Consider the following 72089-nt stretch of genomic DNA (forward strand, 5'->3'; position numbering starts at 1 on the left):
TAGTCATTTCTTCGCGTTCGCGAACCCTTGCACGCGTTCGCGTAGAACAATTTCTGGACCTCAGCATTTTTCCTTAATCGCGATCGCGTTACAGGCCACGCGTTCGCGTAGCTTTAAAAATCCCAGGCCTTCGCGTTCGCATCCTACTCCTCGCGATCGTGAAGAGCATATCTGACATCTTCCATCTTTCTTCTCCGCGAACGCGATCTAATCTCCGCGTTCGCGATGCATTGAGTGTCTGGACAGTATTTAACATTTCAAAAATGAGGGTTAGCCATTTTTAACAAAACTCAAGCTAGAGAGCTCGGATTTGGTAGAAATTTTGAGGGGTTTTCAAGAGCAACGATTGGGTAACGATTCTCTACTCTCTTATGCTTAATACCCACTAATCTAATCACGATTTCACCTTTAAATTTCGGATTTTGAATGAAATTGGGTGAAAGTTCATAGACCAAACTATTGGGTTTTGAGGAGGCATTTGACCTCCGATTTGGGAGATTTTTATATGGTTAGACTCGTGAGAGTACGAGGGTTCTGAAATGTGAAAATTATTCGATTCCGGGGCGTTGGCCTGGAGGGCATTTTAGTCATTTCACCTAACTTTACGCCGTAGCTTTGAATTTATTAGCAAAACCAGGTGGTTGCGATGTTATTTACAATATGTAATTGAACTGAATAGATTTGAGCCATTTGGAGTCGGATACTCGTGGCAAGAGCGTGATTTCTAGTTGATATTGAGCCGGTTCGAGGTAAGTGGCTTGTTTAACCTTGTGTGGGGGATCTTTTCCCTTAGGATATGATCTTGAATATTTGAATGCTCCGTACATGAGGTGACGAGCGCATACTTGAGCTAATTGTTGTAAATCCATTTCTACTTGAAGTATTTAAATTGAGCTTTCTTGTTTACTTGTTCCTTTTAACTGTAAGTTTGTACTTGTGCTAGCTTAGAGACTCATGTTTAGCTGACTTACCTGCTTATTTGCTTTAACTGTGCTATTTGTACTCTGTGAAGCATGTTAGGCTATAATTTACTACTTCGTGTCCTAATTTTTAGCATTGTTCCGAGATTTAGGAATCGTTGTTGTTGTGTGTTTAATTTGGGACTACGGGACGACTTCCCGGGAGATCCCCTGTACTTGAGATATTCTGGACTGAGGGTGCGGGATACCAAGAGATCCCTGGCACATGTGTTTCTATATATATATATTGGGATACCAAGAGATCCCCGACTTACTTATTGAGGATACTAAGAGATCCTCGGGATACCGAGAGATCCCTAGTATTGATGATGAGGATACCAAGAGATCATCGGGATACCAAGAGATCCCCCGGCTACTATTCCTTGTGAGGGCAGTTTTTTCCGTGTATTGTTACCTTTGCTTTCTATTACTGTTCTTCCTTATTTACCTGGTTTAGATTCTCGCTGTAGACTTTATTTAAACTATTTCTGTTATCTCATTATTTATTATGTTATCTCAGTAGGGCCCTGACCTTCCTCGTCACTACCCAACCGAGGTTAGGCTTGGCACTTACTGAGTACCGCTGTGGTGTACTCTTGCTCTTCCTGCGCATGTTTTTCATGTGCAGATCCAGGTACTTCCTCCCAGACGTATCATCCTCGTGGTGGAGAGTCCTAGCTGAGACTTGAGGTATATCTGCTACGTTCGCAGACCAGGAGTCTCTACTCTATTCCGGCTTTAGCAGATAGTTCCTTTTCTTTCCTTTCATGTTGATTAGACATTCTGGTGTAGAGCAGTTTACTACATTCTATTAGCCTGTGTTTCCCGTGAGTTTCCGGATTTTGGATTTAGTTGCAGACTTCCGCATATTTTGAGTTGTATATGCCGAGTGGCCTTATATACAGTTGTTATTTCCGTATGTTCAATTTTAATTTATTATTCCGCAAATGTTAACTTGTTATTCCGCACTGTTAGGCTTACCTAGTTGTAGGAACTAGGTGCCATCACGACATGTTCATGGAGGGTGAACTGGGGTCGTGACAAGTTGGTATCAAAGCTCTAGGTTCATAGGAGTCACGGAACACAGGCCGGTTTATTATAGTCTCGCTGATCGGTACGGAGACGTCTGTACTTATCTACGAGAGGCTATGTAACTGTTTAGGAGAAATCTTCATTTCATTTGAACTCCTTGTCGTGCGATATTTCGAACATCGATTCTAAACTTCTGACTTCTATTCTCTCACAGATGGTGAGGACACGTGCTACTCGTGATGATCAGGCACCCGCGCCCCCTCCTGCAGCTGTCAGAGGCCGTGGCCGGGGGAGAGGTCGAGGACGCGCACGTGGTGCAGCCAGAGCACCTGCGCGAGCTGCCGCCGAGGTACCACCAGCAGATCCAGCCGGAGCCCAGGCACCTGTCACACCTACTACTGCCGCTACTACTCCAGCGCTCTAGGAGACTTTGGCTCAGTTCATGAGCATGTACACCACCTTGGCTCAGGCGGGGTTGCTTCCCATTGCTGCAGCCACATCCCAGGCCGGGGGAGGAGCACAGACTCCCGCCGTCCGCACTCCTGAGCAGCGAGTGCAGGTTGAGCAGGTTCCCGAGATTATTCTGGCACCGCCTGCAGCACCAGTTCAGCCCGAGGATGGGTCAGCTGCTTCAGAGGACGAGCAGCGCAGGCTTGAGAGGTTCAAGAAGTATGATCCCACAGTGTTCAGTGGATTAGCATCAAACGATGCCTTGGGATTTCTAGAGGAGTGTCATCGTATTCTTCGCACTATGGGCATAGTGGAGTCCAGCGGGGTTTCTTTCACTGCTTTTCAGCTTCGGGGAGCTGCCTATGATTGGTGGCGCACTTATGAGATAGACAGTCCAGTCGAGGCTGCTTCATTGACTTGGACCCAGTTCTCGGACATGTTTATGAGAGAGTTTGTTCCCCAGAGCCTCAGAGATTCATGGCGCGCAGAGTTTGAGCACTTGCGTCAGGGTGCTATGACAGTTTCAGAGTATGCCATCCGTTATACCAGGTTGGCCAGGCACGCACCGGCTTTGGTTGCTACAGTTCGGGAGAGAGTTCGCAGGTTCATTGAGGGTCTTATTCCACCCATCAGATCTAGCATGGCTCGAGAGTTGGAGATGGACATTCCTTATCAGCAGGTAGTGAGCATTGCTAGGAGGATTGAGGGTATGCTCGCCAGGGAGCGAGGAGAGAGGGAGGCCAAGAGGTCTCGAGAGTCGGGTCACTACTCTGGTGCCCATACCCCATCAGCAGGTCGTTATGGCAGAGGTTATTCGGGTCGCCCTGTACATTCAGCTCTTCCAGCAGCCAGCAGTACTCCAACTCCACCTCCACCTCAGGAGCCTTACTATGCACCTCCAGTTTCTAGCGCGCCTCCTGTGCGGGGTGTTTCCAGAGGTCAGTCCAGCAGGCCTAGTCCCAGCCAGTCACAACCACCGCGTCCTCCCAGAGCTTGTTACGAGTGTGGTGATACATGTCACTTGGTGAGGGATTGCCCCAGACTTGGGAGGAGCGCGCCCCCACGGACTTCTCAGCCACAGCGTGCTCCTCAGGGTTCTCAGGCCATGGTCACAGCTCCAGCTGCTACCCCACCTGCCCAGCCAGCTAGGGGCGGAGGTCGGGGAGATAGAGGTCGCCCTCGCGAGAGGGGCCGGGCCAGATATTATTGTATTCCTGCTCGCACTGAGGCTGTTGCCTCAGTGCAATATATCAATAACTGACAACAAAATATATAAGAAAAATAATATCAACTATCTCGTAGGGCATGTGATGACAACTCAACGAAGAAAAGCTCATCTTTATCAACAAATCATCAAAAAAGTGGGGCATGTGATAGAATGTCAAGCTCAACAAACAACTTATAAAAAATACAAGACAAACTTTTAAGGAACGTATATGCAATCAAAATATCAACCCCATTTCAATGCATAAACAACATATAGAAGACACCCCCGAATCATCACATAACATCATCAACAACGCCACTCTTATTTCGTCGCGTGCACATAACAAAGAATACCTCCCTTATGTCGTCGCATGCACATATCGCCACCCTTATTTCGCCGCATGCACACAACAATCATACCTCCCTTACGTTGCCATGCACATATCGCTACCCTTATTTCCTCGCATGCACATAACAATAAAATGCCTCCCTTAAGTCACCACATTCATATAACGTCGCCCTTATTTTGCCACGTGCACATAATAATAAAATGCCTTCCTTATGTCTCCGCATGCACATATCGCAACCCTTATTTTGCCGCTTGCACATAACAATAAAATTCCTCCCTTATGTCGCCGCATGCATATATCGCCACCCTTATACTCCACATAACAACAATCAACCTACACAACATATCCACATGTGTAACAATATTATAAAACATTAATACCAAAGCTTCATCAAGATATAAGTTCACAGCTTAACAATAAAGTGCACAAAGATATGAAAATAATATAAAAGTGCGGAGGAGTGTTCAATAAATAAAGCATGACTATGGCTAAGTCAAATATAGCGATCATGATCATGTAGTCTCAAAGTGGTCTTAGCATGTTTCATATAAATTACACTATCAAATAAAGGCATATTAGTAGCCTACGGTCTAATCCGGCCATAAGCCACACATAGTACCCTTGTACACGCTTGTCACCTCATATACACGACGTCGCTTTTCACATAACACGAACAAGTAATTAAGGCCAATTACATCAAACGAGACAAATAAATATTCTAAAAATAACTTCCCGCACGAATCATCTTCCAAACGACTCGAATCTAGCCAAAAATAACTCAATAATATCAAATACTGCTATAGAAATCAAATCCAAACGATAAAGGTCAAATCTTTAATTAAATACTCAAAGTCAACCCGGGACCACATTTCGGAACCCAGCAAAACTCACAAATTTTGATAACTCATTCAATACGAGGCCAACCATAAAAGTTTTATCCAAATTCGATTCTGAATCGATATTCAAATCCCAATTATTCACTTTAGAAAAGTTTTGCCAAAAATTCCCAATTTCACTCTTATATTCACCAATCAAATGCCAAAATCAAAGATAGAAGCATGAATAATATTCAAATATGGGTAAAAAATTAACCAAATTCAAATAGTGAAAATCCCCTCAAAAATTGACCGAATCCGAGCTTCCAATCTCAAAATGTGATAAAATGAGCTTAAAGTCCTAAAGTGAAAACTTATATGCACTGACCAGTTATACACATCGTGATCACAGAATAACCTTCATGATCGCGATGAACAAAGTGACACTGACCCAGAAGAATGCACTGACCCAGAACAAAGTGACGTGATCATGTTTGAGCTCTGTGATCGCAAAAGCCAATGAACCACAGAGAACGCGAGCTCTTCCCCCGAACGCGGAAGCCAAGGATCCAACTGCCTCCAGCAATACTCCACGATCGTGAAGTGACGAGTGCGAATGAGATAGCCAGCTCCACTTCCTTAAGAAAATGCGGGACCTCATTGAGAATGCGATGCATTGCCAGCTGCCCAACAATCTTCTACTTGATCGCGTAGATCCACCCCCCGACCACAAAACACATCAGATGCACCAAAAACCAGCACTGCCCAACACCTTCAAAATGGTCCGAAACCATCTCGAGTCACACCCGAGGCCCCCAGGACCCCGTCCAAATATGACAATAAGTCCAATACATTATCCAAACTTATCCAATAGCTTGAAACATCATAAATAACATCAAAATTAAGAATCGAAGACCAAGATCATTCTCTTAACTTTCAAACCTTCAAACTTCACCGAACGAGTGTGAATCCTACGAAATCAACTCGGAATGAAATCAAACCTTTACACATAATTTTCAAATGAAAAAACTGACCGTTCCAAGTTCCGGAATAACAATCCAAACCCGATATCCACGAAGTCAACTCACGGTCAAACTTATAAAAATTTTAAATCTTCAAATTTTCATCTTTCGCCAAATAGAGCCAAATCAACCTAGGAACCTTCAAACCCATATTTGTACATGCGCTTAAGTCTAAAGGTACCATACAAACCTATTGAAACCATCAAAATACGAATCTGAGATTGTTTACTCACAAGTCAAAATTGATCAACTCTTCCAACTTAATCCTTCTCAATTAAGAATTACTCTTCCGAATCAATCCCGAACTTTCCAAAAATCAAACCCAACTATTCTTTGCAAGTCTTAATACATCATATGAAGCTACTTAAGACTTCAAACCACCAAACGAAATACCAATGCCCGAAATGACCGATCCGATCGTTACATACTTGAAACTACCCATGCTGGTGTAGGAAGACAATTGAAAATTAGTCATTTTGCATAATTATGAGATTATGCCCCTTAATTGGGATTAATGTATTGCCAGCAAAGTCATGCCGAACCGCATGTCATTATGGCGAGACAGCTTAGCCGATCGGGCCGAGATCAAACGTATTGTCACGTACGTGGTGGTTATATGTTCTTATGTTGGTAACTAATGATCTCCCAACTAAAATGTTAATGTTTATTTAAAGGTTTTACTCATGTTACACATTTTCCTTATGCTTTAACATGTCATATTTGTTTCTATTAATTTTTTCTCCCTAGTTCCATTTGTTCTCTCCTTATGTTGAAATTCCATTTATTGTGAGGGTAATTAGCTATACATACTAGTTGTATTTCATATGTACTAACGTCCCTTTTGTCGGGGACACCGTGTAACGACCCGGCCGGTCGTTTTGAGAGTTAGTGCCTCGATCCCCTATAAAATGCTTTACCGTATCTATTTTTTGCTATTGCAACTTTCTGGGAGGTTCATTTTGGTTTTTGGAAGTGTTTGGGACACTTAGTCCCTAAAACAGAGGCTTAAGACTTAAAATTTGGACCGAAGTCGGAACTGTGTGAAGAATGACTTCGGAATGTAGTTCCATCGATTCTGTTAGCTGCGTTGGGTGATTTTAGACTTAGGGGCGTGTCTGGATTGTGTTTTGGATGTCCGCAGCTCATTTAGGCTTGAAATAGCAAAAGTCGAATTTTTGGAGTTTTTGGCCGGTAAGGGAATTTTTTATATCGGGGTCGGAATTCGATTCCGGAAACTGGAGTAGGTCTGTAGTGTTGAATATGACCTTTGTGAAAAATTTGAGGTCAATCGGACGTGGTTTGATAGGTTTCGGCATCAGTTGTAGAAATTTGACATTTCAAGTTCATTAAATTTGGATTGGAAGGTGATTTGTGTTTTTAGCGTTGTTTGACGTGATTTGAGGGGTTGACTAAGTTTTTAAGGTGTTTAAGGATTGGTTGATATGTTTGGTTGAGGTCCGGGGGGCCTCAGGTGAGTTTTGGGTGTTTAACGGATCAAACATTGAAGTTGAGCTTTGGGAGAAATGGCTGAAGTGTGCTGCATCTGGTATAATCGCACCTGCGCAAGATTGACCGCAGGTGCGAGCCCGCAGAAGCGAGCCATAGGGCCTAAGTGCGGATTGGAGGAGTTTGGTCTGTGGGCGTAGGTACGAAAGAGGGACCACAGAAGCGGAGTCACTTATGCGGAAGATGGAGCGCAGAAGCGGAAGGCCTGGAGCTGGATGGTCGCAGATGCAGATAGGCTTCCGCAGGAGCGGGTGCTCAGGTGCGACCCATGTGTCACAGATGCGAATTTTGGACCTTAAGTGAATTCCGCACCTGCGATGGTTTTTTCGCAGGTGCGGTTATGGGCTCGCAGAAGCGAGTTTGCTGGGCAGAAAAGAGAGAATTCGAGGCTTTGATTTCATTATCCATTTTTGGACCTTGAGAGCTCAGAAATTGGCGATTCTTTGTGAGATTTTCAGAGGAAGTCATTGGGTAACGATTCCTAACTTGTTTTCGGTTGTATCCCATTAATCCATAGTTGTTTTCTTCATTAAATTAGGGATTTGAGTTGGAAAATTGGGGAAAAGTGGAGAAAAGTTCCCCAACCGAATTTCTGAGTTTTGAGTGAGATTTTGACATTGGATTTGGATAATTTTGGTATGAGTGATCTCGTGAGTGAATGGGTATTCATAATTTGTGACTTTCACCCGATTCCGAAACGTGGGCCTTGGGAGGCTTTTTGGACGTTTTTCTAATTTCTTACCTTAGCTTTGATTTTGTTAGCTAGATTAGTTTCTTGTAGCTATATTTATGTTATTTAATTGGTTTTGGATAGATTTAGCCATCCGGAGCCGGATATTCGTGGAGAGAGCATTATTGTGGATTGATTTAAGCTTGGTTCGAGGTAAGTAACGTGCCTAACCTTGTGTGGAGAACTCCCCTTAGGATTTTGGTACTGTTTGATATATGAGCTTCGTGTACGTGAGGTGACAAGTGCGTACATGGGCTATTTGTTGAAAAACTTAGTTTTCATTAAGCAAGATATCTGTTTTTCCTTTAATTGAGCCACACTAGCATATGTAATAATCCTGTTTAGTTTAGAAAAATATGCCTACGTGCCTTAACTGCCTATCTGGACTCTGTGCAACATGTTTAATGTTTTTCCTTGACTGGTACTTAGTCGAAATTGCAGGTTCTTCTTGCTGTAGCAGTTATTTCCTTTGTTTGAGCTGCATATTTACTTTAGGACTATGGAACGGTACCCCGGTAGTTCCCGCCATTCTGCATATTTACTTTGGGACTACGGAACAGTATTTTGATAGATCCCCTTATTTTGCATATTTACTTTGGGACTACGGAACGGTATTCCGGTAGATCCCCCCTGCACATTTACTTTTGGGACTACAGGAGGGTATCCTAGGAGATCCCATGTTGTTATTCTCTGTGTTTTAGGTTGTTGTCCTTCTAAGCTTACATTCTTATTAAATTTTAGTATTTATTCTTACTGTGATATTTCATTCTTTTATATTTTAGTATATATATACTAGTAGGGCCCTGACCTGATGTCGTCACTACTCAACCGAGGTTAGGCTTGGCACTTATTGGGAACCATTGTGGTGTACTCATGCCCTTACCTGCATATATTTTTTCGTGTGCAGATCCAGATACTGCTTATCAGGCGCATTACCATTGAGACGAGATGGTTGTAGAGACTTCAAAGTATATTTGTCGTGTCCGCAGACCTCGGAGTCCCTATATACTCTTCCTCATGTTAAACCCTTCTTGTATTTCCTTCTTTGTTAGATTCTGGAGTTTAGAAGCACTGTTTTCTTCTTTAGCTTGTGATTTATGACATTTCGAGTTTTGGGAGAGTTTAGGTACTTATCGAAAAGTGATTGTGGTATATGCCGAGCGGCATCTCATTTCCTTGTTTAAATTTACCTGTTAGTTGATAATTTTTTATGTTTTTCATTCCTTTTCCCGCAAATGTTAGGCTTACCTAGTCGTAGAGACTAGGTGCCGTCACGACGGTTCACGGAGGGAGAACTTGGATCGTGACACACTGCATCTTTAATGGATGCAGGTGGTAACTCAGCAGGCGATACAGTTTCTCAATAGTAGTGTACTCTCTCTTCAGCTTATTATGGTGAGCCCTACTCTACACCGGGGCCTCATGTTGTATCCTGATCTTTTGTATATTATTTTGGGTATAGCCGGGGCCTTGTCATCAATATTTTTTTACTTTACTAATGACTGCGTAGAGGCTCCGTAGGGAAATTTGTGGGTCATGTATGTATGGGGGAATTAGAAATATTGTTTTGTCATTTTGATTCTACTTAAAACTATAGACTTGTATCGTTTTTGTCAACTACCAATGAAATTCCTTAAGTAATGGAAATCAGTATTGTGTAGTTCTATGTTCTTGGTGGTTTACTATATATTATTTCTAGGCACTATATAGGCTTGCTTGACTGGATTACCTTGGTTGAGTGTCGGTCCCGCTCCCCAAGGTTGGAGCGTGACACAGTCATCTTTACATTACTTATCTTATTACAATCTAGAATAATCTATTAGCAATTTAGATTTACCTTGTATTGGTGAAAAATGGACTTAATATGTGGTCCACTCAAATGGTCAATAAGTGGCAAGTATAGCCTAATCAGCTCCATATCAAATTGGAAGGCCAGCCAAGGAAGTACAACCCGAATCGTCTGAATTGGGATCCAGTGTTGTCATTCCGAAGGTAACCATCATGAGTCCCAGACAATGATCGAATCCAAAAAGATTGTTCGGATAAAATATCACTGTATAAGAATATTCGGAGGCAGCTATTCCTGAACGAGATAACCAACGTACCAGCAATTACAGAATTAACTCAGTAGTTACGAAAATTCAATATGACTCAGTAGTTACAAGTTTTCTAGAAAATAACAGATGGACTGAGTAAATGCTCAAAATGGATCATTGATCCAAGGAAAGTGGTTAAGTACTCAAAATGGACACACGATTTAAGGAAAGTGATTACCTGATAATTACTATAGCAGGCACACTTTACCACCATTTTTATAATTCAACACTCAAGCTCTGTTTGCCTCACTTATTCTATCAAGGATGATTCAATAAAAAAATATCTCTTCTCTGCTATATTTGATTATATTATTTGTCATTGAATCAGCATTTTCAATTTCTCGATTACATTGTATTGACAAAAAATTATATTTTTTGGATTGAACCGATTGCTTGTGGCCGACAAATACAAATTTAATTACTTAATCCATTAAGAATAATTTTAGGTTAAACATGCCTTTTGATCTGGTCCATTTTGATTTTGTCAACTAAATTTCTCTAGCACCACCTATAGGATATTCCAAAAGTGAAAGTCCTTGAAAATCTACTTCTATAAGCCAAAAATACTTGCATATAAATTAAAGATCCGGCAAAACCTTCCAAACTAAAGAGAAGTAATAAGGAAGAAAGTTGCAGGTCACAGTTCTCGCCCTCAAACACACTTTCATCCAAGGGTTCAACTACAACGACATAAGTCCCACCAGTTAATGCAACTTGCATACATGACATCTGGATAATGAATTTATGTTCCATCTCTCATTGTTATGACCGCATTATTATTCGACAACAAATTAATAATTGTATGATGGACCAATTTACTTAGTATATTGGGGATATCATAAAGTTCATAGTGAAAATGAGTTCTGCTTTGCTCGAGAGTAAAAGAACAAGACAATTAGTTTGCCAAAAAAAATCACTTAGCTGCAAGTTCATTTATTTGACATTTTAGAAGGCCCACAATTTGATATGAGTATGACTCCTCCCAACAGTAGAGAAAACTATGTCTAGAAGCAACAAATCTACACGAGTCTCAAGAACCCCAATCACCACAATACAAGAACGATGAACTCGATCGACCACAATAGAATCGCCCACCGGTGTAGACACATAAACAGGAATACCCAATGCATCACTAGGCATGACCAAATACGGGGCAAAATTAGATGACACATACGAATACGTAGACCCCGGATCAAACAACACTAAAGCATCCCTATCACAAACCAGAACCGTACCTGTAATAACCGCATTTGAAGCCTCTGCCTCGGGTCTGGCCTGAAGAGCATAACATCGGGGCTGGGCCCCACCACATTGATCTACCTCTCTGGGACGGCCTGCTGCTGGCTGGCCTCCACCTCTAGCGGCCTGAGCTCCACCTCTAGGACCTCTACCTCCACCTCTAGCACCTCTGCCTCCACCCCTAGCTGGCTGGGCGGGCTGCGGAACATCTGGTGCCTGTACCATGTCACGAGAACCCTGATGCTGAGAGCTGCTCGGTGCTCGAGGGCAAAACCTGGCAATGTGGCCCGTCTCACCACAAGCGTAACAAGCCCTCGGCTGCTGAGACTGCTGGCCCTAGCGACCTGAATGACCACCCCGAAAACTCTGAAGCGGCGGCGCACTGATAGGAGCAGGTGGTGACTGTAGGACTGCTGACCGGAATACTGCATCTGGGGACCACGGCCACCTGAAGCTCTGTGAGAAACCTGATGTGCTGACTGATAAGGCCTAGGAGGATGGCCTCTACCATATGAATCTCTGCCTCCAGACGAGGCACCACTGAATCTGCCTGACTGACGGGGTCTCTTGTCTGCTCTATGACCACCCCCTGTGATAATACCATCTCAACCCTCCGGGCCACATTGGCCGCCTCCTGGAAGGATATCTCACTCCCAGCCTCCCTAGCCATCTGAAGACGAATCGGCTGGATAAGAGTGGCAAGGTTCAATCAAATTCGGAGACATAACTGACGAATCAAGTGTGGTATGCTGCGACTGAATATACCTCCTACTAAGAGCCAACATACTGGAAACTGTAATACAACTTTTAGTACATGCAAGTTAATATGGTAAGAAAGCTAACCAACATAATAGATAAACAAGCGACAAATTAGAAAATTATTGTATATTTGTTATATCTTGACATCCAAGCGTATTTGATATTGTTGTTTTATTTATTGTAGACATGTGATTTTTGACCCTCCCCAAGATTTTTTTATATTTTAGCACATAAATATTTAATTTAGGCCTAATATAGCTATTTCAACTCATTTTTTTACTCTTTTATTTTTATTTTATTACAAGAAAACAAAAATTACAAAAATAGGTTCATTAATGTTTTGTAGTCATTTTTATTCTTGAAAAAATACCAAAATAATAGTTTTGTTTTAATGGTCAATCTTATTTTAATAATTATTTTTACTTAAGTAGAGCTAATTAATATTTTTGATAATACTTTTAGTTAATTAAGCTAATTTTAAACATAGCTAGTCATAAAGGCCCAAGTTTCTAGCTCATTCCTTAAGTTCAATATCCAATACCCATTAAGCTAATCCTAGGGACGCTTCTAGACTCTTCTTTGGAACAAAAAATAAATGAAAAGACCCTAAGGACTTAACACAAAAAGAGCTAGGGACTAATTGGCAAAATACACAAAAAGTATACCTAGAACCTAGACCTATATTATAGGTAACGCCTAAAAATCCGAGGGAGGAGCGCAGCTTTACATCAGGGGCGCCCCCCCCCCCCCCCGACCTCATCTTCTATACACGAACCCTCCCTGCTTCATCAACCTGTAGGCAACCTTCATCTCCCATTCCAACAACAACACACAGCAACCCTTCAGTTGTTCAACAAAACAAACGATCCAAAACCAACAACCCTTGCTTCTTCACCCGATCCCAACCACAGCAGCCGCTAGCAACCATCTCATGCCACAACAACCTGAACAAAACGACCCTCCACTCGTTCTCTTCATCTTCTATAGCGGCGAAAAACAGAGACGGAAAAATCAGTGGAAAAATGAGTCAAATTAGCGGAAAACAGAGTTAATTTTCTTTGCTTTTGCCTCTGTTTTAGCCAAATACAGCTCCAAACAAATTAAGAGCAGTGAGTTTTGGCTGCTCGGATCTGAGATACATATTGGTCTTGTGACAATCCGTTTTGGTGTTGAGTGTTTTCCAGTTCCGGGTTCATATCTGTCGTTGTAATTGCTTGAAGGACTCGCTTGATTCAAGGTTGTAACTAATGAAATTTTGTTAATCGGAAGGCTATAATTCAGGTTCATCTCTTTCTCTTTGAATCCCTTTATTCTGAAGATAATGATGGATTGAAATATGATAGAAACATGGAATTTGTTCATAGCAAGAGGTATTTTAGTCAATTTTTTCCGTAAAATCTGAGTTGGAGTTATTTTTATGGTTTGTGTTTAAGATGGAGGATTTATATAATTATTTTACTGTTTTAGCCATATTTGGAATTTGATTGTTGCTGCTCAATGTCAGATTCGTCTCTTCATTACTGTGTATTGGTCAAATGGGTTTGGACCTTAGCTTCATATATTTCAATTTTGGTCAAATGGACAATTTGTTTGGAATCAATTCCTCTTAATTTCAAATTTAGTGCATGCAGTGATTAATTACTGGTATCCATGTGAGATGTCAAAGTTGTTTAAATGTGCCTTTCTTGGTTTGTTGTACTGGACGTTAATATACTAATTTGCACTGTCGATTAATCCTTGTAGACCTCATCTGCTTTAAAGTCTATAATCAATGGCCTTTCACAACAAACTTAGGGGATTCTTTTGAAATTATAAACATCGTAGTTGGCTTTAGTTGTGTACAATCCTTTGAAATTAGAATCGAGGCGTGCCATTTAGTTGAATTTCCATGGCCCTCGCAAAGTTGCAAATGCGTAGTTGCTTTAGGCGCGTTAGTTTAATAATTTACTTTCCTAAACTCGGGTGCGCATTTATGTGACCCAAATCCAAATCTCAGCAATGTTAGATAAAATATGTCGAGGATTGCGGGTGCATTTATGTGACGTGGTTCAAGACGTATTTTTAATAATATTGAAATCTTCCTAAAAAATAATAATTCAATAAAAGCGGCTCAAAAGTTTAAAATTGCACCAAAGGCTAAAACATATATTAAAATCAGATAATAGGCCAATAATAACAGTTGAGCGACCGTGCTAGAACCACGGAACTCGGGAATGCCTAACACCTTCTCCCGGGTTAACAGAATTTCTTACTCGGATTTCTGTATTCGCGGACTGTAATACAGAGTCAATCTTTTCCTCGATTCGGGATTTGAGCTGGTGACTTGGGACACCATAAAATTATCCCAAGTGGCGACTCTGAGTTTTAATAAAAAATGATCCCGTTTCGATTGTCACTTTAAGTTGAAAAAAACTCCCTTATTATATCCCTTTACGGGGTGTAGGAAAAAGGAGGTGTGACAGCTCTGGCGACTCTGTTGGGGAAAAGAACCCAGAATCTCTGGTTCAGGGTTCAGAATTCGAGCTTAGATGAATTGTTATATTTGGCTTTATCTATTATTTGATTTTATTACATGCTTGAGCCCAATGTGCTAAATGTTGCTTTTACCGCTTTGATATTATCTGAACTGTATATAAACTGCTACGAAACCCTTCTCTTTCCATCTTCGGGGATGTGCTCGCTGGTCGTGACTCCCTATTCTGTTAGTGTCATACCTTGAAATAAGAAAGAGGCTCAGACAAGTTACTAAGCCCGATGGCCTTTTGGTTCCCGGTACGTAGCCCCCTCCTCGGCTCGAGTTGTCCGCTCGGGTACACAAGTCTAGAACATCATACCTAGGTTTTGAACTTAGAATAACTCAGCCTCATGCCGGATTCCTAGTAGGAACGCTTGTTTGCATTTGACTTTGGGGACTCAACACAGGGATTGGGTCCGTCTAGGACAAGTGTACCCAAAAATTAAAAGACCATCCTGATGCATCCTATGTGCTACATGTTGCAATTTTCATGGGTAAAAAGGGTCATTTGGCGGACCAATGATAGTTGAGGGCAAATGAAAAAGGTAAAAAGAGGAAAAAAAAAGAGGAAGGGTGAAGTGTGAAGATAAAGCGAGTAGAGCTCAATTATGTTTTCTGTCAAATTTTTGTTAAGGAAAAAAAGAGCTTGCAAAAAAAAGATTTTGCACTTTTTTTATCATTTTCCGAAAAATCAAAAAGTCAAAAAAAGAGAGAAAAGAAAATCCAAAAAGATTTTACGTGTTTATCATTTTTCGAAAAAAAAGACAAAAAAAATGTGTGTTTTCTATAAATTAGTTTTTTTTTTTAATTCTCGCCTGTATCCAATCTGCCCGAACTACGCATATCTGATTCTCGTCTTTCGCGGCGTGATACATAGGCAACCCACATAGGGTCCGGTCTTCCTAGTGAGTTTAGGTTCTTGGCTTCGCGGGGTCTTAGCCAAATCTTGCATTTTTAGCTACTTTTAGCCACATAGGTTAATTTTAAAAAAATAATCACAACCATGTCTTGCATGTGTCTAGTAGGGAATGTATTGTCTCAAATCTTGCGTGTCTTGCAACTAGAGAATATGAAGATGATACCACAATTGGTTGCAGGTGTTTGGAGCGAAGATGGCAATGTACAGCTTGAGGCTACTTCTTATTTTAGAAAAATGCTCTCAATCGAAAGGAGTTCCCCAATAGCAGAAGTAATTCAAGCAGGTGTAGTTCCTCGTTTTGTTCAATTTCAAATGAGAGATGACTTTCCATAGCATCAGTTTGAGGCATCCTGGGATCTCACATGTTGCATCTGGAACATCTGAGCATACAAAGGTGGTAATTGATTCTGGTGCAGTCCCAAGTTTTGTGAAACTTCTTGGTTTTCCTAGTGATGATGTGCGAGAGCATGCTGTGTGGGCTCTAGGAAATGTTGCTGGTGATTCCCCAAAGTGCCGCGATTTTGTCCTTAGCTGTGGAGCTCTAGTTCCCTTGCTATCTCAGTTGAATCCAAATGCCAAGCTGTCTATGTTGAGAAATGCGACGTGGTCAATTTCAAATTTCTGCAGAGGCAAACCACAGCCTGCTTTTGATCAAACAAGGCCTGCACTTCCAGCTCTTCAATAACTTATTCATTTAACCGATGAAGAAGTTTTAACTGATGCTTGCTGGGCTTTCTCATATCTCTCGGATGGTACAAATGATAAAATTCAAGCTGTTATTGATTCTGGAGTATGCCCGCGTTTAACTGATGTTATTACTTCACCCGTCTCCATCGGTATTGATTCCGGCGCTTCGGACAGTTGGAAATATTTTGACCGGAGATGATAGATATGCAAACTCAGTCTATCATCAACCATCAGTATTTGCCCCGTCTTTTGAACTTGTTGAATGGTAATCACAAGAAGAGTATTAAGAAGGAAGCTTGCTGGATTAAATATCACAGCTAGCAACAGGGAGCAAATTCAGTCTGTAATTGCTGAGTTTGATATAAAAAAGGAGGCTGCATGGGCAATCTCAAATGCCACATCTGGTGGTTCGCATGAGCAGACCAAGTACCTTGTTGGTCAAGGTTGTATCAAACCACTGTGTGATCTTCTCATTTGTCCTGACCCAAGGATTGTCACAGTTTGTCTTGAAGGGCTTGAAAATATCTTGAGGGTTGGTGAAGCTGAGAAGAATTTGGGCCGGACAGCGGATATAAATATTTATGTGCAGCTGATTGATGATGCAGTGGGTTTAGAAAATTGAAAATCTCCAAAGCCATCAGGTGGATTCACCTTCAACTGAAAGGATTTTTTGAGTGACGCATTTCCTCTACAAGTGAACTGATTCTGCTGGTTCTAGTTTAGGTTTTGTATAGCTCAAGGGCTTGCGTAGGAACAATATCAGTGTCCTGGGAAATGGCCATTCAATTTATTTTCTATGAAGGATCCTCAAATATTCTCATTGCCTATTTCTTCGTAGCTAAGTTAAAGTTCTTTATTGTTTCGCCTTCGAAAGCAATTGTTGGGAATTTTGCTGCGTTCCCTAAAATTCCTTGTTCACTCGGCTTAAATGTTTTATTGACATCACATCTTCTTGGTGTTGAATTTAATTGCTTAGATCTTAGTGCTGTATTCATTGTCTGTTTCGATGACGAAAGTTAGTAGCATTTGAGTATTGAAAGTAATTAAATTCCCTCATTATTACTTTTTTTAAAAAAAAAAATTTGGTAATAAACAGAAAGAAAAAAGAAAAAAGAAAAAGAGAACGTTAGTGTGTTTACTTTATTTTCGATCTTCCCGAACTACGCAAAGATCTGATTCATGCGGCGTCATGATACGTAGGCAACCTACATAGGGTTCGATCGAATTATTTTTTTATTATTAAAAGAAAAAAAAAGAAAAAAAAGGAAAAAAAGGGTGAAATCATGGGATGTGGGAAATGAGAGGGAAGAAAAAGAGCGATAATCAGAAAGAAAAAAGGGGAAGGAAAATGAACGAGCTAAGAAGCGCGAGGAAAGAAAAGAAAAGAGAAGATTCAAGTGGACAAATTGGGATGATGCCAAGTGACCTTATGACCCTCGAAGTCATTCTAGAACCATTAATTGTTGCTAGGTGCATTGCACGCAATGTGATATTTTTGTTGTTAAATGCCCTAACGCTAACGGGATGACCCCATTTTGTTCCTTTTGATATCTTCATAACAGAAGGGTGGTTGGTTCGTGGTTCTTAAAGTGGCAACCTTTCTCTACAACATAAAGTTGAAAGGTAATGGCAGATGACAACAGAACTGAGTTGGTTGATACGGGTGCCCAAAAGCAATTGGTTGAACAGGACAATGGGTTGGTTGAAGAGGTGAGGATATTAAGACAACACATGGCGGACATGTATCGGGCTTGGATGACTGGGAAGGCACCACCCCCACCACCACTTACCTTCTTAGATGCTACCCTTACCCAAAATCCGGTCGTAGTGCCAGATGATTCCCCATACTCTCCAGATTTTCCCGCTTATCACAGCTTTCCCAACCACCCTAGTAGCTCCATCACTCGTCCTCCAATTATCTTTCCCCAAGATTGCCCTCCTGTCATATCCACTATCCCCAACAATGAACACCCACTCAAAGCTCATGATGCCCAATATTACCCCTCAGAGGTTGCTCACAAGGTTCCTGACTGATACAATCAGAGCCTTCGGAATGAGCCTCATGTTGAAAATAAAAAGTTCACAGGAAAAGAAGGGCGAGACGAGCTATCCAGAAAGCTGAAAGGGTCTAATACGCCAAAGCTTAATTTATATGATGGACGTGGAGATCCAGTAGCCCATCTGAGAGGTTACAGTAGTGAAATGAGAAGTGTTGGCGGGAAAGATAATTTGTTGATGGCGTATTTCAGTGAGAGCTTGACTGGGGCAGCCCTGCCATGGTATACTCGTCAAGATGTCGGTAAGTGGCATACATGGGATGACATGGCTCAAGATTTTGTGCGAAACTTTCAGCATAATATAGACATTGTCCCAAACTGCTCCTCCCTATCTCAGATGGAAAGGAAACCCAAAGAAAGTTTTAGGGAATTTTGGTTCAGATGGAACGAACAAGTTGCTAGGGACAATCCTCCCATTGATAGAAAAGATGTTGCTGAGCCCCGCCAACGAGAGGATCCAGTGGGTATTCTTGCTAAACGTTTTCAGCCTCAATACCAACCCCATGAACCTCCCCGAGCTCTACATAATCCACCCCAGTATTATCCTCCGAACAAAGTCCGGCCATCTGTCCAACCAATGGGTCATTCCTCATGGCGAGCGCCAGCACTGCATAATGCACTTTTGCCCTCACAGCATTTTAGAGCATCCAACAACCCTAGAAAACTGGGGCATGGAGGGAAACAAAGGCAAAAAGATAATTTCACGCCAATCGGAGAATCCTATACAAGCCTGTTTGGAAAGTTTAAACATTCTGGCCTGATTGAGCCGCTCCTCGGCTATACTCCGGACCCATATGCAAAAGGATTTGATCCAACTGTACGGTGCATGCACCACTCTAATGTCCAAGGTCATAGCATCGAAGATTGTCGTGCTTTGAAAAGGGAAGTAGAAAGAATGATTCAAGAAGGGATAATTGTGATCAAGGACAGTGACAGGGAGCATGAGAATTCTCTTGGGAACTTGCTGACTAAAATTAATGACATTGAAATTGGTAATGGTCATGGTAATATTGATGTGGAACTCAGTGGCTAAGATGCCGAGCTTGGTAATTGGAAAGATGCTCTTTTCTTGGTTAGCCAGGGAGGAGTTTTGGTGGTTTATTTTTGTTGCCATCTCTGTTGTCCGGGTTATTTCAGGGTTGTAATCTGGATATTGTCTTGTGACTCAAACCCTTCTATCCTTTTATTTTGCCTAGTTCCTTTAGTCGTAGCAACTCATTTAGTGTCACCTAGTTTTGTTCCAGGGTTGTACCCAGTTTATTTTACTTGTTTCGTTGTTCAAACCCCTTCACAGTTTGTCTAATGCAATTTTCTGTTTTCTGTTATTTCTAGTCATTTCTGTTTACTTCTCTTCTCCTTTTATAGTTCTCTTCTTGCTCGCTCTAGTGACATGACATGCACATATAATTCTATGCCTGGTCTTAAAAAGTTAGTTTAATCATGAAGCAGTGAAACAATTTTGAAGATGATTGGGGCATTTGAAGGAAATAAGTACATAATTTTGAGATCATTTGAAGCCCAAACTGTGTGAAACTGGGGCAGATAATTTCTAGATCATTTGAAGCCCGAACTGTGTGAAACTGGGGCAGATAATTTGGGAAGCTAATAGGATGACGAGAATTTGTCATAATAATTTGAAGTGAGCAGTTTTGAGTTCAAGTACACCTCAATTTACAAGATAAAGTCAAGGGAGTTTGCTCCAAACAGACGGAGGATACCCATCGTGGAGAAAAAATCACCCAATCAGAATTTTATACTTGACAAGGTGCTAAAGAAAAGTGGAAGGCATACCAGTGATATCAATGCCGAGGCCGCGAGAGAAATATTGTGCATGATCTTCAATTTTTATTTCAAGTTTGCATGTGTTGTACTTGGCATTTTCAGGGATTGGGAGGCCCTCTTTCAGCTACCCAAACACTTATACCATTTGATACCCTCTTGAGCCTGTACTAGTTTCTTTGACTTCCCCTCTTTTGAAATCAAGTCAGAGTCATTAAAAAAAAAGTTTATGTCCCAATAGGTTTATTTGAAAAGGTTCATACCAAAAGGAAAAAAAATAGAGATAAAAAGGGAAAAGAAAAAGGAAAAGAAAGAAAAAGAAAGAGAAGAAAAAGAGAAAAAGAAAAGAAAAAGAAAAATAGCAACAACAAAAGTAGTCACATGAACTACATTCGACCTGATTCCTTTAAGGATACGTAGGCAGCCTCACGGTTCGGTCCCATCAAAAACAAAATCCTAAAGTCCCCAAGCAAAGAAACTGGGGCAGAAGTTGTGGTTGTTGTAAGAAATGTGATTCCGAAAGTTGTAATCTTGAACCCATTTGAGTTGTTTTGAGCCTTTTTGATACCCTTTCTTTCTAACCCTAGCCAAAAGCCCACATTACGGTCCAAAGAAAGACCTTCCGTTCAGTCTTCAAGAGATGTCAAGGCGAGCAAGTAGAGGTGAATCATATCTGGGGCAACACTCTGGTCCAAACAAGGAAAATGAAAAAATGAGAGAGTCTTATTGGTGAAAACCCTCACGGGCACCGCAAGGCGATGAAAGCTGAGAGAAATCAGAAAATGAGAGAGTCTTATTGGTGAAAACCTTCACGGGCACCATAAGGCGACGGTGAGTTGAGAAAAAGACCAAAATGAGAGAGACTTGATGGTGAAAACCCTTCGGGCACTACAAGTCAAATAAGGATTGTGAATCAAATTGGATAATTGGAGCATTGAAGCGCAGTTTCATGGCAAAAAGGTACGACAAAAGCTGAACATCAGATTTGCTTGACAGAATAGGGCGCATGTGCATGTCATGGTCATTAGAGTTGGTATCCACATCCGATAGGTTTCTACTTTGTAGTTTTCTTGTTAGGAATCATCTCTTTCCATTGTCCTCTACTCTGTTCCTTTTGTCTTGTTTACTTCCTCTTCCTGAGTCTGTTTGGTCAGAACAAGTGAGAAATGACTTCAAAATTTGCCATCAGCTTTCCAATTGCACAAAACGGGATCTGGTTAGGATATCAAAGCGTCATAAGTCCGGAAAGAACAACAAGCGCACTGAGCTAGTAACAATCAACATGCTTTGGGATTGTGTGAAATACAAAGGCTTGGTATATATCAATTCATGAACAATGCAACAGAAGGAGGGCTAGGGTGAACGGATCAAAGGTATTTTCTGTGATATGATTGACAAAAAGGGTGGTAAACCAGTGACAAGCAAGATATTCCAAAAAGAAATCGAAGTTATCATGGCTAGCGATGGAGCAACAGACCTCAAGGCCAGGGCTAGTGGTTTAAGTCAAGAAGGAACAGCATATACACCGAGTGGGGCATTTGACGTGCTTTGAGATTCATGTGAAACACAAGGGCTTGGTAAATGTCAGTTTATGAGCAATGCAACAGATAGTGGACATTGGGTTTGAACAGAGAAGAGGTATTTTCTGTGATAAGATTGACAAAGAAAGTGGTTAACCAATGACAAGCAAGATCTTCCAAGCAGAAATCAAAGTTACCATGGCAAGTGATGGAGCAATAGACCTCAAGGCCAAGGCCAGTGGTTTGAGTCAAGAAAGAACAGCATACACACTGAGGGGGGTGGCAATTGACGTGCTTTGGGGTTCATGTGAGATACAAAGGTTGGTAAATGTCAGTTCATGAGCAATGCAACAGATAGAGGGTATTGGGTCTGAACGGAGAAGAGGTATTTTCTGTGTTAAGGGTAACAAAGAAAGTGGTTAGTCAATAAACAAGCAAGGTCTTCGAGTGAAAATCAGTTATCATGGCAAGTGAAGGAACAATAGACCTTAAGGCCAGAGCCAATTGTTTAAGTCAAGAAAGAACAACATGCGCAATGAGTGGGTGGCAATTGTCGTGCTTTGAGACTCCTGTGAAACACAAGGGCTTGGTAAATGTCAAGTCATGAGCAATGCAACAGATAGGGGGTATTGGGTCTGAACGGAGAAGAGATATTCTCTGTGATAAGGATGACAGAGAAAGTGGTTAGTCAATAAACTAGCAAGGTCTTCGAGTGGAAATTAAAGCGATCATGGGAAGTAAAGGAGCAATCGCCCTCAAAGTCAAGGCCACAAACCAACCACCATATTTTTAAACTGACAAAATTTTTCTTTGATTGAAACAGGGGCAGAAAATTTTGTTTGTTTTGAAGAAATCCTTCGTAAGGAAAGGCAGGCACCAAACAGGTTTGACCGTAAATTCTCAGGACCCTCCTGGAAAATAGGACCTAGTTTAAAAATCGAAACAATCATAAGTAGAAAATCTAGCATAAATGTACCCCAAGGAATCTAAGTTGGTTTCAAAGTTTGCATGTTTAATTAGGAGTTTTCAGGACCCCCTGAATAATGGGACCTAGCTTTAAGATTTCCATTAGATAACAAGATTTAGCGTAAGTTCTGTTCTAGGGAAGTATAATTCAGCCGTAAGAGTTCTGTCGTAGGGAAATATAATTCAGCCGTAAAAGTTGTCACTCGTAAGATAAGGTTTGGTTTAGATTTTCAGAACCCTCCTGGATAATGGGATGTAGTTTTAAGACCCTCTTAGATAACAAGATTTAGCGGAAGTCATACCTTTAGAAGATATAATTTAGATTTAAAATTGTCGTTTAACTAGGAGTTTTCAGGACCCTCCTGGATAATGGGATTTAGCTTTCAAATTCTTAGAGATATTTGGTAACATGATTCAATTAACACTCACAGATGCGCCCAACACCAAACTAGGGCAGGAAAATTTCTTTTGGTTTGTTTGTTTTGTTGTAATCAGGTTCAAAGGCAGCAGTTTTAGGGAATACAGTTCAAGTTCAGCAATCAGGCGCCCACCTGGAGAGCAAGGGAATACAGTTGAAGTTTTGGCGATCAGGCGCCCACCTAGAGAGCAAGGGAATACATTTCAAGTTCAGCAATCAGGCGCCCACCTGGAGAGCAAGGGAATACAGTTCAAGTTCAGCAATCAGGCGCCCACCTGGAGAGCAAGGGAATACAGTTCAAGTTTCAGCAATCAGGCGCCCACCTGGAGAGCAAGGGAATACAGTTCAAATTTTGGTAATCAGGCGCCCACCTGGAGAGCAAGGGAATACAGTTCAAGTTTCGCCAATCAGGCGCCCAACTGGAGAGCAAGGGAAGACAGTTCAAATGTTGGCAATCAGGCGCCACCTGGAGAATAAGGGAATTCACTTCAGAATGCAATTCAAGTCTACAACAAAAGAGGCTCGCGCAAAGAATGCGAGTCAACAGTCCGAGATGATCAACGGAAGTTAGTCACAATCCAAAATAATAATAGAAGAGGAGAAACAAAAAGAAAGAAAAAGTGAATCCAAAATGCAGAAGTGGAGAAAGATGTGAACTGCTCAAGACATGGCTGAAATCACGAGTATGGTATGTCTGATTTTGACCCGAAAAGCTGAAGAAGAATGAACTAGCACCTGCAACTAGCAAACGTCAAGGTTCAAATCCAAAGTCTGCATGAAGAACCATCCAAGACTCAAGATCAAGCTTCACAAGACTTATAGATAGGAATCTTGTAACTCGTTGTTGACAGGTTTAGTTAGTCTTTTTCATTTAGTGAGTTTGATGTAATAACAGGACCGCGGACCGGAACCTCGACGGAACGGCACCTCGACCGGCTCTCCACCTCGGTATACTCCATCACCTCACTCACCTCTGAACTGCACGTGGCCTGATTCCTTTATAGCCAAGGATATGTAGGATGCTCAGATACCAGGGCTCGGTCACATTCCCCTTTTCTCAGTTTTAGTCTCTCCCAAATAAGAGTCGGGTCAAAAAACCTGTCTAGTCGTTCTTTGTCTAAAAACTCTTCGCGTTTCCACTCAAACAGGGGCAGCTGTAGACATGTGATTTTTGACCCTTCCCAAGATTTTTTATATTTTAGCACGTAAATATTTAATTTAGGCCTAATATAACTATTTCAACTCATCTTTTTACTCTTTTATTTTTATTTTATTATAGAAAAAATGAAAATTACAAAAATAGGTTCATTAATGTTTTGTAGTCATTTTTAATCTTGAAAAAATACTAAAAAATAGTTTTGTTTTAATGGTAAGTCTTATTTTAATAATTATTTTTACTTAAGTAGAGCTAATTAATATTTTTGATAATACTTTTAGTTAATTAAGCTAATTTTAAACATAGTTAGTCATAAAGGCCCAAGTTTCTAGCCCATTCCTTAAGTTCAATATCCAATACCCATTAAGCTAATCCTAGGGACGCTTCTAGACTCTTCTTTGGAACAAAAAATAAATGAAAAGACCCTAAGGACTTAACACAAAAAGACCTAGGGAGTAATTGGCAAAATACACAAAAAATACACCTAAAACCTAGACCTATATTATAGGTAACGCCTAAAAATCCGAGGGAGGAGCGCAGCTTTACATCAGGGACGCCCCACACCCCCCTGAACTCATCTTCTATACACGACCCCTCCCTGCCCTTCATCTTCTTCATCAACCTGTAGGCAACCTTCATCTCCCATTCCATCAACAACACACAGCAACCCTTCCGTTGTTCAACAAAACAAACGATCCAAAACCAACAACCCCTTCTTCTTCACTCGATCCGAACCACAGCAGCCGCTAGCAACTATCTCACGCGCAACCTGAACAAAATGACCCTCCACTGATTCTCTTCATCTTCTATAGCGGCAAAAAATAGAGACGGAAAAATCAGTGGAAAAATGAGTCAAATTAGCGGAAAACAGAGTTAACTTTCTTTGCTTTTGCCTCAGTTTTAGCCAAATACAACTCCAAACAAAATTAAGAGCAGTGAGTTTTGGCTGCTCGGATCTGAGATACATATAGGTCTTGTGACAATCCGTTTTGGTGTTGAGTGTTTTCCGGTTCCGGGTTCATATCTGTCGTTGTAATTGCTTGAAGGACTCGCTTGATTCAAGGTTGTAACTAATGAAATTTTGTTAATCGGAAGGCTATAATTCAGGTTCATCTCTTTCTCTTTAAATCCCTTTATTATGAAGATAATGATGGATTGAAATATGATAGAAACATGGAATTTGTTCATAGCAAGAGGTATTTTAGTCAATTTTTTCCGTAAAATCTGAGTTGGAGTTATTTTTATGGTTTGTGTTTAAGATGGAGGATTTATATAATTATTTTACTGTTTTAGCCATATTTGGAATTTGATTGCTGCTGCTCAATGTCAGATTCGTCTCTTCATTACTGTGTATTCGTCAAATGGGTTTGGACCTTAGCTTCATATATTTCAATTTTGGTCAAATGGACAATTTGTTTGGAATCAATTCCTCTTAATTTAAAATTTAGTGCGTGCAGTGATTAATTACCGGTATCCATGTGAGATGTCAAAGTTGTTTGAATGTGCCTTTCTTGGTTTGTTTAGTGGACGTTAGTATACTAATTTGCACTGTCGATTAATCCTTGTAGACCTTATCTGCTTTAAATTCTATAATCTATGGCCTTTCACAACAAACTTAGGGAATTCTTTTGAAATTATAAACATCGTAGTTGGCTTTAGTTGTGTACAATCCTTTGAAATTAGAATCGAGGCGTGCCATTTAGTTGAATTTCCACGGCCCTCGCAAAGTTGCAAATGTGTAGTTGCTTTAGGCGCGTTATTTTAATAATTTACCTTCCTAAAATCGGGTGTGCATTTATGTGACCCAAATCCAAATCTCAACAATTTTAGATAAAATATGTCGAGGACCGCGGGTGCATTTATTTGACGTGGTTCAAGACGTGTTTTTAATAATATTGAAATCTTCCTAAAAAATCATAATTCAATAAAAGCGGCTCAAAAGTTTAAAATTGCACCATAGGCTAAAACATGTATTAAAATCAGATAATAGGCCAATAATAACAGTTGAGCGACTGTGCTAGAACCACAGAACTCGGGAATGCCTAACACCTTCTCCCGGGTTAACAGAATTCCTTACTCGGATTTTTGTGTTCGCGGACTGTAATACAGTCAATCTTTTCCTCGATTCGGGATTTGAACCGGTGACTTGGGACACCATAAAATTATCCCAAGTGGCGACTCTGAATTTTAATAAAAAATGATCCCGTTCCGATTGTCACTTTAAGTTGAAAAAAACTCCCTTATTATACCCCTTTACGGGGGTGTAGGAAAAAGGAGGTGTGACAGCTCTATCAGCATTACATTTTACCTCAATCTACCCTCGAGTAATATTCTTTCACATGCATTTAAAAAAAGGAAATCAAATTGAACTCTTAAAAAAAATTGCAAATTATCAATTTAATTACTTCATCCGTTTCAAATTAGATGAGGTATTTTCCTTTTTACTCTGTTCCAAAATAAATGACACATTTCTAAATTTGGAAATAATTCAACTTTAGACTCTTCACTTTATCCATTTTACCCTTAATGAGAAGCTTTTATAACCACAAGAATGCCATGACCCCACAAAGCTTTTACCCCTTAAGCTTTTAAGACTACAAGTTTCAGAAGTCTTTTTTCATTTTTAAACTCTATGCTGAGTCAAACTACCTCATCTAAATTGAAATGGAGGGTGTAGAATATTTTGAGGCATAATACCTAGACGGGTACCTAAACTTAGCTCACTCTTTCAATTTGCTACCTCAATTTGGCCCTATACCTATTAGCTACCTGTCTTTATTGACTTATGTGTCTATTAAATACTGCTCACTTACCTGGCACTTTAAACTCAACACGTGTAAAAAAACGCTTCCAACGTGTAAGGCTATCCCAATTAAGAACAGCCACGTATTTTTGTTTTCCACATCAGATCCACCCCAAATTCTTGATCATTCTAGATTAACCCCACTCCAACTTAAACTCCCCATTCACAAAGTAAAAAACCTATACTATCTTCATCTCTCTTCTAATTTCTCTCTATCAGAGAATAACTTTTTCTTCTAATTAGGGTTAATGGTCGTGATTTCGTTGCCTTTCTCACAAAATAGCTTCAAGTTCTGTTTCAGAGGTCGATTAGGGTTCGCAATAGTTAAAAGTCAAAGTGGATTAGGGCTGGTCGACGAAGCTGCTGGTTTGTGGACTACCGTTGTAAGAGGAGCTACTGGTTCGTGGAATACTGTTGCTTGTGGGAAAGAAAATAAGACACATAAGTTCTCTTTTAACCTTCTTTATTATCATATTCTTATTTAGGGTATTACTGAAATTTGGTCGCAAAATTAGGGTTGGTTTTGTTTGTGTGTGCATGTGCTACTGGGGATGACAGAATTTATATCCACTAATTTTCACCATGGGGGGACATTTAACTTTGGTCGATTCCCAAAGTATATTGGTGAAAGAAATGTTGTAGCTTTTTCTATTGATAAAGATACATTTTCTGTTGTTGAATTTTGTTCCTATACTAAAGACTTAGGATATGTCTCAGTGGGTGATTTTTTCATTTTGACTCAAAAAGTTCAAAATTTGTGCGCTTGAACTATGACTCTCAACTATTAGAGCTTATTAGTGACTTAAAGCATGAGGACATTTTGGATATATATGTGCAGCATAAAATAGATAACCCTGAGGTAGCTGATGTGGGCTTAGTTGTTGGGCCTGATATAGCTGAAACTGACTCAATAAACGTGTCTGGTCCAGTAGTTGGGTCAAGGGATACTACTAGTGAGCCCTTTTATATAGAAAGTGGTCCAAGGTGGAATTTGGGATATCTAGAAGATGTTGGAATAGTGGAAGGGGCAGAACTTGAAGAACTTCCTGTTGTTGTTGATACCTTTGAAGATCTAAACATAAATGAAGAACCTGACAGGCATGTAGAAAAGTGGTATAGAAAGGATTATTTTCTCAGGGCCTATAAGTATGTTATTCAACAAATTCCAAGCATGAACATGTGGCCTGCTACTAGTAATATAAAAAATGAACCTCCAGTTCCAAAGATGATGCCAGGAAGACCAAAAAGGTGTAGAAGAAAGTCTAAAGATGAACCTAAAAAGAAGTGGGGAAAGTGGTCCAAGAAAGGAGTAAAAATTACTTGCTCGAAATGTCAACAACAAGGACATAACAAAACTCACTGTCTAGGAGTGGTAAGTACACTTATGCTTTATATTATTCTAATTATTATATGTATGTTATTGGCCGATTTATATATATGTATATATATATATCAATCAAGCCAACAAGCTTCAAATTTTGTCCTAACATCTATATGCCATGACACATCAACAGTAAGAAGAAATACTGAAGGAAAAGGCAGGGGTAGTACTACAACTAGAGGAATAGGCATGGGAATAGGGAGGGGTACTACTACTAGATGAAGAGGTGGAGGAATGGGGAGGGGTACTACTGCTGAAGGAAGAGGTAGGGGAATGGGGAGGGGTACTACTACCAGAGGAAGAGGTAGGGGTACTACTGCTGGAGAAAGGGGTAGGGGAATAGGAGGGGTACTACTGCTCGAATGAAGAGATGAAGGGAAAGTGCTTCTGAAGATGGATGCAGGGGGGCCATGTATTCCAGTAAGAGAACCAACAGAACCAACCGATGTTGGTGGAGGAGTTAGAGGACAAAAGAAACAAAAACAATTTGGATTTAGGTTATATATAGACTCTGAAATATCAAGGACAATACTCAATGTAAGTAAACCATGACTTTTTTAATTTACCAGAATGTGATGCTTACAATTGGTACTGATTAAGTGTAATTATTTGGGTGATTTCAACCTGGTACAACTGGTGAAAGACTTATCATGGGTGGAACATCTTTTACGAGTGCATCTGGTACCAATATTGACATTGGCTTTAAACCACATGGCCTGAAATAAAAGGGAAGAAAGGCAATAACAACTGCCCAGCTACAACAGATGAGAGTGTCAACTAGAAGAAGCAACACAACAACACCTCCATGAAAGAAGAACAAGTGACAAGTAGTTTGTGTAGAAAGTCTTTGTTTTAGTCAATATTTTGGATGTTGTTAGGTGTTTAAATAGCCGGACTTAGTAGACCAATTTAAACTTTTATTTTGTCTATGTAACCTACTTGGCTGACTAGTTTTTTGTGTCTATGCATTCTGCTTTGGCTTACTAGTTTTACTTGGGAGCTCATTATAATGAGCTATATATCTACTGCATTTGTCATTTAGTAATTGTGATTGGTATTCGTCATTATTCATTATCATTGTTATTGGAAGTTATCACTATCAAGAATTACAAAGCAAATACAAGCTGAAAACTTCTGTCAAAATAGAGCATAAAATTTAACTTGAATATTCATATTATTGATGCATTTAATCAGTACACAATTGAAGGTAAAATTGCATATTACATTAACCCTAAGTACATTGCCTTAGTACCATCCCATAATACATACCAAAACTCTAAAATAAACTAAGTAGAATCCCTAAACCAAGTCCAGATTATGTAAACAACAACTACAACAATTATCCACTTTGATCGAACCCTCTCTTTTTCATATGTATTAACTTTCCTCAAAAGACCATAAATCACTGTCCTTGTTTGATCCGGCATTTGATCATCGTGCCACCTAAAGAATTCGCATGCACCAGGAGCCTGCGATAAAGAATAGATTTAGGCTATTAAAAGAATAGATTCGCATTGCAATTTGAGGAGGGTCTGAAGATTTAGGCTATCAAAAAGATAGACAAAATACACTTACTTTGCTTAAGTGGCAGCAATAGAACCTACGACCTGGATTTTCATCGGTCCATGATGTTTGAAATAATGCAACACGCCCACATCGATAGAAATACACCATATTTTACCAATCTGATTGTAGGATTTGAGATCTATAATTGTTGTCTAAGAAGAGAGTAGAAGATGAGAAAAATTAGGGCTTTCATAGGGAAAGAACAAGACTTTATGCTGGGAGTAGGTCTACTATGGCAGATTAACAAAGAGAGAAGATGAGATAAATTATGGCTCTTTCTTCGGCAATGTTTGAAGAGAGAAGAAAGAGAAAAAATGAATTTAGGATTATATGTTGGTGGGTTTATAAAAGGGGTTGAGATGAAATCGTTATTTTTACCGTTGAAAAGCCATGTCAGCCTAAAATGAAAAGTTCACGCGCTCAATATAAGTGGCACTTATGTTTTGTGCCAGATAAGTGAGCAGTATTTAATAGACACATAAGTCAATAAAGACAGGTAGCCAATGTATGGGTCAAAATCTGACCACGGTGGTCGACCAAGCTGGGACCTCACCTAAGTGGCGAAATGGAGAGAAGTACCACGATCAACCTCAGTCCAATCATCGACAGTGTATGTCAAGTAAAAACGGTACTCGAATAACGATGAAAAGACCGTCACGTGAAGTACACGTTGGTCAAAAGACATAGTAAAGCTCCGAGAACTATATATAGAAGGGGGATTCTCGGAAAAAGGGGAGGGACTTTTCCTCTCTACTCTTTCTCTTGCAATCTCCTCCTCTGAAGGATGTAAACTGATTTTTCTCTCTATCTCATCAAAGATGAGATATTTAACATCAATAAATATTGATTGTTCTTACTTTTCATTCATTGTATTGCTATACATTTTTAGATCTGAAGTTGATTATACTTGACTAAAATTTACCCCTTCATTATCATTAATTGGTTTGATCAAAATGGTTTTAATATCTTTTGGTCAAACCATTTGGCGCCATCTGTGGGAATTTCTTAGCCAAATTTCCTAGTCTCCTTCAGATCCAAAAATCGGTGAAACATAAACACCCACCAGAAAGAGTGGTAAGTAAACCTCACATGCTAATCTAGATCATGATGCTACACAGAAGCAAAAGTTACAACCAATATCCACGCAAAACTTGCAAGAGAAGACGATGCCTGTTGCGCAAATCCCATAAGAGAATGGGCACATCTTATGGGATGACCCACGCACCGGATGATCCACACACCGGATGACCCACGAACGAGCTAAGACAAACCCAACCCACGCAGGGCCAGGGCATGTAAAAAAAAGGAGGAAGAAAAGAAGGCCGACTGCTGCCGAATCCACAAACCACCATTCCATCAATCACTTAAACGCCAGGCAGAGCGAACAACGCTATAAGGCTACCCTCATTCATCGACTCATCGGATCGAGGTAAGGAAAATCTTATCTTGGTGTACTTTCTGTTCTTTGCTTAAACAGGAACACAAGCATCGGATGGGCAAGCGAGCAAAGAAGCATTCCAACTGGAGAGTGGAAGGACTATTACAAAATAACTTGAATATCGCCCATCCCAGACATTTCAACTTCTGCAAAATGACGTCCCCTAAGTCGTACTCCTTCTCCTCACCCAGGTGTTATTCCGATTGGGTTCTCTCGGGGAGGTTTTGAATGAGGCAATGAGGCAGACATCACCAAGTTCAAAGGACAGTTCATCGCCCCGCCTATCGGCAGCTCTCCAGGCCAAACCATGAAGGGGTTAAACAGGGAAATTCAAATCTATGCATAAAACGAACATTAGCAAGATAGCAACGTTCAATACTCTCCGGCATCACACTCTCCAATACAGACAAAATTAAGCAAACTGGGACTCACCCAGGAAACACACAAGTTGAGCAAAACTGGGACTCCCTTAGAGGACACCCAAAACTCTCCAAAAAAAACTGGGACTCACAATGGGTTAACATTTCGACGACAGCTCAAAATAACACCCCTACGGCCAAGGGCCATCGCCAAAAAAGAAGAGTTCGACTCGAATTGTAATGGGTTAACATTTCGACGACAACTCGAGATAACACCCCTACGGCTAAGGCCATCGCCAAAGAAAAGAGTTCAACATCGCTCGAACCACGACGGGTTAACATTTCGACGACAGCTCGAAATAACACCCCTACGGCCAAGGGCCATTGCCAAAGAAAAGAGTTCGACATCGCTCGAACCACGACGGGTTAACATTTCGACGACAGCTCGAAATAACACCCCTACGACTAAGACCATCGCCAAAGAAAAGAGTTCGACATTGATCGAACCACGACGGGTTAACATTTCGACGATAACTCGAAATAACACCCCTACGGCTAAGGACCATCGCCAAAGAAAAGAGTTCAACATCGCTCGAACCACGACGGGTTAACATTTCGACCACAACTCGAAATAACACCCCTACAGCCAAGGGCCATCGCCAAAAAAGAAGAGTTCGACCTCGCTCGAATTGTAGTGGGTTAACATTTCGACGACAGTCGAAATAACCCCTATACGAATTCGACCTCGCTCGAATAAATGACGGGTTAACATTTTGATGTCTGCTCGAAATAACACCCATATGGCCGCGAGCCATCGCCAAAAAGAAGAGTTTGACCTCGCTCGAATTGTAATGGGTTAACATTTCGACGACAGCTCAAAATAACACCCCTGCGAATTCGACCTTGCTCGAATAAACGACGGGTTAACATTTCGACGTCAGCTCGAAATAACACCCATACGGCCGAGGGCCATCGCCAAAAAGAAGAAGTCGACCTCGCTCGAATGACGATGGGTTAACATTTCGACGACAGCTCGAAGTACACCCCTACAGCTAAGGCCATCGCTAAAGAAAAGAGTTCGACATCGCTCGAACCACGACGGGTTAACGTTTCGACGACAGCTCGAAATAACACCCCTATGAATTTGACCTCGCTCGAATAAACGACGGGTTAACATTTCGACGTCAGCTCGAAATAACACCCATACAGCCGAGGGCCATCGCCAAAAAGAAGAATTCGACCTCGCTCGAATGACGACGGGTTAACATTTCAATGACAGCTCGAAGTAACACCCATACGGGCAAAAGCCATCGCCAAAAAGAAGAATTCAACCTCGCTCGAATAACGATGGGTTAACATTTCAACGTCAGCTTGAAATAACACCCCTACGGCCAAAAGTTGTCGCTAAAGAAAAGAATTCGACTTCGATCGAATTGCAACGGGTTAACTTTTCGACCAGCTCGAAATAATACCCTATGACGGAAGGCCATCGCAAAAGGAAAAGTTCGACCTCCATAACACCATTGCAGCTATCGGTCATCGTCGTACATTTTCTTCTACTTACTAAAAAATTGATTTCGCTGCAAACTCCAAGTTCGACCTCGCTAGAATAAATACAAAGAAAAAAGGAGCAGAAAACTAACATCACCCAAATCAACGATAGCTTGGTCCCACTCGAACGACTCAAGTCAAGACTGACTTCGTCCAAAATAACAAATCCATTATATAACCTCTTTTGAGTCAAGGGCAAATCCGCTTAAAGCAATAAGTCACCAGGCGATCTCGCCCAAATGGGCGAATCAAATGAAAATTCCATTCGGGCTCACACGACAAAATCCTACTCAGTCCGATTGAAATTGGTTTCCCTGAAAAAATCAGGAGTTCATCATACAGAAATCCGAAAATGTACGCCAAGGATATGTAAAGCAAAAAGGAGAGAAATACAAAGGATGCCCAACGATGAAAACTTCTTTTTTATTTAGACAGTTGAGCAAATAGCCACAAATTACACATGGCTGAAACCGGTCCATTACAAAGAAAATAAAAAACAACAACAAACAAAAAAAACAACACAAAGGTAACAACTTTAGACTCGGTGTCATCACCGTCGTCCTTCTCTTCACCATCTCCAAGAAATCCCTCCTCTGCATTAACGTCTTCACCGGCCTCCGGTGTCGCGGGATCATAACCACAGTTAACACGAGCCTCTCGAACCTTCGCCCGAGCTCCTTCATAAGCGGCCTCAGAAACATTGCCCGCTTCCCACAAACTCTTGTATATGTCCCGCTGGGCTTCGGCATGAACCCAGAGTTCGTGTAAATGGCGAGGAACAGTGGCGGAGGCGGATTCAACTTGGGCCAAAAATTGAGCCTTTTCAGCCTCAAGAAAGTTGAAGTTTCCCGGTCAATTTCGCCAATACGCTCTTCGAGCCTCGCCTCCCTAAGCGTAGCCGTTGCCCTCTTAGACTCCTACTTGGATTGAAGGACATGGATAGCATCCTCTAAAGTCGTCGCTCTGGTCGAAGCCGACGCCTAGGCCCTCTGACACTCTCCAACTCGGAGACCTTTCTCTCCAGCTCGGTTAACTTCCCCATCCATTCCGCACTCATCGCCTCGACTCTGGTGGCATTGAGATCCAACTCGGACTGCAATGACCTAACCTTCGCCTGAAGATGCTCACACTCTGCGGCGACCCCATTTCCCAACTCAAGTTCTTCGTCCTTCACACGAAATTGCTCCTCGAGCTCGCTATTCTTGCGAATAGCCTGCACCTCCTTCTTCTCCAGTTCCTCGCCGAGAGATTAATTACCAGCGCTCGCCCTTAGCCGTTCGTGCATCTCACGACACTTGTTGCGGTAGTGCCGATACTTCTCCAACATCGTCAGAAAAGTTTTGGCCCGAGTGTTGGCCCTACGAGCACTTTCAATCTCCACTATGTATGTCTAAAAGACGAAAAGATTGGTTAAGTCCAAGGTCGCCAAAGATGAAAAGAACATAAAAGAAAGGAGAAACTTACCCTCAAGCCCATAGCGGCTACTTCATGCGTCAAATCAACATCACGGATGTCCCGGAGAGCCTCACTCTCGGCGGCAGAGCACAAAAGTTCAAACTGCGGTACCAAGTCTTCCGTATCCCCCAGAAGGTTAATCTCCGACGAGATTTCAAGTATACGGGACGGGCCTCCCGGATGTACCACTGCACGAGTAAGTCCTTCCTCGAACATCCTGACATCGTCAGGATCAAGGTCGGATTCGGACTCATAGTCATCGACCACGACGACATTCCCTCTTTCTACGGCCGAGGAAGAAGCACGACTCGGTCTGGAAGATGAAGGCCCGCCCAAAGTGGCGATAGCGATCTAGGGGGCCCCCACTCCCTGTTGCAGAAGTCTATTGATCAACGGCAGTAGCCGAGGCCTCCGTCGTCAGATTGGTCACGATCACCGGCTCTACCACTGCGGGCGGGTTAGCATCACCTCCCATCGCAGACTCCGTCAAAGAAATGCCGCCCTCTAAGCGTACCACGGCTGAAGAAGACGTTTCGGACTCCACTCATCGTCTCTTTGACGGTCCTTCCTTGTCCTCAGCACGGGAAGATTCTCCCGTTGAGTGGGCAGTAGTAGTCGAAGCGCCAGATTGGGAAATAGTTTCTCCCGTTGAGTGGGCAGTAGTAGTCGAAGCGCCAGATTGGGAAATAGTTTCCGTGCACACGGCTACGGCCGTAGATTCGACTTGAGCAGCCATTGCCGTAGGTCAGATAGCAGACCTTGGCACGGGCCGAGCAGAAGACGTCGGTTGAAGAAATGCAAGTGGAGGAGCCCTCGCCCTCCGCACTCTCCCTAATAGCGATAAAAGTCGTATAAGCAACAACGCCAAATTGCAAAGTGGAAAACAGAAACTACGGCAAGACTACTTACCAGTAAGGGGATTACGTCCATATTTCTCATAGAAGGACGACCATTCGCGAACTCCCGCCGTATGAGGAGGAATGGCATTCACCCATTTGCGGACATCGTCAATAGGCACAGGGGGTAGTCTCGCGACTGCAAAGGCAAAAACAGTTCAATACTGCCCAAAGAAAAGCGGTCGACTATCATTCCGACAAAAGATACAAAAACTTACGTGCGAAGTTCCATCTCTCGGGGAACCCTGCAGAATCCGCCACAAGGTGCTCGGTCCGCACATAAAAATAGTTTTCGTAGAAACGACGATTGGCTCTATCGTCCATCTTCACTACCTGACTCTTCGTCCCTCGATGGCGCATGTGGATCATCGTGCCTCGAATGAGTTGAGGGGCAAAGATATTGAGCATGTGAATCAGAGTGATCTCCCGACCGGCAAGCTCCGCGAACTTAAGCAGCATTAGGAACAGTTTATACAAGTACGACGAAAGTTGAGCTGGACACACCTCATAGAAACGACAAAAATCTACCACCAAGGAAGGGACAGGAAGCGTATACCCGACAATAAAAGGATATGCGTAGAACGTACAATATCCTGGGCGGTCGAAATGTATGATATCATCTCCCACCGCCGGCAGCATCTCGACGTGGTGAGGAATCCCCCACCTAATCTTCAGCTCCGCAATCGCCGCCTCATTCATAACAGAGGAAACAGGTTCCGGTTCCTCTCCGGCATGGCAATTGAAATAAGTCCACGGCTTCCCGAGACGAGGCAATATTTCGGTCGCCGTTGGAACCTCCTTATCCTCTACTACTTCTACTCCTCCGGGAACAAGAACATCATTTTTCGATGCCGGAACTGCGGCAAGATCGTCAGCGCGGAAAGAAGAACCAGCCATTTATCTCAATTGAATAGAATGAATGAACAAAGGAAGTAAGAGGAAAGAAAAAAATGTCAATTTCTGACCAACAAGAGAGAATCGAAAATCTGAAGTATCGGGGAAGAAGAAAATTCGCAAAATTCCTTTGATAAACCAAGAAAGTGTGCCAATGTATTGGTGTTTTCCCCCTATTTATAGGGATATAAATGCCCCAAGCAGGAAACCCAAGAGTCGCCAGTTAGCACTGCCAAGGCATGAAACGGTTCAATCCTCAAGAAACGTGTGTCATAATGGTAGTAACCATAAACGACGTTTCAAAATCAACGCACCGTTTCGACTCCGAACGGACACGACGAAACAAATGCATCGTTAAAGCGTTGCGCCATCGCCTCGATCTAAAAACCTCGTTCAAGGCTTGAACAGTCAGATTTCTCCTAGCCTTCGAACCTACAAAGTCCGTCCGCCAAGCCCGTCAAGGGACAACCTCGACGGACGGAGGGACTAACTGTATGGGTAAAAATCTGACCACAGTGGTCGACCAAGCCGGGACCTCACCTAAGTGGCCAAATGGCGAGAAGTACCACGACCAACCTCAGTCCAATCATCGACAGTGTATGTCAAGTGAAAACGGTACTCGAATAATGACAAAAATACCGTCACGTGAAGAACACGTTGGTCAAAGGACACAGTAAAGCTCCGAGGACTATATATAGAAGGGGGATTCTCGGAAAAGGGGGCGGGTGTTTTCCTCTCCACTCTTTCTCTTGCAATTTCCTCCTCTGAAGGATGTAAACTGATTTTTCTCTCTATCTCATCAAAGATGAGATATTTAACATCAATAAATATTGATTGTTCTTACTTTTCATTCATTGTATTGCTATACATTTTTAGATCTGAAGTTGATTATGCTTGAATAAGATTTACCCCTTCATTATCATTAATTGGTTTGATCAAAAAGGTTTTAATATCTTTTGGTCAAACAGCCAATAGATATAGGGCCAAATTAAGATAGCAAATTGAAAGAGTGAGTCAAGTTTTCTGCCTTATTTTGGGGGCATTTGCATCTATACCCGCTTTTTGGGTCACGTTTTAACTTGTACCCGCTTTGCAAAAAAAATTGCAAGCGTACCCACTTTTTCGCGTAACTTCAGCATACGGGCCTGAAGTAGCAAAGGCAATCACGCAAACTTCAGCATTCTAGTAGACGGGCCTGAAGTAGCAAAAATTGCTGAATCAAGTGTGCTGAAGTGTTTGTTTGTAATTGCTGAACTTAAGCATTCTAGTGCTGAAGTTTTGTTCTCTATTTGATGAAGTTTTTATTTGTAATTGCTGAACTTAAGCATTCTAGTAGCTGATGTTTTGTGATGTTGAAGTTGTTTAGTTCATTTGTAAAAACTTCAGCACTAAATAAGCTGAAGTTTTTTTGTCCTGGATTCATTAGTTTTGTCATTAAGCTTTTTCAAAAACTTCAGCAGAAGATGCTGAAGTTATTTAGTTCATTTGTAAAAACTTCAGCACTAAATAAGCTGAAGTTATTTTGTCCTGTATTCATTAATTTTGTCATAAAGCTTTTTCAAAAAACTTCAGCAGAAGATGCTGAAGTTATTTAGTTCATTTGTAAAAACTTCAGCACTATATAAGCTGAAGTTTTTGAAAAAGCTTTCTAACATACTAGATAAATAATCACCTTATTCTTTCATAGTGTATTACTACTATAAAATAATCAGATTGCCAACAGTATCTAAATCATAAATTTTGGAAACAATAAATGTGAAAAGAACAGAATTATCATGAAAAGAATCACTAAATGTGACCTTAAACTTCCCGTACGTGAAAATATTCACAAATTATAGTCTACTAACTTACGTAATTATTTATAATTTATTTTTAAATAATCTGATAAATATACTTAAGGCAATCATCCCATGAACAAAAGTTTCATAGCAGCACCAACAGCAGTAGAAGAAAGAAGAAGAAGAAAACGAAGGAGGAGAAGGAGGAGGAGAAAGGGGGCTGAAGTTGTTTAAAAAGTGGGTACAAGTTAAAACTTTAAAAAAAATGGGCATAGGTTAAATGGGGGCGACCAAATAGGGCGCCCCGTGCAAGTTTTACCTTATTTTGATATAGTATGGAGTCTGAAAATAGGAAGTCCACATTTTCAAAATCCTACTGAATCGGCCTATCAATAGCCTAGTCTAAACGCGAGTCCGAAACCCAAATGAAAATATTTTGGACTCAAAACACGTTTCTACAGTGTAAAAAAAAGTTACTTTTCTATATATACCGCATTTTACTTTAACGGAGTTTTAGCCGTTAAAGTAAAGCGCGGTATAATACCGCGTTTTACATATAGCGCGGTACAATATCACGTTTTACCTATTAAAGTAAAAGCCCCTCCTTCTTCCCCACGACAAAACAGAAGCTCCATTTTTAAAACCAAAAAACATGCCCCCCCCCCCCCCTTTTTTCTCCAAAAAAAATTCGAGTGGACCCCACCCGTCACACAAAAAAGTTAAGATTGTAGGTCCCGCATATAATGCAAGCCTTCTATTGTTGTGGTTTCCTCGTTTCGGGCTCAAAATTTCAATTTTTCGACTTTTCTAAAAACATAAATCGAGGTATTCCGATTTAGTTTATGTCGAAACTCGTATAATAATGCATATTAGTTGTCTTGAATGTGTTTTCATGTTGTTTTGTGTTTTGTTTGCGATTAAATTAGTATGTTATTTTGCCGGATTAAATTATTAGTGTTTAAAAAAATAGTTAAAAGTTGAGAAATAATTTGTCTTGTTAATAAAAATGTTCATAAATTTATTTTACTGTTTTATATGTAATTTTGTGAATGTTATGTTATTAAAATATGTTTGTTGTTTCTATTTAGTTTAGATTATTTATTTGCTTAAAGACTATTGCCCTTATACCTACTTTCCACAACCCTGATTTCTTCTTGCTCGCATGCAACATCCAGTTACAACCCATAAAGTCTCTACGGCATACAACCTTGTATACCTCCGGAGTTGACTCCCTTACCGTCATCTCACGATACTCTCTTACGCTGTAGATTTTTACAGCCCTGATTAGGCTAGCTTTATCGGGAAAATACATGCCCTTTGCCAGCAGCGCTGGTCTAGACTCATCCCACATTGCTGACCGAACTTCGCCAAGATCCCTTGTGAGGGCATCCACATCCGGCATACTTGGCAAATTATCAAGGTAGGGAATATTTCGCTCATGAAACAGTACGTGGGACTCGTACACTCTTGGTCAAACGGGAGGTGGAAGAGCATGCTCCCTCGTCAGCTCAGGTTCAACATTCACTTCCTCCTCATCATCACCATCGTCAAGGAAGGGTGTCTCATCTCCAGAATCATCGGCATTGTTGTCATAATTATTGTCGCGCCCCTTTTTACCTCCCTCGCGGGGAGAGGAGTCCGGGTTTTGACATTCACGGGGTGTAATGACTCATTTCATTTTGGGAATTGGGTTTTTGAAGAGTCGCCACCTAACGGATTATGGTGCGTTAGGGCACCTAGAGCAATTAACTCTTGGGTTGGTTTGCATTACCAGAGATTAGGGTAAGGGCTCGAAGTAACCTCGAGGGGAAGGTGTTAGGCACCCCTCTTGGTCCACAACTGTGGGTCCCGGTCGAACTTATATTCACAAATTAGTCCATATAAACGGTTGAATCAAATAAGTTGCAAGTAAAGCACGTTTGGTAACTCAAGTAGTAAGATAAAGGTTTAAACAAAGATTTAAATAAAGAAAGGATTCGGTAAGGAGGAGGCCTAGGTAGGTTATCCTATAGGATCACCCCATGCAATGTCCGAGAAAAACTCCTCTATGAGGGGCTACACGTGACATTAGTGCGTAGTCATCATATCCCATGTCTACCCTTCCCATCCCCTTATTGGTCATGCAAAGCGAGTGTTTGGTCAATGATTCCTATTGCATGCTGCTACCCGTCCCTTCTTAATGGTCCTGAAGGGAGTTAGGACCTCTACCTATAGGTGGTTCTAAACGTAGCCCTAAGGTTTTAAAAGGCGAAAATTCTAAGGCAACAGTCAAAAGCATTTAGGACTTTTACACATAATGGGAGAAATTAAGAGGCTCAGAGTTTACTCCTCAAACAAACACATAAGCAGCACGACTCAAGCACACTTAAGGTCTTTTTATCAATCAATATCCTAAAGCAGGATATCAAAGTGAATATGCAGAAACAGACCAACCCTATCTTTAGACTCAGAAGTTACACCCTAGTAGTTGCCTAGGGACTCTTTTTTTTTAAAATCCTGTTAGGATCAGAAAACATCGAGCGATAGATACAGTTTCAGAGAATGCAGTTTTGAAAATGCCCTAAAGGCTTGCCTATACGTAGAATACTGATGTCTATATTAATACGGAAACAAAACAGGTTTTGAAATAAACACCCTTTAATAGCTATAGGCATGATATCTAATGAGATTGAGGCATTTTGAAAGAACTTGTTTCAGGAAATGCTTAATACTTAATAAAACCAATTCAGAAACGAACAAGGCGTGATCAAGTCGATTTATTAGACTAAATTAACAGACAGAATTGCGAGTAGAGCTCCATATATGTATGATATCTAAGCGTAACACTGATTTTAACAATTTGCAGGTATGGAAACATACATAAATACTTGTTATAATTGAATCTGGATTAGGTCCTATTGGCATGGCATCTATTATTAAGCTGATTTTAAGACATGATTATTTGGAACCTATAAGCATGGCTTCTAAACATGACAGAATGCAAAGCCTTATAGATATGGTTTCTACTTGATGAGCAAACAAACTTGAAAGTGAAATCCTATGGGCATGATTTCTACGAGGCAAAGCAATCAGATTAAAGAGTAAAATCCTATGAGCACGTTGTCTATTCAGAGCAAACAGACTTTAAAAGTGAAGTCCTAGGAGCAGGAATTCTACCTGTATTACCCCATAAAGTATGCATCTACCCACCCTTTTTTACTAAATACCCCAATATCTGTTTACATATTATTATAGGTCAATGAATGAACTACATAAATAGAAATAGAAAATCAAGAAGCTATTCTATAGGGAGCCTTCAATTAGGCCCAGATTTCCCAAAACCTCCAATGGCCTCATATGCCTCAGTTCCATAGACAAATCAGAATCTAGGTGCATCAAAGTTCCCTAAGGATCTCAAGAATCCCGGGCAGTGCTTACACCTAGACTTAGTAACCAAAGATTGAACAAGTGCAGTGTGGAAAGGCCAGCCTCAGTATGCCAGAGTTCAGAGGGTTCTCAAAAGGATCCCAAGGCAGTACACATACTAGAGGGGGCAGAACTTATTGACGAAGAGTAAAGTGAGAAGTGATGGACACAAATTGAAAAGGTTTTAGTAAGAAACTGTATTTAACAAAAAGTCTTTTTCTTTTGGAAATAATGTAGTAGAACAACAGAGACTTGCTCGAAGAGATGAACAGAAGTCAAAACACCTTAGGACAGGTTTATACATATCTAGCTCACAGAACCAAGAAAATTCAGCAGTCACACACAGGGGTCAAGGGGTTTGGGATACATAGAACATTTGCCTGCAAACACATAACCCAGCAAAGGTCTAGGACTGGTTTGGACATGCTCAGAAACAACTGACACTGGCATAGTCACAAAACCAGACATGAAGAACACAACCATATAGAGGGGTGATAGGATTTGGGAATTCATGGGATATAGGATGGTAAGTACACAACAAGTAAGAGATAAGACATGCTCAGAAACACACACAAAGGGGAATATACTGATCTAAAGGAAGGGGAACACATAATAACATGCTGATATTGTAACTCTTAACTACAAATTTCACAACAAAACCATAAATAAAAACAAACTAGAAATAAGAGGAACTGAAACAATAAGAGAATCATGTTGTTGTTGGAACTTTAAATTGAAACTAGGTGAAGAGGAGAGTAAGCAGAATGAAAGAACAAGAGAGCACAAATGGTTAGCCTTGGCTTGCAGCCGGCTAACTTAGAACAGTAGCAAATAGCACAAGGAAGCCAGTAATCTTGACTGATTACTGGCTTCCTGGCATGTGATGGCGCTGGCTGGACTTGCCCCGGAATTTTGAGGATCCCCCTCAAAATTCTGCCCAGTTTCTAATCTTGGGGGAAATGAAAATCTTTTTATGATATGACCGAACCCATAAGGCTGCCTACATATCCCCTCTTAAACGGGAATCAGGTCAAGCGTAGTTCAGTTACATCAGAAAAGAAATGTGAAATAATCTAGGCATAGTATCTCTTGACTGCGTCTGAATTGATTGGTTTTGGCCAGATTTCTCCGTCCATCTCTACAAGTATGAGTGCTCCTCCTGTCAGGACCCTGTGAACCATGTACGGGCCTTGCCAGTTGGGAGAGAATTTCCCTTTGGCTTCGTCTTGATACGGGAAGATTTTCTTCATTACCAGCTGCCCTGGTGCGAACTGTCTTGGTCTGACTCTTTTGTTGAAAGCTCTAGACATTCTGTTCTGATAGAGTTGGCCGTGGCATACTGCGTTCATTCTCTTTCCATCGATAAGGGCCAACTGTTCATAGCAGCTCCTTATCCATTCCGCATCGCTGAGTCCAGCTTCCTGTATGACTCTCAAAGAAGGCATTTCTACCTCGGCTGGGATGACAGCCTCGGTACCATAAACCAACATGTAGGGGGTTGGCCCGGTTGACGTGCGAACTGTGGTGCGGTACCCTAACAGAGCAAAGGGTAACTTCTCATGCCACTGCTTGTGATTTTCCACCATTTTCCTTAGTATCTTCTTAATGTTTTTGTTGGCGGCTTCTATGGCTCGATTCATCTGAGGTCTGTAGGGGGTGAAATTCTTGTGCTTGATTTTGAAAGTTTCACATATAGCTTTCATCAGATCACTGTTGAGGTTGGCGGCATTGTCAGTAATAATGGACTCAGGGACCCCGAATCGGCAGACAATACGATCCTTGACAAAATCTGCGACGACTTTCTTGGTTACAGCTTTGTAAGATGCAGCTTCTACCCATTTTGTGAAGTAATCAATGGCTACCAGAATAAACCGGTGTCCGTTCGAAGCAATGGGCTCAATCGGACCGATAACATCCATTCCCCAGGCGGCGAATGGCCAAGGTGAGCTTGTTGCATCGAGCTTATTTGGCGGCACTTTTATCATATCGGCATGCACTTGACATTGAAAGCATTTGCGGACATACTGAACACAATCCGTATCCATGGTCATCCAAAAGTAACCTGCCCTGAGTATTTTCTTGGCCAGAACAAAACCATTCATGTGCGGACCACGGGTCCTAGCATGCACATCCTCAAGTAGCTTAGAAGCTTCCTTTGCATCGACACACCTTAGTAAACCCAAATTCGGAGTTTTTCTGTACAAGCTCCCTCTGCTGTGGAAGAAGTGATTTGACAATCTCCGGAGTGTGTGTTTCTGAATGTGATTTGCATGCTTCGGGTATTCTCCTTTTGATAAGTATTCTTTGATGTCATGGAACCAAGGCTTTCCATCTGCTTCTTCCTCGACATGAGCACAATATGCCGGCTGATTATGGATCCTCAGCCGGATGGGATCGATATAGTTCTTATCTGGATGTTGTATCATGGATGACAAAGTGGCTAATGTGTCGGCAAACTCATTCTGAATTCTAGGCACATGTCGGAATTCTACCTTTGTGAACCTCCTTTTCAATTCCAGCACACGGTGCAGGTATGGGAATATCTTGGAATTCTTGGTGGCCCACTCTCCTTGTACCTGGTGCACAAGCAAATCTGAATCATCGATCACCAACAACTCCTGAATGTTCATGTCGATTGCCATGTTGAGCCCTAGTATACAGGTTTTGTACTCTGCCATGTTGTTGGTGCAGGGAAATCTGAGTTTAGCAGATACGGGATAATGCTGATCCGTTTCAGATACCAAAACTGCTCCAATGCCTACTCCTTTGAAATTTGCGGTTCCGTCAAAGAACATCCTCCAACCGTCATATGCTTCAGCAATGTCTTCTCCTACGAATGATACTTCTTCATCAGGAAAATACATTTTCAAGGGTTCGTATTCTCCTCCCACCGGATTTTCAGCGAGGTGATCTGCCAATGCTTGTCCCTTGACTGCCTTTTTGAGTTACATAGACGATGTCGAATTCACTCAGTAGTATCTGCCATTTAGCCAACTTCCCAGTAGGCATGGGCTTCTGAAATATGTACTTCAGGGGATCCATTCTGGATATGAGGTATGTAGTGTAGGCACAAAAATAATGCCTTAATTTCTGGGCTGTCCAGGTCAGAGCGCAGCAAGTGCGTTCAAGCAGAGAATACCGTGCTTCATAAGGTGTGAATTTCTTACTCAGGTAATATATGGCTTGCTCCTTTCTTCCTGTCTCATCATGTTGTCCTAAAACACATCCGAAGGCTCCATCTAATACGGATAGATAAAGTAGCAAAGGTCGTCCTGGTTCTGGCGGGACCAGAACTGGCGGTGTGGATAGGTATTCCTTGATTTTGTCAAAAGCTTTCTCATAATCCCCGGTCCAACTTGTGTCGGCATCCTTCCTCAGCATCTTGAAGATGGGTTCACATATTACTGTGGACTGTGCTATGAATCGACTGATGTAATTGAGCCGTCCCAGGAAGCTCATCACGTCCTTTTTGCTTTTAGGTGGTGGTAACTCCTGAATAGCATTGACTTTAGTCGGGTCTAGCTCGATCCCTCAGCGACTGACAATAAATCCCAATAACTTTCCTGCAGGAACCCCGAATGCACACTTTGCGGAGCTCAACTTTAAATTGTACCTCCTAAGCCTGTCGAAGAATTTCCTCAAGTCTGCTATGTGATCTGTGGCCCTCTTGGATTTGATAATGACGTCGTCCACATATACCTCTATTTCCTTGTGTATCATATCATGGAAGATGGTTGTCATGTCCCTCATGTAAGTAGCCCTAGCATTCTTTAGACCGAATGGCATCATCTTGTAACAGTATACACCCCAAGGCGTAATAAAGGCTATTTTCTCGGCATCTTCTTCATCCATCCAGATCTGGTGATAACCTGCGAAGCAATCTACAAAGGATTGGAGTTCATTCTTGGCGCAATTATCGATCAGGATATGTATATTTGGCAATGGGAAGTCGTCTTTGGGACTTGCTCTGTTTAAATCCCGATAATCAACACATACTCGGACCTTCCCGTCTTTCTTCGGAACTGGCACAATGTTAGCTAACCAGGTTGGGTACTCAACCACCCTGAGAACTTTGGCTTTGATCAGCTTGGTAACTTCCTCCTTGATTTTAAACTCATGTCTGGTTTGAATTTTCTGAGTTTCTGCTTGATTGGCGGACACATGGGATTGGTAGGCAATTTGTGAGCTACTATAGATGTGCTCAAACCGGTCATATCGCCATACGATCATGCGAAAATGTCCTCATATTCCTTTAGAAAATGGATGTATTCTTCCTTCTCTGTTGGCGACAAGTGAATGCTGACACGGGTCTCTTTGACGGTCTCGGCGTCTCCCAGATTTACTGCTTCTATTTCGTCCAAGTTGGACTTAGGCTTGTTCTCAAAATTCTCAACTTCTCTGACAATTTCCTCGGGTATCTCATCTTCTTCCTCTGAGTCACTATTCTCATGTTGCGTTGCCTCATTGCATGTCACAGTCACTAATTCATCAGGAAAAGTAATGATAACACTGTAGAAGGGAAAAGTGTAGAAAATAGTAATAAATAATAAACAGCAAATGCATTTAATTAAAATTAAACAACATCCAGGCTAATACGGCTCGATGAATCGAGCATTTACTTTGAAATCTTAAAACAAAATTGCTGGAAATTTAAATGCCTAGAACGGCTATAGCCAAGCTACCCAGGGACTCGGCGGGCTCGGGATGGTGTGGCGGTCCAGTTTCTGAGAACATCTCCCTTCGCCACAGTCTGAATGGTGAGGCCTTCTTCCTCCTCCTCCTCAATTATGGCCGCATTGTATCATCTATTCTGACTTTTCCTTTGCTTTTAGGATCACTTGGAAGAAGAGGAGGTGGAAGACCTTTAGGTATGCTGATGATGCCAGTATGAGTGAACCAACCTCAGGGGATGGGAATAATAATAAAAACAAGCAAAAAACAAAAAGGTAACAAGTTAGTGAGGATTCCGAAATGTTTGCAGTATTTAAACACATATTGCGGCAATATAAATTCGCGTCCTAATTTGGGAGCCTCGTTGTGCCCGAGGTAGGCCTAGCGACAAATAGATTTGGAGAACTTTTAAAGCCAATAACTGCTTCATTTCATAATGTAAACAATAGACGAATCCCAAAATGACATTAAGATAATAATAAAATAAGTCACTACTGGCACTTGGCCTTATTACATTTTTAGGAAAAAGCAAAATAAATCTAGCCTATTTGGTCTCGGAAGGACTTTCTTGAGGCTGAATTATCTTGTCGATCAAATCCCCACTTCGCGTAGGCTCATTAGTAAGAATGCCTTTGCCAACTGTCCTTCTTCGTTTCCCTCAGCGCTCTGGCAGTCGGTGACTCTCTTCCTCACTTTCCCTTCCAGTTCCAACAGGCTGTATTCTAGATATTCAAGCTTCTCGCTAGATTTGGCGGCCCTTTCTTTCCATTCATTGATTTGGTCATCCGATGGAAGATTCCTCCACCAGTTTAGCAAGAGTGAGGGTGTGCTAACCATACCGAAGCTGGGGACCTCGTGCCTCATTTTCTGCAAAACAAAAGGGTTAGACCTTACCCCCACCGGACTCGACTATTTATACATTTATGATCAGCATTCGGCATTTAGTTCTCCAAATTAATGCACAAAACGTGGCAGCGTCCGTTGGGATTATGGAAAACCCGATGGACTTTAGATAAGGCTTATCTTAAAGGATCATTATGTGGACAACATAACTGCTCTGACTAGGTTTGACCATGATGCATGCACAATTTAAACAGAGTAAGGTTTCTATGGGGTTTTAGACTGATACCCTCAAGCGGACAGCTTGAGGGGGAAGGCACGGAACCGTCGACTGCACCGCTAATCGACTGGTTTTACCATAAATAAGCCTTTCCGAATTTAAGGGTAGTAAATAGGAAGAGCGCAACCACTCATTAAAGCGTTGCTATAGGATTTGAGACGCACGAGTGGAATATGATGCGGAGCATGATTTATGCAGCAATTAATAACATGTAGTCAAGTATTTTCACGTAGGAAAAATAAATACAGTATTTAAATAATTGAAAGACGGTTACAGGAAAAGGAAATAAGGAGACAAATTAGTTTCAGGCAATAAAGAAATCATAAATGCTTGAAAAATAGACAGTTAAATTCAAATAGGGGAGCAGGGTATGGGATAAGCATGCTTGGACTAATTTGTAAAAGACGAGTTCGTTATGGTAAGAGCCTAAAAATGTCCCCAGCAGAGTCATCATGCTGTCGCGCCCCTTATTCCCTCCCTTACCGGGAGAGGAGTCCAGGTTTCGACATTCACAGGGTGTAATGACTCATTTCCTTTTGGGAATTGGGTATTTGAAGAGTCGCCACCTACAGATTATGGTGCGTTATGGCACCTAGAGCGATTAACTCTTGGGTTGGTTTGCATTACCAGAGATTAGGGTAAGGGCTCGAAGTAACCTTGAGGGGAAGGTGTTAGGCACCCCTCTTGGTCCACAACTGTGGGTCTCGACCGAACTTATATTCACAAATTAGTCCATATAAACGGTTGAATCAAATAAGTTGCAAGTAAAGCACGTTGGGTAACTCAAGTAGTAAGATAAGGTTTAAACAAAGATTTAAATAAAGAAAGGATTCGGTAAGGAGGGGTCCTAGGTTGGTTATCCTATAGGATCACCCCACGCAATGTCCGGTAAACACTCCTCAATAAGGGGCTACACGTGACATTAGTGCGTAGTCATCATATCCCATGTCTACCCTTCCCATCCCCTTATTGGTCATGCAAAGCAAGTGTTTGGTCAATGATTCCTATTGCATGCTGCTACTCGTCCCTTCTTAATGGTCCTGGAGGGAGTTAGGACCTCTACCTAAAGGTGGTTCTAGATGTACCCCTAAGGTTTTAAAAGGCGAAAATTCTAAGGCGACAGTCAAAAGCATTTAGGACTTTTACACATAATGGGAGCAATTAAGAGGCTCAGAGTTTCCTCCTCAAACAAACACATAAGCAGCACGACTCAAGCACAGTTAAGGTCTTTTTATCAATCAATGTCCTAAAGCAGGATATCTAAGTGAATATGCAGAAACATACCAACCCTTTCTTTAGACTCAGAAGTTACCTAGGGACTCTTTTTTTTAAAAGCCTGTTAGGATCAGAAAACATCGAGCGATAGAGACAGTTTCAGAGAATGCAATTTTGAAAATGCCCTAAAGGCTTGCCTATACGCAGAATACTGATGTCTATATTAATACGGAAACAAAACAGGTTTTGAATAAACACCCTTTAATACCTATAGGCATGATATCTAATGAGATTGAGGTATTTTGAAAGAACTTGTTTCAGGAAATGCTTAATACTTAATAAAACCAATTCAGAAACGAACTAGGCGTGATCAAGTCGATTTATTAGACTAAATTAACAGACAGAATTGCGAGTAGAGCTCCCTATATGCATGATATCTAAGCGTAACACTGATTTTAACAATTTGCAGGTATGGAAACATACATAAATACTTGTTATAACTGAATTTGGATTAGGTCCTATAGGCATGGCATCTATTATTAAACTGATTTTAAGACATGATTGTTTGGAACCTATAAGCATGGCTTCTAAACATGACAGAATGTAAAGCCTTATAGACATGGTTTCTACTTGATGAGCAAACAAACTTGAAAGTGAAATCCTATGGGCATGATTTCTATGAGGCAAAGCAATCAGATTAAAGAGTAAAATCCTATGAGCATGTTGTCTATTCAGAGCAAACATACTTTAAAAGTAAAGTCGTAGGAGCAGGATTTCTACCTGTATTACCCCGTAAAGTATGCATCTACCCACCCTTTTTTACTAAATACCTCAATATCTGTTTACAAATTATTACAAGCCAATGAATGAATTACATAAACAGAAATAGAAAATCAAGAAGCTATTCTATAGGGAGCCTTCAATTAGGCCCAGATTTCCCAAAGCCTCCAATGGCCTCATATGCCTCAGTTCCATAGACAAATTAGAGTCTAGGTGCATCAAAGTTCCCTAAGGATCTCAAGGATCCCGGGCAGTGCTTACACCTAGACTTAGTAACCAAAGATCGACAGCATGGCGACTCTGCTGGGGATTTCTTTAAGGCTTTCACCATTTCATGCTATTTGTGACTTTATGCTTCTTTATATGTCTTTATTTGTTTAAATGCCTTTAAGTATTTTTCTTCTTCTACCGCGAAACTGACTTGGCTCTTTGTTTCTTTCCTTTATTTCTCTTAATGCTTCCCTTTATCGCTTTCCTTTAATACTGTTGTAAATTCTGAGAAACTATTGTAATTATTACTTTATGAACGTGCAAATACGTGACAACTTGTTTGATTATTGTAACTGCATATTCAACATCATATTCCACTCGTGCCAAACAAAAGACCATAGCAACGCTTATAATGAGTGGTTGCGCTCTTCCGATATTATCACCCCCTAAATCTGGCAAAGGCATATTTGCGGTAAAACCAGTCAATCAACGGTGTAGTCGACGGTTCCGTGCCTTTCCCTCTTGAGTTGTCCGCTCAAGGGTACCAGTCTAATACCACATAGAAACCTTACTCCGTTTAATTGTACATGCTTCATGGTCAAACCTAGCCGAGTTAGTTATGTTGTCCGCATAATGACTCTTTAAGATAGCCTTGTTCAAAGTCCACTAGGTTTCCTTGAAACCCAAACGAACCTCATCACGTTCTGTGCATTTATTTGGAGAACTAAAGTGCTTTTATGTCAATTATTGATACTTAGTAATCGAGTCTGGAGGGGGTAAGGGCCTAACCTTTTTTCTTGCAGAAAACACATACTAGAGGGGGCAGAACTTATTGACTAACAGTAGAGTGAGAAGTGATGGACACAAATTGAAAAGGTTTTAGTAAGAAATTGTATTTAACAAAAAGTCTTTTTCTTTTGAAAATAATGTAGTAGAACAACAGAGACTTGTTTGAAGAGATGAACAGAAGTCAAAACACCTTAGGACAGGTTTATACATATCTAGCTCACAGAACCAAGTAAATTCAGTAGTCACACACAGGGGTCAAGGGGTTTGGGATACATAGAACATTTGCCTGCAAACACATAACCCAGCAAAGGTCTAGAACTGTTTGAACATGCTCAGAAAAAGCTGACACCGGCATAGTCACAAAACCAGACATGAAGAACACAACCATATAGAGGGGTGATAGGGATTTGAGAATTCATGGGATATAGGATGGTAAGTACACAACAAGTAAGAGATAAGACATGCTCAGAAACACACACAAAGGGGAATATACTGATCTAAAGGAAGGGGAAGACATAATAACATGCTGATAATGTAACTCTTAACTACAAATTTCACAACAAAACCATAAATAAAAACAAACTAGAAATAAGAGGAACTGAAACAATAAGAGAATCATGTTGTTGTTGGAACTTTAAATTGAAACTAGGTGAAGAGGAGAGTAAGCAGAATGAAAGAACAAGAGAGCACAAATGGTTAGCCTTGGCTTGCAGCCGGCTAACTTAAAATAGTAGCAAATAGCACAAGAGAGAGCAGAGATTTTTTTTAGTATGAGAGATAATTTTGAACCCAAAAATGTTCGTGTCTTGTGCTAATGAAAGACTAGAGTATTTATAGCTTGAAAACAGGTAGCAAATAAGGAAAGAATCATAGTAGCATGGTAATTAAGGAAATTAGAATCAGTCAGTCAAAAAATCAAGGCAAGTACCCCCTTAAGTTAAGGGAATTAATTCAAACGGTAAGAACCAATAACATATAAGGCAAGAAAAATCAGTACATGACTAATAAGGAGAGAATCAAGGTTTAGTAAGCATATGGTAGTCAATTAGGACTAAGTTCGGAAAACTCCAATTAAGGGAATGATTCAGTGAGAATAAAGTACCACAGCAAATAAGGTAGGGGGATCAGTCAATTTAAACAGACGAGGTAGAATTTTAGGGTTTTAAAAGAAAATCTTTCAATCAAACCATCAAATAAGGAAATTAGAATCAATCAAGAGAGAGTTATGATTCTATACTTCAACATATAAATAGAGAAGAACAAACAGACGTAGCAAACATGCAAGGTCAGCAATATCGACAGAAAGAGGCAAGAGATGAACAATCAAGATGAATACAATCACATAGAGGTGATATAAGTAGGCTAAGGACTCAGTAAAACCTATTCAAAGCACGGTAACCACAGAAACTTAACAAGAATTGAGCAGTCATGCTAACACACAGAACCAAAACAAAGAAGATCTAAAAAAATAAGGGCTTTTAACATAGGTGAGTTGAAAAGGCAGTAAGAACATAGAATCAGTCAAGATATGCAAGGATAGAAGTTTCAAACATAAAGAATCAATTTATACAAAGTGTATAAGAAATTCCGAAAACCCTAGCTTTAGAACAAAGTAAAACAACTCGCAATCGATGATTTTTTTTTTTGCAAAAGAAGTTTGAGAATAGTGTAAAACATAGAAAGAAACAGACTTAAATCGTCAAAAATAGCACAGATTTAAAAGATACAAACGAAAGTTAGGGTTTCAAAGGAAACCCAAATAGAAACGGAAGAACCTGCTATAAACTTCAAAGATCGTAACAAATATGGTGCGATTTTGCCCAAAATCACACCGGAGAAGCCATGAACAACCAAAACAGCAACCCTAGATACAAGTCGGCATGGCCCAGGGCCCTTGAAGGCCTCAGAGAGGATGAGCAAGGCAATGGAGGAACCATTGGAGGCTTGGGGTTGAAAGGTGGTCACAGGAGAAGACCGGAGAAGGAGGCGGCGGTTGAACAGGGATTAGGGTCAGGTTGAGAGAAGAGAGGAGACCAGAGAATTCAAAGGCGGCGGGCTGTGAAGAATGGCTAGGGTTAGGGTGGTCTTAGGAATTAAAAAAGGAAAGGGGTCGTATGGACCGTTGATCTGGGAGATCAACGGCCAAGATTTGATCGGGTAGATGGGTTTCGGGTTTGGGTAGGTGTATATAGGGTCTGGGTCAGGTTAATTGGGTATGAAATTGGGCTGGGGAATGGGTTCAATTTGGGCTACAATTGAAAGCCAAATCTAGCTATAATTTAAATAGCTACTTTTCCCTATTTAATTTATAATAAATAATAAATAGTTTTCTAAAAATAATTTTATGTGCCAAAATGATTTAAAACATGTAATTATCATTTTAAAAATATATGGACCAATTTTACGCATATAAAATGTAATTATACACTAAATAGGCTAACATTGCAATTATATGCAATTTAGCTTAAAAAAAATACCAAATGCAGTTATAAAAATGCATAAAAAAATATAAACCACATTTTGGTATAAGTATAGAAATTAAATGAATAAATCATCATAACAATAACTTGGGAAATAATTATTGGGGATTTTATGAATAAGAGGGAAGAAAATAAATCAATTTCAATCCTTAAAATCATGGAAAAAAATTATAAAACCTTGTGCATGCTTATATATGCATATATATGCTATTTGGAGGTATTTATACATATTTAAAAATATATAGGGAAAAATTGGGTATCAACAATCATTATCATCTTCTTGACTCTGCGCATCTGCCAAATCACGAGTCAATACGTCGTCTACGGGCAACTGTGTGAGGTCAGGAACATCAAGTTGCTCGTTTTCACTGCACAAAAAGAACAAAATGATAAGCTACTCAATTTGATAAATACTTTTCATATAGCTATATCACTTCACTTACAAGTCGTACTGTGTTGACATTCCATGATGGACATTTTCTTGTTGGTGATGACTCTCTGATGGACCACCGTGATCCAACACGCCAGAATTACACATATTCCAATTAGGAGCGGCGTCATAACTTATAAAATTCATATCCGGACGGTACCCCTGTGGAAAATATGAGTGTTAATACAAATCCAATTCAACATAAAATAAACATCGTTAAAGTGTAGAAAAATTGAAGTTTACCAATCGTCTTGTGGATTATATAAAGTCGAGAAATTATTTGCTCGCTGATCATTTGCCGGTGGTGATAAGTTTAAATCAAGGCAAACTCTTTCATCAGGAATCTGTCTGGCAAAAACTGCTCTAGAATAATCACTCGATGACTGGGGGTTATCCCTACTATGCACAACCTCATTATTGGGAACGTCTTCAACCTTGACGTATATTTCCAACAATTTAATAACAATAAATTGTCTGTATTTATTCGGAATCCGCAAAAAATCTCTAAGAGTTTCATCATCTTCGATGTTAAACTCAGAATAAAAAGCAAACCCCTATGGGGTAACATAATACGGATATCTACCGATTAAGGTTCACCGAACGTTTTCTCACACTCATTCTTTTACATATCAACGATACCAATTTATCTACTCCATTGTAATCGGTAATTTAACATGACACTGTGGAGATAAACTATACCTCACAGAGTTATTCTCCGCTACAAACTCACCTCCCCAATATAATAAAATCCTTGTTTTTGGCTCATCAGACATTATAAAAAATGCTTGATAATAAGAAGAAAAATTTGAACGGAAGTTAGAATATTTTTTGAATGGATTTTCATAAAATCCTAACGCCTTTAAATAAGGCAAATCCTAGCTCGGGGGCAGAATTTTTTGATGTAAAATACGGTATAATACTGCGCTTTGTATATTTGAATTATTGTTATGTTAGTTAACAGCAAGACACTTATTGGTGGGCCCAAAAAAGAAGTAAAACGCGGTATTATACCGCGTTATATGTAAAATGCGGTATTATACCGTGCTTTACTTTAACAGCTAAAACTCCGTTAAAGTAAAACGCAGTATAATATCGCATTTTATAGAAAAGTAACTTTTTTTTTTTTTACGTGTTTTGAGTCCAAAATATTGATATTTAGGTTTCGGACTCGTCTAAACGCACCAAATATTTTGAAAAGGAAAAGAGAAAAAGAAGTTCCCACGTGTCCTCACATCCCACCCAATGCTTTCGCTCAAAGCAAAAGAGAGGAGTAAGATAAAAAGCATATCTACCTAAAAAGGAAAAAAAAAAAAGATTAAAAGAAAGAGAGCTAACAAAAGAAAATAGAAATGAAAAAGAAAGGAAAGGAAATGGGAAGAGGAGAAGACAAAGGAATCAATAGTCGGCGCCCTTGTCTACGCCGACCAATCATCACGTTCCTTTCACCCCCCCTCCCCAAACCCCCATTATCTCCCTGCTAATACATGAGTAACTCATTATATAAATATCGTAGTAATTCCTCCCTCACCCAGCTTTCTTCCGCCAATTTTTATACCGGAAGATGCTTGTTTATTGATTGTTTTGTTTTTTGTTCGCATTTCCTTTACTTTTTTCTGTTGTGGGTTTAAATTTTGAGAATATGGGTGAAGTGGTTGCGGAAACCCAAAATCAGACAGCTGTAGTAGTTGATAATAACAATAATACTCCGATTAAGGATAAGAAGAAGAACCGTCGATCTAGACGATCTAAGCAAATCTCTCCTCCTACAGGTACGTAATTTTGTATAGTATGTTCTATGTGATTTTATTTTGTAGGATTTCCAAGTTAGTTTTCACCCGTGCGCTGTTCTTTCACTTGTTATTGTTTTATTGGATTTGGCCGGCCATTACTACTATTTGATGACTGTGAACCTCTATATTCCACTGGTATCTCCCACCAGTGATAACTGAGCTCACCAAGGCAGAAATCACCTAGTGTTTTTTGCATCCTCTATGAAATTGCAAACATAATTATATAATTTCTTGATTTTATTAGTGAAACTTTTTGCTTTATTTTTGGTTTTCTTGCCTAGTGATTGTGCTTTCTATTTATATATACAATAATATTAATTAAATGTAAGACTTTTAGGCACAGTTGAATTAATCATAGCCGTCTATTTACGGGCTTGTACCAATATTCAATCAAATGCCTAAGAAAAAGAAATCTATTCAGCCATCAGTGTGTCTGCGTGTGCGTATATTAAAATGCATGTATGCTTGCTTCACTCCAATTTGTCAAAAGGAACTTGATGCTAGAGTAGAAGTGCACGTGTCTTCTTGTTTGTTCTTATATTTTAATTATATTTGCACTTCATGTTTATTGTAAGCTATTGTACTTCCTCTTTGGTTTCTTTGACAATGGATGTAACTAATGTAACTGAAATTTTAATTATCATGTTTGCCTTTTAGTGCTGTCTAAGTCTTTTTCCCTAGTAGGGGAAATAGTTGAACTCATCCTGCATATAAGTTTGATTCTAGTATGAAATTGTCTGTAGTTTGTAATTTCCTCTCACTTCTTTGAGCTTGTAGTTGGAACAGCAAGTAGTTCGCTGACTGTCTGTCTTGGGGAATCAGATTTCAAGGGAGATGTTCCTATCTTGGATCATGAAGGATCTAAAGAGCTTTCATTGCCTAGAGCATCAAACATTGCTTTTACTTCGTTGCCTACGATGCATTTTAATGAACAGGCAGCGGAGAGCGAAAGTCTCCCTGTGCAGCTAACAATGTTACCTGGTGTTGGTGGACAAATATATTCAGGTTCATGCCCAGATCCCATTGTATACGGAGACCCGCCAATTACTTCTTACCCCCAGAGGAAATATTTTGCTTCACATTGGCCAGCAGAAGCTGTTCATAAAGCACTAGAGGTCAGCCTCGTAACTTGCTTTAGTACTTGTATATTGGTAAATGAAGTAATTAAAAGAATGTGTCGTTGAATGAGAGTTTGATGATACGTTTCTGTTGTTCTGCAGAGGGGTCATATCTTTAAAGCATTGTTTCGTGTCAACGCCCACAATAGACTTGAGGTAATCTCTAGTAACATTTGCCATGGTCTCTTTGCTGCTCCATTTTTGGTTATGCCTAAAATTTGTAGTTCTTCTGGTGGGTTCATGAGATTCATAATCATATAACCCCTGCTTCTCAGGCCTATTGCAAAATTGATGGTGTGCGAGCGGATGTTCTTATTAGTGGACCTGCAGTTCAAAACAGAGCCGTAAGTGTGGTGTATCTTTTATTTCTTGCTTAATTTCTTAGGTGTCGGTTTGTTTATTAGTTACATTGTGTGCCATTCTGCAGGATAACATTTTCTTTTCTACACTTTCTTGCAGGTTGAAGGAGACATTGTTGCTATTGAAGTTGATCCTCCTTCTCTTTGGACTAAAATGAAAGGATATACAGCTGGTGTTGAGAATTCCGCTTTGGTAGATGATGGTATGTTGGAGTCTGACAATTCAGAATTTGTTAGAGAGAATTGCAAAGGGAAGAACAAGGTAGCTGCAGATTTTGAGTCCAGTAGCTGCGGTAATTGCTCTAGCCCCTTAGAAAATGCAGTATGTAATAGAAGTGGGCAATCCTTTGGAGAAGTGTCGAATCCAGAAGAAAAAGTACCAGTTGAGAATGTTTGTGTCAATGGACATAATTTGACTGCGTCGAAACCTTCCATAGTTGGGTGCTCTAGTGAAATGAATGATGCTTTGCATGCGACCGAGAGATTGTCCGTCACTGTGAATTCATTTCCATCTAAACGACCAACAGGAAGGGTTGTCGCTATCCTTGAGGGTTCACCTCGTCGGGACACTATCACTGGTTTTCTCAGTGTCAAGAAGTGGATGTGGAGTAGAGAAGGTTACAAAAGGGACTCGAAGAAGAATAGACATTTGTCGACTGCCTTGAGCTGTCAGTATCTCCTGTTAACACCAAATGATCCTCGGTTTCCAAAAATGATGGTACCCTTTAAGAGCCTGCCAGACTTTATTTTGAAAAGATTGGAAGCTGGTGATGTGACATTGGAGATGGACCTAGTAGCTGCACGGATTGCAGACTGGGCAGAAGAGAACTATATTCCAGAAGCTCATGTCACTGACATATTTGGACGAGGTGGAGAAGTGGAGCCGCAGCTTGCTGCAATCTTATTTGAAAATGCAATTGATTCTTCAGAATTCTCTCAAGAGGCCTTATCATGTCTTCCAAGTATTCCTTGGGAAATACCTAAAGAGGAGCTTCAGAGTAGAAGAGACATCAGAAATTTCTGTGTTTTTACAATTGACCCTGCTTCTGCCACTGATCTTGATGATGCACTCTCTGTTGAAAGGTTGTCTGATGGTAATTTTAGAGTTGGGGTCCATATTGCTGATGTCTCATACTTTGTTCTACCAGACTCGGCTTTAGATGAAAATGCCCGAGCGAAGTCAACGAGTGTATATTTGTTGCAAAGTAAATTGCCCATGTTGCCACCGTTGCTCTCTGAGAATTTGGGTTCGCTTAATCCTGGGGTGGACAAACTTGCGTTTTCTATTTTTTGGGACATCAGTCTTACTGGGGAAGTTAGTCAGCGCTGGATTGGCCGCACTATAATTCAATCTTGTTGCAAGCTTTCTTATGAGCATGCTCAGGATATTATTGATGGATTGCTTGATGATCCAAGTTCTTATAAAGGAGAACGTTCTTGGCCAGTGTTACATGGCCTTTTTAAATGGTCTGATGTTGTTACATCTGTGAAGAACCTTTATGAAATCTCTAAAATCTTGAAGAAAAAAAGGTTTGACGATGGTGCTTTATCACTCGAAAGCCCCAAAATAGTTTTCTTATTTGATAAAGAAGGGATACCTTATGATAGTGTGCTCAGTGTAAGGAAGGAGTCGAACTTCCTTGTTGAGGAGTTTATGCTTTTGGCTAACAGGACAGCTGCTGAAGTTATAACTAGAGCTTACCCTTCTAGTGCACTGTTGCGAAGGCACCCTGAACCCAACCTACGTAAGCTCAGAGAGTTCGAGTCCTTCTGCTCCAAACATGGTCTGAGATTGGACACATCTTCCTCTGGCCAGTTCCATAATTCATTGGAGCGCATTAGACAAGAGCTCACAGACGATTCTGTGTTATTGGATATTCTTATGTCTTACGCCTCAAGACCCATGCAGTTGGCAACTTACTTCTGCAGTGGAGACGTAGAAGATGAAAATGATCGGGGTCATTATGCGCTTGCTGTTCCTTTATATACGCACTTTACTTCTCCGCTCAGGCGCTATCCGGATATTCTGGTACATCGGATGCTTGCTGCAGCTCTAGAAGCTGAAGAGGCGTATCTGAAGCTCAAACTGTTGCACAATCCAGATGGGGGAGAAATGACACGCGAAAGATGTTTGACCAGCTTTGATAAAGATGCAATTGGATCACCTGAAGCTCAAGAAGCATTATCTGCAGCAGCTTCAAAACATAAGGTTCCATGTGCAAAAACTCTTGCTGGTATTGCTTCCCATTGCAATGAAAGAAAGTTGGCTAGCAGGCACGTGAAAGATGCTATGGAGAAACTCTACATGTGGGTACTTCTAAAAGGAAAGGAGGTATGTAAATTATGTTCAAAGTATTATACTTTTATACAACAAAAAGAAAGGTATTTGGAGGTAACAATTGGCGGGGGCGGATCCACCCTTTAGGGTGGGGGTGGTATGGCACCCACTAGGTTGGTAAAATTATCATATACTTATGTAGAAATTTTCTTAAACTAGGTTAAATATTTGATCCTGCCACCCCCAGTCCCAAATTAGATAAAGGCGCCACGGTTGGTAAACCTTTTTATCAAGTTCGAATTTATCTTGAACCTTATCTGACTTTTCCTTTCGTTGTGCTTTTTATTTCCTTTGTCCAGGTCATTTTCCTTTTTGGCTTCCTCCCAATTTCCTATATGTCGGTTATTATTTTATTAGCCTCCAAAATTTAAAAATTCAATAAAAATTTGTGCTATTCTATGATTGTTAAATACAATTTAAAACTCTTTACTATTAAATTATGATATATTTCACAAGCATTGCCTAGAAAAAAATGAGATTCATGATTTTAATTTTTGGGATCTTGTAGTTTATCTGATTCTGCATTTACTTATGGGGTATAATTTACCTTTTGATGATATTTTTTTTCTTATTTTGAGTGGTGGAATTCCCTTATTGAAGATGTTATTTTACTTGTGCAAACTTATTTTTAGCATACAAAAAAAGATATAATTCCCTAGTGAAAATATTAATTTTACTTGTATCCTTAATAATAAGGGTGTGATTCCTTCTTAAAAATGCTAATTACATTTGCTTCTTGATGTCTGAGATATAGTTTTCATACAACAACAACATACCCAGTGAAATCCCATAAGTAGGGTATGAGAAAGAGATAATTTTCATATTTGCAAATGAAAAATGCCTATTAAATTTGCCCGAATAAACTAAAAAAATGAACCGAACAAATATTCCGAACAAAATCTATATTAGTTATTACAAGGTGTACATTAAAAGAAATTGTGGCACGTGCCACCTTCAAATCTTAGATCCGCCTCTGACATAGGTGTTATGACCTTTAATAAATGCATGTTAAAGCTAAATGCTTGTTTATAATTGACAAATATCATGCACTTGCGTGAGATCTTCTGCCCTTGTTGTGGCGTGCCGGGTGGGGTTTGTTGTGGGGGGGGGGGGGGGATATGTTTCTTGATGGTTTGAGGCTATATCAGTGCAGCTGCAATTTTTGCACCTGAAATGCTATCAGGTCTTACCTGGATGTTTGTAAGTGATAGATCTCAAGCTGAACTTCAGCCACTGAAAAAGGGGTAGGCAATGGCCTCAACTTGGCAGTATTGTTGAGAATTTGGCAAACGCATAAGCTTGTTATATTTTGAGTAAAGAGCATGCAGAAATTTGGAAGTTCAGTAAAGTAGGGTGTAAGAGAGACAGTTTAAGGGCTGAACTTACAGACCGAGGAGCAACAGAATGCTAGAAAAACTTAATAATATCATGTAATTTAAGCTACTTTATTCATTAGAATATTTATTGGATAATAACAAAGATACAGGTCTCGAGACTTTCTAAAATTTAGCAGCTCACAACATCGTCTGGCACTGGTTGGAAGAAGAAGTGGGAGGAGGATATGGAAATTTTCTTCTCTGTTTTTTGTTTAGATGGATGAACAAGAAATACAGTAGAAACTTAGATAATACCTCTCTATTTTGCCAGCATTTTAGGTTCTTCATTAACGAAACAAAATATCGTTCATTGTATCAGTTTTTTTCTCGTTCCTTTTATTGGGTGGCTTGTCTACTATTGTTTTTGCGCACCTTCCCAAACAAAACATTGGTGATTCTGTGATTCCTCTCAGATGAAATCGAAAACTTTGTGATGCTATCAGAATGGGGACATGCAATTAATCATGATTTAAAAACAGAAGGGCAAAGTGGAAGAACAATGAAGATCCTTGTACTGTTAAGTGTTAACTATGCTGCAAGTTTGTTTATAGAAAGTTCCAACAGCTTTACATGGGAAAGAAGTGAGGATAGCAGGACCTGAATACTGTGTAACTTTCTTCCTCGTACTTTATCAAAGCTTTCACTCGTGTGTCAATCATCACTTTAAACCGAAAAGGGCTTAAATGGCAGGATAATTATCGTGTACTGTTGTGCTCTAATTTTGTCTCTAGTATGTTGCAATAGCTACACATGGAAATATGTGAGGACAATAGAACCTGGGTACTTGTATAACCTTTTTCTTTGCTCGTTATCAAAATTTCCACGATGAAAATAGTCCTCAGATCACGTACTCTCATCCTTGTACATTATCAAATTTGCACTGATGAGAATAGTCCTTTGATTATTCGTGTGTTATCCTCCATGCAGGTATTGTTCTCAGAAGCAAGAGTGATGGGTTTGGGACCACGATTCATGTCCTTGTACATACACAAGCTAGCCGTAAGTTCTTTTTTACCTTGATTGATTGAGCTATTTACTCCCTCCATTTCAATTTATGTGACACTATTTCCTTATCACTTCGTTCCAAAAATAATGACATATTTCTCTATTTGGAAACAATTTAACTTTAAACTTCTCATCTTCCCTTAACGAGAAGCTTTTATAGCCATACAAATGTTATAACATTTTTATGACCACAAGTTTTGGAAGCCTTACTTTCTTAAACTCCTAAACCAAGTTAAGCTGCGCCATATGAATTGAAACGGAGGGAGTAGTATTTACAATCCAGAAGCTTCCTCTAGGACCAGTTTTCTGCATCAGATTATGCTTGCTATGTATATGTGTCATGCCCTGTTCTCAAAATGTCTTGTTTATATTGTTACATACTTCCAGACTGAACAGCGCATATACTATGATGAAGTTGAGGGACTGACTGTGGAGTGGCTTGAGGCTACTTCGACATTGGTACTTAGTCCGTCTACGAATAAGCGCTTTAACAGGAGGGGTAGTCCAGGGAAGTGCAGGTCACTTGAAGACGTAGCACTCATTGTGAGCCCATGCGAGCTGAACCAAGAATTGGATTTATGTGGACTGAATAATAGGGAAGGGAGTGGTGTATTAGAAATTAGAGATGCTTCAAAATCTGGTCTCTCTTGTACAGCAAAGGTTGAACCTGCTGTTTTCCCTGTGACTCTACGGCTTCTTTCAACAATCACTGTTGCTCTTCATGCTATTGGAGGAGGGAATGGGCCGCTTGATATTGGGGTAAGACTGTTTATTAGTTCATATTTCAGGTAATCTGGCCTTGTATGTGAATTTCACTGGTTAAACAGAATTTAACGGATGAAAGAGTGATATCTTGGAAGTACGCAACTCCGGTGTAGATATTACAGTAGTTTATAGGTTGAGTAGAATTCTTGGAAAGGAGAATCTTTTGACTAGCATGCGTGATGCATTAGAAAGGGCGTAATACTGAACTGACTTCTAATAGTAGGTGTAGATAAATGGGGTCTCTTAAAGTGGCTGTTTTTAATCTGTTTTATACCAAAGCTATCTTTAGGAAATGGCCCTTATTTTTGGTGGCCATTTCCTTCACATAGAAGTTTGCTGACGGTGCTGCATCGACATTCTAATGTTCTGATGCCAATTTCAAAGACAGATTCCGGTGTAATATTTTTCCTTAATGTTTCTGCTGGACTATGACCCATTATTTTTTGAGTTGGGAGTCCTGACAGTTCTCTGCTTTTGTATGGTCGTTGATTTCGGGGCTGTAATTCGGCTACATAAGTACTGTACTTTTTCAGCTCTTAAAAGATTCTCCTAATATGCAATGGCAATATGTTCTGTTTTCTTTTTTATAATCTGATTGTGTGAGATTGACATGGAAAAGGATACCAATATGAGAGAATGTGAAGACTGTTGATGCATCTGAAAGTTAGAGGCAAAAAAGGTAAGCTGTTCTCATTCACTTGAGCCTTGGTAGGCAGTCACCAAGTATGTCTACTAGCAAGAAAGTGATTTTGATGGCATCTTGATTATCTCAGATGAAGGTTTGGGTGGATGACTGCGAGTCAAAAGCTCGACCTTGTTTGATAAGAGTAAAGAATCGCTGTTTAATATTGCACTTGGCTAAAGAACAGTAATGATATTCATCAGCTCTATTCTCTTTTCCATTTTATGTTTACTGGTCTTTGATTTGGTTTAACTTCCGTTAGCTAGAGCTATGACCCTCATTCAAGGTCATGCTTGAGTCCTTTGCCAGGATCGGCCTCCACTATCCCGTGCATCCAATTAAAAAAAATTGTTGTATTTATGACAATTAAGTTTATAATTGATCACAAAGATGAGCCGATTCAGGTAGTACCGTTGTTAGAAAACCTATTATGGCGTGATGTAGCCTCAGTGACTCACCTCTCCTGTAGTTAAGGCACTTATACCTGTTAAACCTTTGAATCCACGTGAAAATGTTAGGGATAAATGTGTTAAAGGTGTTCTTGAGACAGCCTTGGGGTTCGCCTATGATAGGCACACTTGGGACTGCTGGGATGTACTTCTGCGAAGTTCATTAATGTTGTCATTGACCCTCAATTTTTTAACTATTTATTCCTAGAAATTCCTCTGCGTCAATCTTTTAATCAGTGGAAGATCCTGGGTTGTGCGCAAGTCCAGATATAGAATAATGTCAAATGTCATCAGCAGCAACAATAATTTACCAGATAATGTTTACTGGTGATAAACCAGAGACTGAGAAATAGAAGTAGAGAAACATAGGGAACTAACATTTTCTCTAACATCCCCTATTGGGAAGCTAACAAAGTAAACTTTGATGATGATAAATCAACACAAATAAGAATATATTGACAATGCATAATAATTTTGTTATGATTTGATCCATTGATCTATATATTATTTATCATTAATATAAAAGAGAAAAAGGACGGTTCGGTGTACTATGTTCCCGCTATGCGTGGGGTCGTGGAAAAGGCTGGATCACAAAGGTATATTGTAGGCAGCCTTATCTTACATTTCTGCAAGAGGCAGTTTTCACTAGTATAAAAGAGAAAACAAAAAAAAAAATTAAAAGGATAGTCTCCCTTAAATAGAACTCCCGTAAGGGTTACATCATGTTGTGTTCTAATGTGAAAGAATTTATAGACAAAATTTTTTTCTTTCTAAGAAAGAGATTTGTCAAATATAGAAGAGATTTATATTTTCTTTTAGGAAAATAAATCAGTTATGGTTAATATTCTGTTCTTCCTTCAAGCAAAAGAAAATTCAAATACGGCGAAAGTTAGGGCAAATTCTAACCATTCTCCCCTTTGACCTGAATTATCTTGACAATACTTGATCCGCCTAACATAATCTTCATCATTGTTGCTTGTCTTGATTAAAAGTGGGTATGATTTGAAATTTGGAACCCTGTACATTAAAAGTGAGCACGAATTAAAAATATTGGAGTCGGGTGTTAAAAATGGAGTTCATACGTTAAAAGTAAGCATGTGTTAAAAATAATTTTTATTTGCAGCATCAGGAATGTTGAATATATGATTGAAAATTTGTCTCCAAATGTAGTACTCGTATATTTTTTGGACAAAATTCTTCATTGTCGTCAAATTAGTTGCAGCTTGATCAAAATCCACCTTAAACCTGTCTTCAACCTCACCAAATTATTGGCGCTGATACCACTTGTTGGGATCGAAATACTAAGGCATCGTGCAAAAACTAACAAAGCAAATTTTGTGACGATAAATCAAGACGACAAATAAAAATATACTAAACAAGACATGATAATTTATTATAATTTGATCAAATTACTTGCATATAATTTATCACTAATATAAAAGAGAAAATAAATTGAGGGAATAGTCTCCCACTAAACATAACTCTCGTAAGTGTCACGCCCCGACCTCGAGGAGCGCGACCGGCGCTTAACTGAGATACCTCAGTCAAGCAAGCCTATTAAATGCCTTCTATCCGAACTTACCCATGAATAAGGTGAAGGTGAATTTTCATGAATTAGACTATAAGAAGGTCACGTGAACAAAGCAATTTCATTAATATTAGTTACTTCGTTTATAGTTTCCAAAATACATTACATATTCATAGTTTACAAGTGGAAACGTGTGATACAAATACAACACCTTTAGTTCAACTTTCCCAAATCCAAGATACAACCCACACTATGTCTACGGAGACTCTAACGGGTACAAAAGAGTACTATGATGGTACTGGCAAAAAGGCCCATGCTATACCTCAAAATATTATATATAAGGAACAAAAGATACAAGACCCCAAAATAAAGTGGGGCTCACCAAGTCAGCTTGGAAAAGGGTGTACCGCTACCATTGATTGATGCCGTCTGCTGAGGAACCACCTGCATCCATTAAAGATACAACGCCAGGGAAGAGGGTGTACCACTATTACTGATTGATGCCGCTTGCTGTGGAACCACCTGCATCCATTAAAGATGCAGCGGCCCCGACAAAAGGGATGTTAGTACATATGGAATAGTACTAGTATGTTAGACTAAACACCCTCTTAATAGAACGAGTAACAATACAATGGGAAAGAACATGGAATCAATGAAAGCCTAAAAAAATATAGCAATGTCAAGTTAAGAGTAAATTTCAATGTTTTAGGTTGGGAGATCTTTTGTATCTATACACAATCGTGTTTTTAGCATGGAGTCCGATCTCGGCCCCATCGGCTAAGCCGTCTCACCTAGAGACATCCAATCACACCACCACCATGTGCGCGACATGGCGTCCGATCTCAGCTCGATCGGCTAAGCCGTCTCACTATAATGCAGTGTGGGTCGACATCACATTCCACTAGCAATCATCTCATCTCAATAAAGGGGAATAATCTCATCACATCAATCTCATCCCAATTAAGGGGAATAATCTCATCACATCAATACGGGGATTTACCCCTCAATCATTCCTACACCACCACGTGTAGTTTCGGGATTAAGTTAATTCAGCCTACCCTTTCTCGGTGACAAAACGATACTTCCAAAACATTTATTATATAAAGTAATTGAAGCTCATTTCATATTCTTTCACACATCTTTTCATTTCGTTGGCACTAGTGACCACAAGTATAGTTTCGTTCTTGGCACGTCGGTCGTATTTCATATTTCATACTCCCTTCTTTCACTTTTCAAAAATCATTATGGATTATCAACAATAAAGGCCTTTATAATCACGACTTTAAGTTCATATATGGGCAACAAGAGTCTTAACCACATTGAGCTTTCTTTCACAATTTGGCATAATAACTTGCAATTGAAACATGATTGAGATCATAATATTTCGACAAATTGGTCACATTTGAATACATTCCCTAAGGAGAACATTATATGATAGGAGCATTTGGCACACATTTTTAGTATATATCTTTCAACACAAACTTATTCGAAATAGTCAAATTTATAAGGAATAACTCGGAACATGAGAAATAAGGGCTTGGTCCTTCATACTTGAAACTTACGAGAACACCGAGGGATTCGATTCTAGGAGAGAAGTTTAGCCAACATACCTCGCTTGAGCTTTCTTTGATTTACCACGACGTTCTAAAAATCCTAGCGACTTCAATATATTAGAGAGATGACAAAATTAAACCATAATTAGGAAGAGATTTATGGGTTCAGCCCATTTAGGCATTTTATCAAGCACTGGTGTGCGATATGATTTCAAAGTTCTTTTATGGTGGATTTCCTCTATCCCACAACCCAATGTTCACCCATTGAAGCTCAAGAACATTCCCATAACCCTTGTTGGTACATACATGCACATGAGACAACTCCCACACCCAAGAATCACACTTCTCGGTACCTACTTTCAGTTCAATCCCGAAATTGAGGTCTAGGGAGTAGAATCTTACTTCCTAGGAAGACTTTGTAAGCTTTCCTTGTTGAATTTCAAGGTTTGGGCACGGATTTGATGTATGGAGATGTTGGTGCCTTTCCTTCTCTCTTTAGCTCCCTTCCCCTCTCTCTAAACACTAGATTTTTGCGCCCCAATGGCTTTTAATCAAAATGGCATCGGGTTATAATATCAGAAAATAGACCCCCCGAACTCAACTCTGCGGTTGCAGAGTGCACCGTAGATCAGGTGTGCGGCCCGCAAAACGCACCACAAAAATGGTCCCAAAAACTAGGCTGGCCTGCCCAAGTCTATGGCCGTTCTGCGGCCCGCAAAACAGTTATAATGTCGCATAATGTGCCGTGAAATCTCCCTCCGAATTTTTTTTCCTGGATATGCGACGGATTGTGCGGCCTACGAAATGATTATGCGGTCGCATAATCGACCGCAAATTTCTCTTCAAAATTTCGCTTGGGCCCTGTTGCATTCTGCGGCGGATCTGCAGTCCACAAAGTGATTCTGCGACCGCATAGTGGACTGCAGAAATGTCTTATTCTGCAAAAATTTTCTTTCAATTTCACGATGCACTGTTGTTGCGGCCAAACGCACTCACGCAAGTGCACGTGATCGTCAAGTAATAAAGTGACTAAAAGTCGGATGTCGAACCCACGAGGACTTGTGATTAACTATTAACTAAATTAGACTATCCTAATTATCTGTACAAGAATTAAACCTAGAAGTATTTGATTCTAAACTAATTAAAATAAATAAAAACAAATAATGAACTTTGAACAGAGGAAGAGCAGATTTTTATGATATCAATGTAATGAAAACGATCTAGGGTTGTGGGCTATCTAACATTCCTATTGTATTCTTCAATTGAATTGACTAACTAATTTATCTAGTTTATTGGTTGACAGGGTTAATATTGCTCATAAGAATCTGTCGAGTTCTTACTCGCCTATTCAATCTAACCTAACGCCTATATGTCTATGGAGTTAGAATCAACAAGAACACATTTATAATTCCTGTAAATCAACCAAGCAAGACAATTAGGTATATGTCTATCCTAACCGCGAATCCGTTCCCCGATGCCCAGGTTCAAGAACTTGCTCTACTCAATCCTATATGCAATCTAGAATTCCCACTTTCGAGTTCAACTCTAGATTCGTAGATAGTATTCAATTGGTGATCAAGCAATCAAATAATTAAGTGCAGGATTAAATAAATTAACCAATATTATAAACTAAGAAATCAAAATCAATATCCGAATAACAATAGTCATGAAAGAACCACAACCCTAGAACGTGAAGTTTAGCTCCACATAGACATGGTAGCAAAACAACAAATCATACAAAGAAACATAAAAAGACTAAGTTGGTGGAAGAAAAGATGAAACCCGGTCTCCACGGCGGCTCTGTGCTCTCCCTTCGTCAAAAATTGTTTAAAAATTGTGTTTAAGGACTATTTATAAGTGTAGAAAAAACCTAGACGAAATAACAAAGTCCAAAACAGAAAAGGAGACAAAATTGCCTCAAACTCGGAAAGGCAAGTCGCAACGCGGAACGTGCGATGAACCTCGCGTCAAACCGCACCTCGCGTGCTCAAACGCGAGCAGAAAGTAACGCTTCGCCTGCTTCTGCTTCGTTGCCTAACTTTTTCTTCAATTCTCATTTTTGATTTACTTTGCTTTGAATTGCTCGTTGCTTTCGAAGCTGCCAGGTAATCTCCAAACCTTCACTTTCTAATTCTTGTGTCTACAATTGCATGCAATTATTAAATACATATAATATACTTTTAAAATATTTGCTTTGCTCACAATTTTCTCCCCAAAATACCTACACATAAAATAAACTCAATTAAGCACAAATATAGTATAATTTAGTAGTAAACCACCTAAATATAAAGTAAGCAATGTACTATAAATATATAATTATAGCCAAACATCACTACCCCACACTTAAACGTTGCTCGTCCTCGAGTCAACCAACACTTTACACTATCTTTCAGCACTTTATTTTTACACAATTGAGGCACACTACACCAATGACCATGGTTAATAGCAACAATTAAACTTTAGCATATGCAATCACATACACTTCCATTTTTCTTATGCCAACTTCAAAAATATTCAAACAAAGACAACATGCTCATAACAATCCTAGCCTCACAAACCGACTCAATATCACAATGTACTCGTGGCTTGAACACCCAACATCATAGAGAGAGCTAATAATGTTACCTATCCCTCGTGTAACCATTTGCCCTCACAACAAAAGCAAAGAGAGTAAAATCAATCCACACATTCGAATCTCATGCTCACAAATATCAAAGAAAATCGCTCGCTCTCAGAAAAGAAGTCACATACATGTAATTGGTACCATAGGCTTGCCCTTAATGTAAATCTCTACTAATATAGGCTCACTCAATCTAAAATCAATTAGGACTTTTTTGTGGTTGTAATGTGGGTTAAGGGACGGGAAGGATATATTTTAGGAATAGTGACTCAACCTCTTATGCACTTTAATACATCACTTGATAACATAAGCGCAAATTCCTCAATCCACTTTAATTTCACAAACAAGATCACCCCCAAAAACGTTCCCTTCTTCTTTAAGCACTATCTCCATTTACACTCCACTAGCAAAAACAAAATATTTATTCAACTACATTTTTTCTTTCTCTTTTTTTTTTCAGATTTTTTTTTCTTTTTTAATTTCCACTAGTGGCGTATTCTTTTACAAAAATAAGTGCACCTTCCTTTATTTCATTGGTTCCACTCCAAAGCCACCCCACACTTAGTCCCTTATTACTTCTTTTAGCGCTTACAATTAAAGTGCTTTAAGAGGAAAAGAGATCAAAACAATGTCAATTAAGAATAAAAAGGGTATAGGCTTGTAATGTGGGTGCCAAATAAAAGTCTATAGGCTCAAAAGGATTGACTAGGGATAAATATTATTTGTGGTAAGAAATTAAACTCAAAAAGATCAAAGAAAGCCTAAAATTATTTTTCAAACCGAGCATCACCTAAAATTTCGCTTCGACTCACAAACCGGGCAAGTTCTAGACACAAGTACAATACATGGACTACACAAAAACCTCACCACACATGGCACATGACTCACTAAGGACGATCCCATTCCGACTCTCAAACAAATGCAAGTATTCACTGAGTCACGAGATATTAAGCATTAAGCACAAAGTGAACATAAGTCAAGAAAATGAGACATAGGCGCCACAAAACATGCTATCCAAGTAAGCAAGGCATCATCAATAAATTCAAATCATAGGAAAGATACTACACATGCCAAAGCCTAAATATGCTACTATCAAACAAGTCAAGGGCGCCTAGGTTTATCTCATCTTTCTTCCTCCAATTTATTTCCTAAACTACTCTAAAAGAAAAAACTACCCGGTTCAAACTACATCCCATGAAAAAAACCGAGGCACAAAGAAAAATTACGGGGGATTTTTACTACCTAAAGAAAGCTAAAAGACATATTTTTGTATTTTTTGTTTAGACTTTAATACCTCAAGAAAGCTGTCCACAAAATCCATCGTCGGGAAAAGTCCAAATTTTCTACTTTTTTTTTATTTTTCATTTTTTTTAAATATTTTTTTCTTTACATAAAATCTACTACACTAAGAAAGAATACTACAACTAACCTAGGATAGAGAAAAAAATTATCCAAACAATCTCCTCACCCCACACTTAAAATTGTGCAATGTCCTCAATGCACACTGTAAATAACAAGAGGGTAAAAGAGACTCCCTGGTAGGCCAAAGGCCAAAGCATTAGCAGCTCACGGGATACTCAGACTTCTCCCAGGTACGATCCTTTGTGCGGTCACCCCACACTTATTTCAACCACATAGCTCACTTTTGCACACTTCCACTGGCTTTTCTTCTATGCTCATAATCCTACAAAAAACGCTACAAAGATAGAAAAATAAAATAAATAAAAATAAATAAAAATAAAAAAAAGCAGTAAAGCTGAGTTGCCTCCCAACAAGCGCCTAATTTAAAGTCGCGGCACGACTTGAACCAATTTTTGTCTCCACCTTGAACTTATGAATTGTACCCCTAACATGGCATCCAGTCTGTGGCTATGCACCTTTGGTGGGGCTACAAAGATAACCAGGCCAAGTAATAAATTTTTCACTCTGCACCTCTCGGCCTTTAGATGAGGAATGTAATTTTTGCTTTTTGGCACAACAAATTCAAGAATATAAGCGCTCTCATCCTCACTCTTTGACCCCTTCATTGGCTCAGGTGGCTCGATTACTATCTTACTATCTAAACACAATGTGGAAAAATGATTGGAATGAGGTCTAATGCGCTCTAACTCATGAATTTTACTACTATTTGCATCCCCATATTTACACACACTCAAGTCTCCCAAAGTAATGTTATCTACTCCCTCACATGACTCTAGAGCACTCTTCTCAATATTGGCATCCTCAAGAAAAACAGGGTCTAGTGATTGGTATTCTCGTTTTAGCTCCTCAATTTGGTCTAGAAGAATTTTTTCAGCTTCACACAACTCATTATTAAATTATTGGGCGTTACACGCATCAACCTTTGCACTCAAATTTGCATCTAAGTTATGTACAGCCAAGCAAAAATTATCAATTTTATGGGCAAGTTCATCTCTCTCCTTAGACCAATCATTCACCAACGTTGTTAGAAGACAACGTCGTTCCGCATATTCGCCTAATCGAGAATATACGTCCCAATACCAACCTTACTCCCATATTCAAATTCAGACCTCCCAGATGTCATGTTGAGAGAACTAGAAACACACTAGGAGAAAAGTCAAATAGTTATAAAATTAAAATATTTACAAAAAGAGAAGAAAAAAAACTTGTAAAGATAAAAGTAAAAGTCTAATTTAGAAAAATAGTTAATTTTTAAGTCCCCAGCAACGGCGCCAAAAACTTGTTGCGGCCAAACGCACTCTTGCAAGTGCACGTGATCGTCAAGTAATAAAGTGACTAAACGTCGGATGTCGAACCCACGAGGACTTGTGATTAACTATTAACTGAATTAGACTATCCTAATTATCTATACAAGAATTAAACCTAGAAGTATGTGATTCTAAACTAATTAAAATAAATAAAAATAAATAATGAACTTTAAACAGAGGAAGAGCAGATTTTTATGATATCAATGTAATGAAAACGATCTAGGGTTATGAGCTATCTAACATTCCTATTGTATTCTTCAATTAAATTGACTAATATTTATTTTATGTACTTATATTTCCCTGTGGATGTGCGATCTACATTATTAATTTAAGATTACGGTGGGAGTTTAAAATTAATTTTATTATCTTTATATG

The 72089-nt window shown here is 40.0% G+C and overlaps 1 protein-coding gene and 1 pseudogene across 1 annotated transcript; both read left to right on the top strand.

Moving 5' to 3' along the window:
* The first annotated feature begins 12069 nt into the window (after positions 1 to 12069).
* LOC109238808 lies at positions 12070 to 31680 on the top strand (annotated as a pseudogene).
* A 23091-nt stretch (positions 31681 to 54771) lies between these two features.
* Positions 54772 to 63043, top strand: LOC109238822 (DIS3-like exonuclease 2). The gene is made up of 7 exons (XM_019405305.1): positions 54772 to 55171; positions 55970 to 56307; positions 56413 to 56466; positions 56586 to 56654; positions 56770 to 59001; positions 61311 to 61382; positions 61776 to 63043. Exons 1-7 carry the CDS (start codon positions 55042 to 55044, stop codon positions 62178 to 62180), a joined length of 3300 nt encoding a protein of 1099 aa, XP_019260850.1. The 5' UTR covers positions 54772 to 55041; the 3' UTR covers positions 62181 to 63043.
* The last annotated feature ends 9046 nt before the right edge of the window (positions 63044 to 72089 follow it).

Source organism: Nicotiana attenuata, unplaced genomic scaffold, assembly GCF_001879085.1.
Source record: "Nicotiana attenuata strain UT unplaced genomic scaffold, NIATTr2, whole genome shotgun sequence".
NCBI lineage: Eukaryota > Viridiplantae > Streptophyta > Magnoliopsida > Solanales > Solanaceae > Nicotiana > Nicotiana attenuata.

Excerpts from the sequence above, each read along its gene's own strand:
- LOC109238822 (XM_019405305.1), top strand. The coding sequence starts at position 55,042 with ATGGGTGAAGTGGTTGCGGAAACCCAAAATCAGACAGCTGTAGTAGTT. Across the intron at positions 56,308-56,412 it reads CTGTTCATAAAGCACTAGAG|AGGGGTCATATCTTTAAAGC; the intron begins GTCAGCCTCGTA and ends GTTGTTCTGCAG. Across the intron at positions 56,655-56,769 it reads CTGCAGTTCAAAACAGAGCC|GTTGAAGGAGACATTGTTGC; the intron begins GTAAGTGTGGTG and ends ACTTTCTTGCAG.